This window comes from Bidens hawaiensis, unplaced genomic scaffold (assembly GCF_021521415.1).
Source record: "Bidens hawaiensis isolate Kalapana, Puna unplaced genomic scaffold, B.hawaiensis_p1.1 tig00001336_1, whole genome shotgun sequence".
In the NCBI taxonomy this organism is placed as follows: Eukaryota; Viridiplantae; Streptophyta; class Magnoliopsida; order Asterales; family Asteraceae; genus Bidens; species Bidens hawaiensis.
The window spans coordinates 1,625,443-1,697,531 of record NW_027491075.1 but is presented as its reverse complement, the minus strand read 5'-3'; the positions used below and the strand labels follow the sequence as shown (position 1 = coordinate 1,697,531).

Below are 72,089 nucleotides of genomic sequence, written 5' to 3'. Positions count from 1 at the left end.
CGTTTATTTTTTTTTACTATAAAATTGATTTTTTGAATTTAAATAATATATATATATATATATATATATATATATATATATCTTTTTTAAAATAAATAAGATATTAATTTTAGTATATCCTATTTTATAGGATTTTTACATCAATAATTTGGTGAGAGTAATTTTTAATTTAATGAGATGTTATAACCCGTTTAAGGGATATCTGAGTTTGGTAAAACCCATACCCATGAATTTGGGTCAAATGCAGGAGAAGCCTCCATTTACAAATCAAGCAAATCTGGTGACTCCAAAAAAAGGGGGAGCGACCACATCGCGACACATAGGATTTTTATGTTTTCATTTATATATATTATAGATATATATATATATATAGGGGTGGGTTATTGTACAATAATCAGTTATCGTACATTAGGTACGCGAGCTTTATAAACGTCGATTTAATTTTTACGTGGTGGCATAATCGTAAATAACCTAAATCTAATTCTACGATCTAATTCATCAACTGATTCATCGAACGTCCATTCATATAAATATTATTTTAAACGTAGATCCACATCAAACTAATCTACAGATTGACATATGAATGTAATTAATATAAAATTATAGTTTCAACAATAATATTTCTATAATTAATATTTCTTACATGTGCCTAGGACTGTCACTTTTACCCGAAACCCGAAACACAACCCGAGAAAACACGTACCCGAACCCGAACCCGAACTAATCCGACCCGAAAAATCCAAACCCGAACCGAAGTAATTCGGATTGGTTCTGGGGTTTGATTTATAAGTTTCGGGTCAACCCGAATAACCCGAATAAAATTTTGGTTTTGAAATGAAATGTATTTTTAGATATAATAGACTTAGTCTTAGCCACTAACGTTATCAGAATCTGGTCCTAATCGATTGTTGCCATTATAACTATTATTGATCGATTGTATATTGTTAATTTATGTTTTTCGTTTATTACTAATAGCAACCGTAATCGAACAACCAAATCACGCACGATTGAAGACGATTATCGTTCGAGTTAGTTTTTCTGTTCTTTTGGGTTGTTTTATCAAGTTATGTGTTGGTTTATTATTTGATTATTTGCTTACTAGCAAAGAATAATATGTTGTTTTAATTTTAGCATTGTAGTTTAAAAATATTTGTTATTTGTTTTGTTTTCTATGATACTCGAAACCTGATTAACCCAACCCGAAAAAACCCGAACCCGAAAAATCCATGAGAGATTCGGGTTGAGTTTCGGGTCAAGATTTAAAAGTTTGAAACCGAAGAATCCAATCCAAAAAACCCGAAGAACACCCCTACATGTGCCCTTAGAACACGTGTTAGAAAATCCCTTGAACAAATGCTACCTTAACTACTTATGTCTCACTTTTATGTCTCACACAAATACTCATCATCCATAAAAGAAAATTGACCTAGCCCATGGTAACGTGCAAGTTAAAAATCTGGTTATCTTAATTAGCGAAGTCGTCGAACAATAACAATAAAAAAAGCAAAGAACTTTTTCTTGTTGCTTGCTTCTCTTTAACATGGATCGTAATGTTGATCATCTTTTATCTATTATATAATTGTCATAAAAAATCTAATACAAATCAAATATGTATAAACTTGTTGAGCCTGAACTCGTCTATGTTTGAGCTACTCGTTAACAAATTTTCAATGCTTAAGTAAATTCAACATCTTGTTTGATACATTGATTTCATGCTACATGTATTAAAAACTAAACCTTTCATTCAACCTTGAACGAAGAACCATATATTTAACACCTTGTAGACATGATGCAGTTTTATGCATAATTTTAAAACCATCTAGTAACAAGAATCAAACCCGAGATATCCATGTGAACAACCAATGTCTTAGCAAATTCAATACTTTTCTAGTTTGTTTAAGGGGTGCAGTCATGCACACCAATTTTATAAGGGGTGCACTCTATATTTTATATGTAATGTTATACTATAATTTCTAAATTCGGGGGTTTCCCATGCAACCCCTACTTTTCAATGTAAATCTGCCCCTTCATGCTCCACTCCTCACGCCCCACTGACCCACTGACATTGACTGTTCGTCATGTGCCGGTGGACATGACCTGGTGCAACATCTTTCCTCTCACGCTTACGAGGGTAGACCCCTTGGTCCTACAAGTTAAAGGGCCTTCATATAAAATAAATTATATGTGTATTAAATGCGTATATAACGATTGAATTTCATTTATCATATCTGTTATTGTTTTAATTTGATCTTGATATAGTTAAATAATGTAATTTCTTTTTTTAGTTTTGAACTTTTATGAGTTTATAATGCAGTTCTTGAACTTTAATAACTGTGTTTTTTAATAAGATTTACAATTAACCTGCTAACTTTAATAGAGTTACTAGTAAAGGTTTTTTTTTATTTTTTAAAAAATATATTTGTTATTTTTTTCTACATGTAATTCATTCATTATTTATTATTATTATTATTATTATTATTATTATTATTATTATTATTATTATTATTATTATTATTAAAGCTAAAACGTTAACTCTTTACATGTTTAATTAATCACGCGCTTACTTATTCTACCATCGTTTAGATTAAAGCTTAAATGGTTGTAGAGGTAGGGTACCAAAAAGACCCAAATACCCTTAAGTACCACCCGCGGGTCACAGAGAATTCTCTTATAAGCCACCCGCGGGACACATGGACCACCCGCATATCACGAATGAGGAGGAACGTCCTCACAACACGCGCGGAAACGTCCTGGCATCCTCAAAAGTCATCTGCAGGACGAGATATCTGTCCGCTTAAACATCCGAAAGACAATGCCAGCGGGACAGCTGTCATCACTCAAATACTCTCTAGAAGAATGTTCATGACTCTTACTTGGGAAATACGTGACTGGACAGCCAATAAATAAAGGACACCTGGCCAGTTTGTTATAACCGTGCACATGGCCAGGGTGCAATCCATCCTATCATTAGGCGACGCGTGTCCAGGTTGTTATACCCATGCACATGGGACGTATAGCTCAACCTATCATAAGAGGACACGCGTCCAGACAGTTATCAAAGATCTTCTGGAAGAAGACAGCTGGCCCAATCACCTTCCTACATCCTTCGGCTATAAATACCTTGTCAAACGATATGAGGTATTCATTCACTCACTTGCATTCTGACTACACTTAGTCTGTTTACTTCAGTACTTTCTCCATTTACGAACGTTACTGATTCTCACGCCGGAGGGTGGTTACAGGAAGACCCCCCTCTTGTCCTTCCTGTAACGAGACTCACGGTGTCTGTTTTGCAGGTTCCGGTCATTGGACTTTGGGAAGTCACACTCATATCATTGGTAGTAATTATCATATCTTACCCTGTGTACTCATTGGATCCAGGATCCATACCCAGGGATTGGATCCGTGTTTCTTCATTGGCGCCATCCGTGTTTGGTGTTAAAACTGCATAATTTTGTCTCTGTCGGTTTTTGGGTTCGTTCGATATGAGTAAACTTCCTGAAGGACTGACGGGAACCCCTGCACCTGATTCACGTGTAACTAACACAGAAGCACCTCCGGTCTCAGTGTTTTTGCACGTATCACAACTCAGGGTGGTCGTGCTCTTGAGCGTATCACTGCTCCGAGGTCACGAATCACTGAGGTAACACCTGGGGGTTTTTCCCTAGAAAATGTCACAATACCAACCGATCCCACCCCCACAAACATGGGACGTGCCTTGGCACCGGAAGGTTCCAGTTTGGGTCAAAAACGAATTACGGAAGAGACTCGCCGGAAACGGCCAGAGTTGGATCTGGAAAATGATTCAGGCAATTCTGATATCGCGGGATCTCATCAACGTAATTCTAGATCCAGAGGAGCATTAACTCCTGAGGAGTGGCTCCACGTGCAACAACAAAGTTTGGTGGCTGAATACGAGCGAAGAAAACGTAATGAACGACTTCACGCTCGCACTTTGGATTATGAGGAATCTCCTAGGAGATCTCCTTCCCCTCCACCAATAGTGAGAGGAAGTCAGATTCGTTACAGCCAACAGGCGGAGCCAGAATTTGGCGAATTACCGAGGCTACACCCTCGTCCTCGCATAGACATGCGGATACCATCCTATTTGGACGAGTTTGATAGTTATGATTCATCTTATCACCCGGGAGATTACAATATGTATACCGGGGATAGTAGGATGAGCTCACAGGCGAGAAGCAGTCGTCCACATGACATAGTCCGTCACACCGAGTACCATAGCAATGCCGAACGAGACTTTACCAAACCATACCGCCCCGCGGCTTTTGGTGAAAAATCAAAGTTCATAGCGAGCATTGCCACAACACCCTTTCCTGTTAATGCTAAGATACCTACATCGGTAGGTAAGTACAATGGTATTACTGATCCAAGTGATCATCTCCAGAACTTTGTGGCGGTAGGCGGTGTTAGTGGTTGGACGCTTCCCTGTTGGTGTCACATGTTCGCGTTGACACTAACAGGGGCAGCAAGAGAATAGTTCGAAAAGTTACCCGACGGTGAAATTTCTAGCTTGGACGATTTGGTGAAGAAATTTTCTCAACAATTCAGTCAGCAGAAGAAGCATACGCGAGACCAGTCAGAAATTTTGGATGTCGTTCGTCGCGATAACGAGTCTATAGAAGATTTTATCACCAGGTTCAATGACGAGAGCCTGAACATCGGAGGAATTAGCAAAGACATGCTTCGGGGTGCCTTCCGCAATAACGTCAGATGTGATGATTTAGTCCGCACACTTACGGGCAGAGATGGAATGCCAAAAGAGTGGGACGATCTCATGACTGAAGCAAAAGTGTATGCGAACACTGAGAAAACATTGAGAAGTGGTAACTCAAAGCAAAAATTTAAAGTCGAGTTTCAAACCCCGAGACCAAATAGATAGGCGAAAGGCCCTATCTAGTAGAGACTTCAGCCAAGTACGGAAGCACCAAAACCATTTGATGCACGATCCCTCATAGGCAATAAAAACAAAACTGGACCCTCGAACCGAGGCCCCAATAATTGGACTCCTCTTTCAAAGACTCCCACCGAAATTCTCACCACGGAGAATGTGAATTTTAAAAAAACCACAGCCACTGACGAGAAGATCATTCCTTGACCCGAAAAAGCGTTGTTCGTATCATGATGACATTGGTCATAATACGAATGAATGCAGAACATTAAAAAATGAAATTGAAGCAGCTGTAAAGTCTGGAAAACTTGGACACTTGGTAAAAGGTGGAAAACCTGACAATGGTAAAGCTCCCGCACGGGATATCCAAGGCCCGAGTAAAAAGCAAGTCAGAGATTTAAACGTCCATATGATACAAGGCGGGTATGATACAAGGAAAAAGAGGAAGGAGTCTGATGATGAGGACTGGAATAATGAGCCAGTGATCTTTCCTCGTATCAAGGGGGGCCCGAATAACAAAAACCCCTTGATCATCACTGCCCAATTCGGACACTACCGTTCCCAATACGTCTTCTTCGACACTGGTAGTACTTCCGACATTATGTATGAACAATGTTTTGAACAGCTTGATGAGGAAGATAAGGAAAGATTAAAACACATCCACGCTCCAGTATCGGGGTTCGGAGGGGAAATAATGCATCCGTGAGGTGTAATTTCCTTCCCAGTCACCTTAAGTGACAGAACTCACTCTAGGACCGAGGAAGTCGAATTTTTGGTTCTGCCAGCAACATCAAAACATGACATTATTCTTGGACGAGAAGCGATTGGTGACTTTAATGCTCATCCGTCCACAGCACACGGTGCAGTAGGAGTTCCAACTTGCACTGGCATAGCAATAGTTTATGTTAATCGACACTGCTTTGCAACCGAGAGCTCAAAACCAAGCAAAATTCCAAAACAAACTGTGAAGACTGAATCAGAGAAATGGGTTTTGAACAAAAAAATTCCTGATCAAACTGTAACAATAGGACCTGCTATTTCTGAGATAGTGCGGACCTTCTTAAAACAGTTATTATCAAATAATATTGATGTTTTTGCATGGCAACCCGCGGATATGACCGGTGTTTCGAGGAACATTGCGGAACACAAATTAAGGGTAAACCCGTTGTTTACGCCAATTGTTCATAAACAACGTCAGATAGGTCTAGAACAAAAAAAAAAGCAATGAATGAGCAAGTTCAGGACCTCTTACAAGCTGGAATCATCCGCCCAATTCATTACCAGACCTGGGTTGCTAATCCAGTTATTGTTCCCAAAAGCAATGGGTCATGGCGGATGTGCATTGATTTCAAATATCTATATAAAGCATATCCCAAAGATTGTTATCCCTTACCCGAAATAGATCTCAAGGTTGATGTTGTGGCACCATTCAAATTCAAATGCTTCATGGATGCCTACAAGGGCTACCATCAGATCCGCATGGCACCGGGCGATGAGGACAAAATAGCATTTCGCACTGATAATGGCACCTTTTGCTACAAAATGATGCCTTTCGGACTAAAGAATGCGGGAGCCACATATCAACGATTAATGGACATAGAGTTCAAAGATCAAATTGGTCGAAACTTAGAAGTATATATGGATGATCTCGTAATCAAAAGTGTTGAGGAAGACCAAATGTTGAGAGATATTGAAGAAACTTTCGAAACTCTGAAGAGCATCAACATGAAGTTGAATCCGGCCAAGTGTTCATTTGGAATGGAAGAGGGAAAGTTTCTGGGAGTAATTGTCACGGATGTGGGCTTCAAAGCTAATCCAGATAAAGTTCAAGCTATAGCCCGCATGCCTTCCCCATCTTCCCTCAAAGAAGTTCATACATTAAATGGTCGACTGGTTGCCTTGAATCGTTTTTTGGAAAATCATGCAACTAAGTCCCATCCTTTCATTTCAACTTTAAGAAATTGTCTCACGAAAGCACAATCTAAGTGGACCGCGGAGGCCGAAAAAGCTTTTTTGGAGGTTAAAAAATGTTTGATGGAACTTCCCATGTTAACAGCACCCCACGCGGGAGAACCTTTAACGTTATACCTATCAGCTTCAGACATTGCCATTGGGGCCGTCCTTCTGACCTATCGCAAGAATGTTCAAACACCGATCTACTGCGTTAGCAGAACACTATCGGACCCAGAAATAAGATATTCCATGCTAGAAAAACTTGTTTTGGTACTAGTCTATGCCGCTCGACGCCTCCGCAGATACTTTCAGGGACACCCTATCAATGTCTTAACTGGGTACAAGCTCAAAAATGTTCTCAGCAAACCAGAATTGTCTGGGCGATTGGCCAAATGGGCCATCGAGCTAGGTGAACACGCAATAGAATACAAACCTAGGTCAGCAATCAAAGGGCAAGTGTTGGCGGACTTCGTGACAGAGGTCCCGCATCACAAAGAAAAAGAATGTTTGATCGAGCAACAACCCCAAGCACCTCCAGAATCAGGACAGATTGGTCCTTATTTACGGATAGAGCTTCAAGCAGTGAGGGATGTGGCGCAGGCCTCAGGCTAGTCAATCCCGAAGGCCATGAGTTTACATATGCCATAAAGTTGGACTTCAAAAGTACCAACAACGAGGCAGAATATGAAGCTTTCTTGGCAGGCTTACGGATAGCTAAAAAGCTTGGGGTTAAGCATTTGGAAGCCCGAGTGGATTCCATGTTGATTGCGGGACAGATCAACGGCACATACGAAGCAAAAAAATGATATCATGGCTTCATATGTGTCACGGGCGAAAGATCTGATGATCCAATTCTCTTCTTGCAAAGTCATCCATATAAAGAGAAGCGAGAACAAATCAGCGGATGCTCTCAGTAAATTGGCTTCAACAAACTTTGAACATTTTGCCAAAGACATCCGCATCGAAATATTAGATCGCCCGTCTGTTCCGCAGCCTCAAGTTTTAGTGATTCAAGCGGGAGTAGAATCCTGGATGACACCCATAATAGCATATTTGTCATCCGGAGCACTTCTGGAAGAAAAGGCAGTGGCCCGGAAGATAAAGCACAAAGCCTTGAACTATCAGATGCTTGACGGTGTTTTGTACCGACGTTCCTTCCTCGGACCATTACTACGATGTGTGGATGCCGAGGACGCAAATTACCTAATCAGAAAAGTTCACGAAGGCATTTGTGGTCTTCACGCTGGCCCGCGCATGGTCGTGGAGAAATTAATGAATGCCGGATATTATTGGCCGGAGATGCACTTGGATGCAGTTAATGAAATCAGAAAGTGCGATTCTTGCCAAAGGCATGCCCCTAACACGCTGCGACCAATGAACGAGTTAGTTCCAGTCACTTCAGCTTGGCCGTTCCAAAAATGGGCCATTGATATCATGGGAACTTTCCTTGAAGCCCCTGGACGGGTCAAATTCTTAATAGCAGCCATCGACTACTTTACAAAATGGGTGGAGGCCAAACCAGTTGCTTCTATAACAGCAGCGAGTGTTAAAAAATTCTTGTGGGAATTCATCATATGTCGTTTCGGCCTCCCCCTAGAGCTCGTTAGTGACAATGGAACACAATTCGCGGACAGTGGGTTACAAGAATGGCTAAAAGAATTACACATTTCTCAAGTCTTCACCTCTGTAGCCCACCCGCAAGCAAATGGTCAAGTCGAAAGAACCAATCGGACGATCAAAGAGGGAATCAAAACGAGATTAGGGACGAAACGAACGGGATGGGTGGATGAATTGTCCCATGTACTATGGGCCTTCCGCACTCAAAGGAATTCCAGTAATTCCGAAACCCCCTTCAGTTTAACATATGGCACAGAAGCCATGAATCCCGCTGAGATTGGTATCCCATCCGCCAGAGTTCTTTTGACTGAGGATAATGATCATGAACTCTGGATGAATCTTGACCTCCTCGAGGAAAGGAGAGAACTAGTATCAATCCACGAGCATAATTACAAACGACAATTGCAAAAATATTATAACTCGATGGGTTCAAAGATGTGAATTCGATGCGGGAGACTTTGTCTTCTGCAATAATGAAGCTTCCGGGCAAGAGCCTCTGGGCAAGTTGGCCCCAACTTGGGAAGGACCTTATAAAATTCAGAAAGTTTTATCTAAAGGGGCCTACAAGTTGGAAAAGTTGGATGGGACTGAGATCCCTAGGTCTTGGAATGGGGCCCAACTGAGGAAATGCTACTTTTAGTAAGTTTGTCTTTTGGCCTGCGTGCCTAGCTAGATATTAAGAACCGTTGTAATTTCGTTCCCTGTAATTCGGCTTACGCCTCAGTTATGAAAATTTTCTTTTCAGTCATATGAGACTTGTATTATTCTGTAATCCTTTATTGGCATACAAAGAAGATCCTACAAAACACTTATATTATGACAAATAAACAAAGTGTACCGGATACAAAATAAAACCTTCTTTATTTACACAAATGGGATTACAAACAAACAAAAAATGATCAAGTTACAAGAATAGAAAAATTCATGGTGCAGCATCATTATGCTCTGCACCTTCGCCTCCCGCATCATCAGCATGTTCGTCATCTTCTTCTTCCTCGTTTTCTTCATCAAGTTCAAGAAGAGTCGTTAGCTGCTGGATGCTATCCTCCTTATCAGCAAGCTCGGATATCTGCTCCGTCAAAGAGAATTTCAAAGAATCAAAGTCCTTTAATTTCTGTTTGAGGATGGCAACAGTATCTTGGCAAGCCAAAACATACTCCTCAGGAAGCTTGGAGTTTAATCCAAACTGATAACCTTCTTGGAAGCCTAGTTGGCGACCTACCTGTTTAGAAGCTTTGAGGAGGATAGCAACACAATTCCCAAGCTCATCACTAGCCCGGACATCAGCAATGACCTATCAAAATCATCATGCATAAATAACTCTAAACACTTACATTATTTATGGTTAGAATAAAATACACACATTGGGAATAGCTTCCGCCAATAGCCATTTTTGATCCGCCTTGGCTTGAATAAGCTCCATCTTGTGTTTGGCACATTCCAGGGCTTGATCACGGTTTCTGACATTAAGATCAGCCAGGCACTTGTCCTTGGCCGCTGACTCAGCCTGCAGGGTCTCCAGCAACTTGGTCTGGTCAGCCATCATCTTGGATTGTTCTTCCAGTTGCTTTTGGAGAGTGATCTTGGCTTCCTCGGCATCAGACCGGGCAACCTTCTCCGCCTCCAGGGCCTGGCCGGTTTCTCTAGCTTCGTTTATAGCTTTAAGGGCTTCTTCTTTACATCGAAAACAGAGGCCGCCAGCTCATCCCCTTGTTCATTCATTGCCAACCAATCCCTGGTTATTTCATGGGTAGTGGAAATAGGGTTCGCCAAATAATAAGAATCGGAGTTTAGCAACTCTTGGCGAACACTAAGGCGACGCCTCTCCTTTTCACCAGGTAGAAGACACTCCCCAGAAAATCAAAACATGTGTCCACGTCACAGAATGTCGAATCCCGACGTAAGGACCAGTTAGGTCGGTGTGGGGTGGGGTCTTCCTCCCCAGGAGGAGGAGAAGTTGGGGAAGCATATGGAAATGTGCTCACACCCCCCCCCCCCCTTGATCTCTGAAATGGTGTACATTTTGAGAAGGCGACACTTTAGTGTGAACAGTAGTGTCGGCCTCCTCCTTCTTCAGTGGGGAGTCATCCGCCACAATAACCGGATCTTTAGCAGTGTTAGGAGGCGGTGGTGGCGGACGAACAGGAGAATCCTTCAAACCGGAAATACCTTCAGAGAGGTTATCCAGGTTCACTGAAAAACATCAACAAATGAGTTAGAAACATTCTAATTCGCAACAATTAACAAGTGAAAAGATTTAGCTTACCTAACGAAGGATCGTCAGCGTCGAGGTGATCCAAACGAGCTCCCAAAGCAGCAGGGTTTGTCTTTTTAGATTTCTTCTTCTTTGAGACAACCTTGACTAGATGGACCTTGCGTTTTCCAGCCGCTTTGGAGACGCCCGTCTCACTCGCTCGACGATCACCCTCAGCAGTGACGTCATCAGACGCAGGTCTCTTACCTTCCGCTTCAATTGTAGCATCATCTTGATCCGCCGTTTGGCTAGACGTAGCCCTCTGGTGGGTGAGACCTGCAGATGAGTCCACAGCTCTATTAACATCAGTTGAACAAGCTTCTTCACAAAGTGATGACTCCTCGCTAGACGAGAAGAGCACAGTCACTCCGCTAGAAGTAATAGCAATCATAGGTTTGGGTTTCAAAATGCCCTCACCTTTCTGGATGCAATATTTAACATATGCCTCACCTTAGGCATACATCGCCTCGGAAACTTTAGGTCCGGGCGGAAAGCTGTGGGGAATACAAAATTATGACGAGTGCGCTCAAGAAATGGGGCATCCCTCTTATCGATTGGGCGGCGCACCATCATTCCCTCCTCGCGATCCAACAAAGTACTAAAAGCGGAACCTTCACCTATACAAAACAAGAAAATAAAGTTAGAAAATACTTAATGACGAAATAGAGAAAACAACAAACTTACTCTTGTTGGTCTCCTCGTAGTACGGTTCCAGACTTGGAAACGGCCACAGGCGGCTCATCTTTGCACACACCATCGCCCCTTCATGAATTGGGCGTAGAGGAGTTGGCATGGAGATCAGCGTTTTATACCACGCCTGATCCTCGTGAGCGCTGGCAAGAACTACGGGCATGGGAGCGTCCGCCTTACGTTTTGTCATCTTGAAAGGAATGACATCCTCATGAATCCAGAATAACTTTGGCTTCCAGCCATGAAGGCTACAAAGCCACTCCGTGCCTATAATCCTCTTCTCGATGGAGGCAAAACTGTACCATCCATCACGAATGGTCATTTTATAAAAAATGGCAAACATGCCAACAATCGGTTCTAGGTTACGAGTTTGGCAACAAAATTCAAAATGTCGAATCCTCAACATCCCAAACGGATGGATTTGGGACAGATGAATCCCATAAGTTGTTAAGACCGATCCGACAAATTTGGTAATCGGAATCCGGAAGTTGCTCGTGGTAAAATGGTCCACGTAGACAGCCATTTTATTCGGAGGAGGACTAGTGGCAATAGAACCACTAGCAGGACGTTCTGGTTCCCACTCCGTCGTTAATCCGTAAACATTAACAACGTCATTATAATCTTCTTATTTAAGGCAGACGACAACGTCGTTGATGGTGGGGGTATTCTTCTTCTCTTTAGCCATTTCTGTTTCAAGAAAATTAAGAAATCTCAGAAGGTTGTAGAAAAATCTCAAGTATTTGAAAGAAATTTTGAAAGTGATAAAGGTTAAATGGAAGTCACAAAGGTTATATTTATACTCATCGCAATTAATGCGACCCATAAAATGACAGAGGAGAGAGAAACCGCGGACCGCCAGATGGCTGACACGTCAGGCGGGAAATTCAAGATAGTGCAAACAGACTGTCAACGACGTCATTCACGTCTTGTCAGTTGCCCTCAAGAAATTTCTCTCTCCGCCACGTCAGCATAGTTATCCGAAACTTTCAAACATTTCAAAAAGTTGAGGATTTCAAAGATATTTTCTTTGAATAAAAGAATATCCACACAAGACAAGATTTTTTCTCATTAATTATTCAAAAAATAATTACAAAAAGAGAAAGGAAAAATTATAAGTAATAAAAACCTACGAATCTATTCTAAGGGTTTGTGGAAGTTTCACCTTCCGGAGCCTTTGACGAGGTATCTTCTGAAGAATCGTCCTCAGACTCTTCACCAAGATAGCTTTTCAAGAGTTGTAAGCCAACATCTGCGGATGCAAACCCCGGAAGCATTTGCTGAAACGGGAACACTAGATCATCATGTTCTTTCACCCGCGTAGCTCGGACTTGCTTGACGTCAACTCCATGAAGTGGATGATCTTAAATGTGCGGTTGTTTTGAGCATACTTCATCCCTTCATGAAATCCTATCACACGCCCAAGGGAAGAAGAAGCAGTCATCACATTAGCAAAGCTATCAGTAAGCTCCTTGCTTCCCTTGATATGGCGGACGACCTACAAGGACAAAAATACAAAAGCCTTCAATATCAAATAATAAGAAATAGACATTGAACATTCAAAGAAGGAAAACTCACAGCATCAATCCCTCGGGTGAGGAACCACTGACGATCCTGTTCCGCCTGCTTAGCTCGCGCCTAAAGCGTTTGGGATTCCGCTACCATATTCTCATGAGCCTGCAGGAGAGAGTCATAAGCAGTCTGAACCTCAAGGGTACTTTTGTCTTTAAGTTCATTTTGCTCTCTTTCCAACTTTAACTCGGCCTCAAGTTCCTGAATTCGAGTACTTTGAAGAGACACTTGATTTTATAGAGTTGAGTCTGCTTCGTACGCCCGGGCCAAATCATCTTTTTCCTTTTGAGTTTTTGCCCGAGCGGCCTCAAGAAGGGAGTTTTGCTTTTCACAAGCTTCCTTCCATCGGCGAACAGCTACAGCGTTACGATCTTGCTCGCTCTTGAGGGCATTCTCCGCATCGACCTGTCTCCATTTGGCATTTTGAGCCGCGACACGGTGCTCCTCAGCCTCCTTCTTTGCAGCTTCAGCAGCTCGGCGAGCTTCCCCCACTTTCCCGCCTAAAGTGCGCCATTCACTTAAAACCTCTTGGCTACCGGCCAAGGCATTAGCCAGATGATAAGCCACATTTGTGTGAAGATCATGGCGGGAAAGGTCATGTTGATATGCCATCTCAGTGGGTGGCGTGCAATGCTCAACAAAATCCATGCAAGTCCCAGGGTGAGAAAACCGAGACCCATTAGTAATACCCCATGGAGAGACAAACAGCTCATGTTTGTCACCCAGACCCGTATCCCCGTAATAACGGGAACCCGAAGGTTTAAGGCGAGCTGGGGTAGAAAAATGTTGTTGTGAAGGAGGACGAGGAGGAGATTCCACATTCCTGAACTCTTCTTCGGTAACAGCAGGGTTGTACTGCTGACCACTAACACCACCCCCAGCCTGAAAAAGATAGTCAAAATGAGTATCAGTTTCAGACTGGGTATTGGTTTCCTCCGTTGCAATATCAGCCGGCGGAGCCGGCATCCTATCTTCCACGATAGTCTCAGTTGGAGGAAGGGTCGATTGACTTCCCACATTAGGATCACTTGGTGGAGTAGGCTGCTTAATATCAACATCCTCAATTGGAGGAGGAGATGGTGGCTTTTCAGAATGAGGAGTTGGCGTAGGTAGCTTTTCCGATATGTCCTCGCTAAAAAGAAAGGGATCTGCATAACAAAGTTATACTTAGCCAAACACTCATAAAAAGAATACAGTGTTCAGAAAGGGACACATACCTTCAACGGTATCAATGCGGTCAGAAAGGCTATACTGTGGTTTCTTGGGACGGTGCACTTTTCGTTTTTTCTTCGATGGCCCCGCCTCAATATCCGCAACCTTCACATTTATGTGCTCCGACTGAGAAGCTACAAAAGCTCTCTTTTTCTCCAATTCTGCTAACAAAGATGAGACAGATGAAAGTTCAGAAGCACCCGCGTCAGAGTCTTCACCTTCATCCGAAGCGGAAAACTGAGAATCATCTCCATCATCATCACTCGATGATAAGATGGTAATCATTCCGTCGGAAGTAACGGTGGAAAAGGGAAGAGGGTTTAGAACATACGCACCTGTTTCAAAGGTGGCATCAGAGGTGATAGGGTTAGCTCTAACTTTCTTGGGAAAAAGAAACCGAGTCTTAGTCTTTTCAAGAATTGGCTGATCTCCCGCCTCTTGGATACTTTTTCGGACACACCCCCTGTCTTCAAAGAGAGCGTTAATCATAGAACTCCGACCTGAAAAAGGATAGGAACTTAATCATGAAAACACTCACAAAAAGCAAAGAGACATTGAAAGGTAACTTATGTTCATTTAAATCTACAAAAATGGGCTCCATAAATTCTGTTGGCCATAGACGACTCATGCCTGCCCACACTAAAGCTTTCTCCGGAAAAGCCTGCATGGGTGTTGGTTCCATCGTGAGTACACGATACCATTTTTGACCTTCATGATTAGCAGTAACAATGTCAGGAAGGGCAGAATTCACTGGACGGCGAACCATGTTTAACGGCACCACGTCTTCAGAAATCCAAAAGAACTTATTCCGCCAATCCTTAGATACCTTTTCAACTTCATATCCGATGTTTCGGTCAAAAAACCCCTGACACGTATATCAACCATTACGAATGGCAAGACGAATAAAAACTGGAAATCGATCAATATGTGGCACCATGTCATGTGCTATGCATACGAATTCATAATGACGAATTCGCATCATAGCACGAGGATGCAATTGAGATAAATGGATTCCATAGGCAGTTAGCACCTTCTGAAGGAATCTCGTTATGGGTAAACGGAAGTTCCCATGAACAAAATAATCGGCATACAAAGCCATTTTCCCAGGCGGTGGGAAACTGACTATAGAACCGATAGAAGGAAATTTTGGTTCCCACTCGGGTGGAATACCATACTTCTCCAATAACTTTTCATATTATGAGTAGTCCCATGCAATTTCTATCTCATCAACTTCAGTCTGAACATTCGACATTTTAGGAAGATTTAAGGAGGACATACAAGAAAGATTCGATACTTTATCAGAGAGAAAATAAGAAGATAATCAGAGGAAAAGAGCGATAAAACTTCTAAAGGAAGGAGTCTCTCCTTATTTATACCCATCGCAATTAATGCAATGGCATATGAACAATAGAGAGAGAAAAACATCACCCAACCAGTGACTGCCACGTCACGCGGGAAATTCGAAAAAGAGAAAAAGTTGTACAGTCGGGTACAGTGACAGCAGTAAAAAACGTTCCATCACCTGTTCACGCGCCTGCGAGTGGGCAACTTGTCCTTTTTCATGATTATCCATACCATCAAAATATATTTTCTACCTAACTTCTGAACAATAAAAATCCCCAACACGCATTAAGTCCAGAATTTCACCCGCATAAAGATTTCACACGGAAAAAACACTGGACTAGGGGGACTTGTAGAGGTAGGGTACCAAAAAGACCCAAATACCCTTAAGTACCACCCGCGGGTCACAGAGAATCCTCTTATAAGCCACCCGTGGGACACATGGTCCACCCGCATATCACGAATGAGGAGGAACGTCCTCACAACACGCGCGGAAGCGTCCTGGTATCCTCAAAAGTCATCCGCAGGACAGATATATCTGTCCGCTTAAACATCCGGAAGACAATGCTAGCGGGACAGCTGTCATCACTCAAATACTCTCTAGAAGAAGGTTCATGACTCTTACTTGGGAAATACGTGACTGGACAGCTAATAAATAAAGGACACCTGGCAAGTTTGTTATAACCGTGCACATGGCCAGGGTGCAATCCATCCTATCATTAGGCGACGCGTGTCCAGGTTGTTATACCCATGCACATGGGACGTATAGCTCAACCTATTACAAGAGGCACGCGTCCAGACAGTTATCAAAGATCTTCTGGAAGAAGACAGCTGGCCCAATCACCTTCCTACATCCTTCGGCTATAAATACCTTGTCAAACGATATGAGGTATTCATTCACTCACTTGCATTCTGACTACACTTAGTCTGTTTACTTCAGTACTTTCTCCATTTACGAACGTTACTGATTCTCACGCCGGAGGGTGGTTACAGGAAGACCCCCCCTCTTGTCCTTCCTGTAACGAGACTCACGGTGTCTGTTTTGCAGGTTCCGGTCATTGGACTTTGGGAAGTCACACTCATATCATTGGTAGTAATTATCGTATCTTACCATGTGTACTCATTAGATCCAGGACCCATACCCGGAGATTGGATCCGTGTTTCTTCAATTGTCATATTAATTCATTTATATAGCAACCAAAAAATAAACCATTTCCAGCACCACCATACTACCTCACCACGAACCACAGGCTTAAATACAAGTTTAAAACATTAATTACGTATTCTATTTATATAGTGGTAATAAATGGCTAATACAAAATTTTAAATTATATTCAGTATTTTGACCCATTATTGTCTCTATATGGTATCTTAAAAAGATACGTATTTACCAACTTTTTTTCTTTTTTCTTTTTAACTTTTCAATATTTATTAACTTTATTGAAATGCAGGTTATAAATGAAAAAAAAATTCCACCAGTACTCACAAATAAAAACGGGCTGGTGTTTCTGTATCTATCGCGACGCCACCTCAGCCATACGACTGATACAATGTTTCCGCTCCCTATTCATTGAGTGAACAAGAATACTTGAGTGAACAAGGATACGTACTTGTTGTAAGCGAATTAAATCAATAAAAAAATCCGTAACAAATCTATGATAATTATGTTGGCGTGAATTATTACCTATCTGTATATTATGATGAGAAATCTGCATTTTGTCTCCCTGGTATATGGACCAATTCGACAGGTTAACCACTAAAAAAGATTTTGCGAATTATGGACCACTGTGAAATTTCGGCGGGTCAATCTGTACCCAACCGTTAAATATTTTCGTTAAAGGCTGTTAAGATGGAGGGTGTTTTGGTCTTTTTACAAATGAAAATTTGGCGATAAAAATGTGTCATTCTGTTTTTAATTTTTTTTGAAAGCTTGGAAAACCAAGTTGATTTTAAAAATGGTAGTCCGACCACCGGATATTTTTTTCTTCCCTGCTTCCACCGTAAGATTACTCCCACTTTCCTCTTCTTTTCCTTTCTTCCTTACCCACATCTTCTTTCTTACCCACATCAACTTCTCCTTCTTCCTTAACACTCCTTCTTCATATATATATATATACCGACCCACCGTCGCCATCTTCCATCCTCAACACAACACTTCACATCTTCATCCAAGACCCGAACCCGTAGCCCCTCCACCGTGTCTCCGGCTCCCGTGTCTCCGGCTCACCGTCTCCGGCACCCGCTCCCTGTCTCCGGCTCCGTCAAGATGGTTCTAATAGTGAACGTGAACTTCAATAGGGCTCTTGTAGGAGTCCCAATAGAACTCAATCTCTGGATTGAGTTTCGTATCCGAGAGATCACGGGTTGGTTTGTGGTCGACTTAGCCGGCCATAACCAAATTAACTTCCACCGTACGTGGAATTTTGGGTCGCGCCTCCGGATGTTACCCTTATAAAATCCCGAAGCTTATAATTCGGGTGAATATTTAATTATTAGGTATGTTATGTATGTGAAATCCCGAAGTTTATAATTCGGGTGTTTTGATATATGTATTTTGTGTTCGTATTATATATATAAAAAAATGTTTGTGTTAATTGTGTTCGGGTTGGGTTCGGGCGGTTGGGTTCGGATGGTTGGGTTTGGGTGGTTGGGTTCGGTTGGTCGGGTTTGGACGAAAAGTTTACTAAAAAACAAGCCGTTTCGTCGTATTCGGATGAAAAGTTTACTAAAAAAAAGCCCGTTTCGTCGTTTTTGGACGAAAAGTTTACTAAAAAACGAGCCGTTTCGTCGTATTCGGACGAAAAGTTTACTAAAAACGGTCCGTTTCGTCGTTTTTGGACGAAAAGTTTACTAAAAAACAAGCCGTTTCGTCGTATTCGGACGAAAAGTTTACTAAAAACGGCCCGTTTCGTCGTTTTTGGACGAAGAGTTTACTAAAAAACGAGCCGTTTCGTCGTATTCGGACGAAAAGTTTACAAAAAAAATGCCCGTTTCGTCGTTTTCGGACGAAAAGTTTACTAAAAACGAGCCGTTTCGTCGTTTTTGAGCTAAAATTACACTAACAAAACGGGCCGTTTCGTCGTATTCGGACGAAAAGTTTACTAAAAACGAGCCGTTTCGTCGTTTTTGAGCTAAAACTACACTAACAAAACGGGCCGTTTCGTCGTATTCGGACGAAAAGTTTACTAAAAACGGTCAGTTTCGTCGTTTTTGAGTTTAAAACTACACTAAAAAACGGGCCGTTTCGTCGTATTCGGACGAAGAGTTTACTAAAAACGGCTCGTTTCGTCGTTTTCGTATTCGGACGAAAAGTTTACTAAAAATGAGCCGTTTCGTCGTTTTTGAGCTAAAATTACACTAACAAAACGGGCCGTTTCGTCGTATTCGGACGAAAAGTTTACTAAAAACGGTCCGTTTCGTCGTTTTTGAGCTAAAACTACACTAAAAAACAGGCCGTTTCGTCGTATTCGGACGAAAAGTTTACTAAAAACGGTCCGTTTCGTCGTTTTTGAGCTAAAACTACACTAAAAAACGGGCCGTTTCGTCGTATTCGGACGAAAAGTTTACTAAAAAACGGCTCGTTTCGTCGTTTTTGAGCTAAAATTACACTAAAAAACGGGCCGTTTCGTCGTATTCGGACGAAAAGTTTACTAAAAACGGGCCGTTTCGTCGTTTTTGAGCTAAAATTACACTAAAAAACGGGCCGTTTCGTCGTATTCGTACGAAAAGTTTACTAAATAACGGCACGTTTCGTCGTTTTTGAGCTAAAATTACACTAAAAAACGGGCCATTTCGTCGTATTCGGACGAAAAGTTTACTAAAAAACAGGCTGTTTCGTCGTTTTTGAGCTAAAATTACACTAAAAAACGGGCCGTTTCGTCGTATTCGGACGAAAAGTTTACTAAAAAATGAGTCGTTTAGAAATACGTTAAAAAAAACCGATCCGTATATATAGACGGCATATATATACAGAGTATATATACGGAATATATATATACAACATATATACAGAATATATAGGAAACTATTTCAAATGCTTAATATATATTACATATTGTGTAGTATTATTAAATGTTAGTTCAGTTCAACTGGTTGGTGTTGTTTGTTGTTAAACCGGGGGTCGAGGGTTTGAACCCCACCCACTACACGAAATTTGGATATTTAGTTTTAGGTTTAATTATAGACTCAAGGGTAAAAGGGTAATTTCACCGTTTTTGGCCAGTCAACTCACGGTCAACCGACGGTAAGGAGTCAGATTAACCCGCCGAAATTTCACAGTGGTCCATAATTCGCAAAATCATTTTCAGTGTCTATCCTGTCGAATTAATCCGTATACCAGGGAAACAAAATGTAGATTTCTCTATTATGATATATATTAATAAGTAATAATAAATATTCAATAAACAAAAATCTGATCACATATTCTTAATGCTAAAGTGAATTATTTAATATAAAAACAATTCTAGAACAATCTTATGCATTTGTCTCTAGCTATACAAACACAAACACACTCACAAAGTGAGTTTATATAGTGTGTGCATTTGAAACCGGCCTCAAAACAATGGCAACAACAACAAGATTCTCCAATGTAACAACAACCATCCTAGTACTCAACCTACTCATCTCCACCAACCCCACGGCGGCGGCTACATGGTGCGTCGCTAAAACCGACGCCGCCGCCGACGCGTTGCAAAAAGCGCTTGACTACGCTTGCGGCGCCGGGGCCGACTGCGAGCCGTTACAAGAAGCCGGCTCGTGTTTTATACCGAACACTGTAGAGGCCCATGCGTCATATGCGTTTAATAGTTATTACATGCACTCGTCTATGGATCCGGTCGCTTGTAACTTTGCCGGAACTGCTACTGTTGTTAAAACCGATCCGAGTTAGTGGAATTACGGTTTTGCCATTACGTATGTATCATATGATACGAACATTGTTTTTTTGGTTGTGTAACTTAAGTCTTTCTTTTTGTCCTCGCAGGTTATGGGTCTTGTATTTATCCGGCTTCTCCGAGGTATGTCTTATTCATTTTCCACATTTTTTTGTGTACATGTTTAATATTATTATGTTAAAAGTTGAGCTTTAAGACAAAACTTATATCACCATAATAAGGGTTGTCAATTAGGTACCTCTTAAAACACAATAAGACATGTTAATAAAAAAAGTGTGCTGTGTGATTTTTTTATTTTCTTAGATAATTGAAATTAGCAGGCTAGACTCCCTCATTATCCCTTATTGGTACACAAAACCTAAAACTGTCTTATAGTCATGACATATAAAGTAGTTAAACGAGCCGTATTCAAGTTTTATATTTGTGTCACGCACGTCGCCTGTTAACTGTTAAACCTGTTAAGACACGAAAAATTTATAAAATAAGACGAGAAATTAGATTTTAATATTAATATTGATCGATAATATTCCGTATTAGTAATGTGTTAAATGCCACCTTAACTTTCAAATTTGTTAAAAGACAAGAAATGGGTGTATGCAAGTATAATTAAACTTATGTCGTTTCAATATTATATACGCTTTTCTATAGAGATAAAAGATAGTCATTAGTTTACTAGAGCATCGTGTTATATTTTCATTCTGAGTGAAATTGTATTTGACAAACAAAAATGAAAGTCATGAAGTTTACTAGAGTACAATGTACAAAATTATTTTCTCATTGAAGTGAAATTTTATTTGACAAAAGAATATAGAAGTAATGAATGTATTGTTGGTGAGATTGTTAGTATTAATTCATTATTATCACTTGCCAGCATCTAAATGCTCAAATACAATTAACGGAAACGTTTAAAGTTCTTCTAAAAGATTTATAAAATTTAATGAACATTTAATTTTTATAAAAATTACGTACATATTTTATAAAAAGGATAACCATAAAATTAATATGAAATCTTTTGATATTATTGATGGCAGTGAAGAAAGAGGGACATGTCCTGTCTCCTGTTTGCGTGCGAGAGGGTGCATTTTTATGTTGTGTAAGCCTGTACACGTGTCCTTATCTTGTGAAGTTGTTGATTTTGGATTCATTTCCCAACCATTCGATTACTGTGTTTCGTAAACATACTCTTTGACCGGTCCCATCTCCATGTTTCACTTTTATTTAATAGAAAAATCACGTGAATAACCTCAATATATGATTCAAATGACCATATTTTTAATTATAGAAAAAATCACGTAATAAACACTTTTAAATGATTACAATGAAAATATTTTAAAGTTAATAAAAAGATCACGAAAATAACCCCAGTGAATGATTAAATTGACAATTAATACTTTAATTGGGTCATTTCTCTTTCTAACGTAATGACGTGTTACTTTTTAACTGATCACAACAGTCGTTCGTCACTAGTTAAAACTTTTTTATTCATTGTTATTATTTGTAACGATAGAATGGTTATACTTTTAAATGACTTTATAGTACTGCTGGAGGGACGAAAAATCCCCTTTAGACACTACGGTGCCTCCACCACAAAATGGTGCACCACTACCTATGGACGGGAGTGGAGGAGAATTACCGCCACCACCGGGGGGATGTTAGCGCTCTTACACTGCTTGGGAGTGGAGAAGCAGTAACTCCAACAGGTACGGCATCGTCGCTAATTCACCTTCTGAAGCTTTTACAAGGTTTCCGGTCTCGCGGTTGTTGATTATGGGAATGATGTTTATGGTTTTCTTTTTAATGTTCGAACAGGTGGATATCTTTTTTGTGGTATGAAGAAACACTAGAAGACCCCGGCAGATTACGGATAATCTTAGGGTTAAGTAGATGTTTCCCATGAGGGTTAGGTCCGGCAAAGATGGTTATTCTTAACCTGCAAAACAGACACCGTGAGCTCGTCACTGAGAAGGGGGGTTCCTTCTTGTGACCACCCTCCGGCGTGAGAATCAGACTAGGTTGCTCTGAATATAAGTATATATTAAGAGAAATAGCTAGAGAGGATAAGATAATGATACCGTTCCAAGGTGTTGGAGTATTTATAGTCGAAGGTAGGTTTCTAAGCAGGTACGGCCAGCTGTATAATATTCCTTTTCCACCAACTACGGGCTATGTACGTGCCACGATGGGAGTTGGTGGGTAGGCAGCGGCTGATAGTGACATGGCCGGCTGTATACTATTCCTTTTCCACCAACTACGGGTTATGTACGTGCCACGATGGGAGTTGGTGGGTAGGCAGCGGCTGATAGTGACGTTTTGTACTAGAGCGTGCTCCTCCTCGTACTATTGTCGGTGAGCTGTCACCCTGTGATTGGTTCATGGGCTGCTTTGGTCAGATCTTGTCTATTTTGTCCATACCTTGGCAGGTATAGTACAAAAGATCTTCCAGAAGCGTACGGACTGGCTCTTTTGGGTGAGAATATTCCCGCCTTGCTCATTCCTTCAGGTGACATTGTTGAAGTATAAGAGTTAGTGCCTTATGCGTGTAGCCTTACCGTTAGTGCGGGTAGCCTTCCTTCTTGGCTTGTACCCTTAGCTGCGGGAACAGGCAGGGTACTGTACCAAGGGAGGCTTTCCTGCGGGAACAGCTGGTTTACTGCGTGTAAGGTCTTCATCTCTCTGAGCATGGTGGGTCCTGCGGGGCCAGTTAGTCTTTGCGCATACGTACCTCTTCAAGGTGTGTCTTGCGGGTCCAACTGGACTTTGCGGGGACCTACCTCTTCATGGTATAACTTGTAATGTTTAAATCAAAAGTTGAAGATTTTTTGTGGCATTTAATCGAGTTAAATTCTGAATCATGGTTTTCATATTTGATGCTAAAAGTTTGCAAATCTCTTTTTACGTCAATATAATATTAAAATTGTTAATTAGTAACATGATTTATTAGAGAAATTCTTTAGAATTTATTTTACCAACAATTACACATACATTAAAGTCGTATATATATTCATGTAGGTTACTTGTAAGTTGTAACAATTACACATACATTTAAGTAGTATTCATGTAGGTTGTGGTGGACCGTGGACATATTTGAAACTTGAAAGTCCGCCACCGGAAAGAGAAGATTTTTTATAAAGATTCATTGGGTAGCATGGGAGTAAGGTTGTGTTTGTTTTTGCTTCAAATGTATGCAGGAGGGTTATGTCTGTGGGCATGCAGACATAAGTTCATGAAGACAGTTTGTTTAAACAAAAGAAAAAGATCTGAAAGTTGCTTATATGGCCTTAAATTATAAACTAATATCCACTATGTTCACACGTCTTCATGCTTCTTATCATTCTACCAACATCTAATGTCCACCACCACCGCCCACCGTGCGCCACCACCCACCACCCATCGTCCGTCGCCGCCACCACCACCACCACCCACCACCACCGTCCATCACCACCACCACCCACCGTCGACCACAACCCACTACCACCACCCAATGTCTACAACCACCACCACCACCTGCCACTACCACCCACCGTCGCCCACAACCACCCATCCAACACCACCCACTGCCACCACCACAGTCCACCACCCACCACCACCGTCCATCACCACCATACCCAACGTCAGCCACCATCACCGTGCACCACCCACCACACCCATCCATCACCACCATACCCACCGTCAGCCACCATCACCGTCCACCACCCACCACACCCATCCATCACCACCACCCAGTGTCGCCCACAACCACAGTCCACCACCACCCACCGCTGCCACCAAAGTCCACCACCCACCACCACCGTCCATCACCACCACCCACTGTTCACTGCCTACCACCAATCGTCCACCATCACTCACTTCCATAGTTCGTACACCACCACCAATTATTTTAACAATCAACAAACGTTAAATGACTTCTATCTATTGTGATATATATGATAGGTAACTAATTTTCAGCTTATGCAGATGATATCCAGTTTATAAAACAAACAGTATTATATTTTCAGATTGCAGATCTTCAGACCACATATTCAGTTGCAGACATTGAATCAGATGAGATCAGATTGCAGACAATTTTTATCTTCAAAAACAAACAGCACCAAGTCGTGGTTTTAAAAGAGGCGGGTAAGTTGGGGGTTGGGCCACTTAAAGATGCAAATCTTGGTTTGTTGGCCAAGTGGCAGGAAGAGGCACAAATTGGAGCCGAAAGACACGTGAGAAAGACAATCAAGGCAATTCATCATGACACGAGAGGATGGAATGTTGCTCCATACAAAACAGTTAACTTTTAACAGTCGTGTGGAGTAATGTTATCAAGCTAGTGGCTGCCTGAATGGTGAAAATAGCATTTGTCGTATGGGCTACGGTGGGAGTGAGATTAGGCCTTTCCAAAACTTAATGGCTTTGCACAATGCAAATCTGGCTTTGTTTCGGATTACTATTCTTGGTATAACGACGTTGATGTATGGAAGTCTCAGCCACCGAGTTAGCAAGATGAATTTTCGGAACATAATGACTCTAGAGCACGATAGATACTTTATGGCAACATAATAACTCGAAATGGGCTCTTGATGAAGAATCAGGCTTCCCTATTAAATCTATCCAACATAAATCATGGCAACTATAGGATGAAATAGTTATTATAAATGCAATAACCGAATACCGCTAAAGATTAATCTTCAATTGGAGAGAGGAGGATGAAAAGATACTGACTCTGTACGCGTTACAAATGAGGAATATATTTATTTGTTCTCGGCTATGCACGTGTTATGGGATTGTCCAAGAAGATTCGCATCATCTCTTAATTTCGTGTGGAATGCCTAGCTTTATTTGAACTTTCACATGTCAATGGTATAAAACATTTTGAAGTATCATAACTTCATCATAGGTTGTAGAAGCAAGAAGAAACTCGTAATACTATCTTGAGGATCACGTATTGGTGTATCTGGAGAGCAATGAATGATAAAGTTCTTAACAACAAAGTCATTTTTATAAAACAAGTTTTGTAAGTCATTAAATTCTTGAACTTCCAATGGGTCAAAATAGATCAAAAGATTATTAAATTTGTTCCAAGGATTTTAAAAATTGGTGTAGTTTCAACGTTGTATATACTCCAATTCATTGTTATGTAACCTCGGTGTCTAGCAACTTTCTATGTACTTTTTTTCATATATGTTATATATTGCTGTCGTTAAGTCCAAGGCACCCTGCCACAAGAAGAGCATATATGTTACAAGAGTACAAGTACCCAATAATAAACCCTAGCATATTACCCAACGGTTAAAGTTCAGACGTGTTAGATAGTACATCTTAACATGTTGGTGTCACCGTATCTAGCGTTGCAACGTGCATCAAAGAATCGCATATGTCATTTATTATAGCCGATCTTAAAAAGTTGCCACACAAATACTCATATCCTCATTAAGGAAGAGGCACTCCATACCTGTCAACCATTATGCATTTACTACACTCATTATCCTTAAGTTCATAATAACTATGCAACTTTATTACTCATGCAAATGTCAGTATCGGATCATAATAAGAAATTTCTTATTGTGACATTTCGTTTGTTGTGACAAGATTAACATTTGCTATTTATATAGATCAAGGAGTGAAAATCTAGGTATGATGGTCACCCTCTCCAACACTGTTTGTATTATTGTATTGCTCCAAGTCCATGAAGATCTTTATATTAAACAAAATTATTTGATAATCATTTAAATTTCTAAGGTTTATGGTCTTTAATTAGAGGTTAATAACGCTTATGCTAAGTTTTGGAAGTTACTATTAAAACTTTTTGCTACTAATGATGCTAATTACAAAGGGTTTATACTGATGAAGGATATTATTATTCACAAATTAAATCACTACTTACGACAACTTGTTTTACTGATGAATAGTTGCTATCAAGAAGAGTTGCTATCGCGAGAACATGTTGCAACTGGTGGCAACTTGTGTTCACTTAAGATGGCTTCTACTAATGTCATACTTGCTATTGGCACAAGCTAATACCGATAAGGGTAAAGAATGAAGTTAGTAACGAGGCAAGTTGCTACTCTCGACAAAGTTAATACCGATAAAGTTATTGAGAAAGTTACAAGTAGTTATCAGTGTTATCTATGCGATTTCAAGAGATTTGAGAGATTTTCTTTTAAGTTTTATGGCGATCTTGTTATTGTTTTCTTAGACTAAATTGGCACATGGATAATCTTATATTAAGTTGATTACAATAAGTATTGTAATAATTATTTCCCATATGAACAATTGATGTTAAGCAATTCCTTGTATGTGTTAGGTTTGTTCTTTAATCAGACAATAACTGAAAACCCTAATTGTTCTTCTACTACTTGTTTTTTAGGATTATTTTTATTTAAGTAACACCATATAATGTTTTCAAATCAACAACCAATTTCGATTTGCACTTTGCTATTAATTTTGTCAGTTTTATGAAAATTAGCAAATCACACAACTTTTGTTATTTAATAATTTAGATATATGGATTAAATTTATAATGGTCTTACTAATAAGCCTCCCAAATTGGTTGAAGCAAATATGCATATGGAAGCATAAGCAACAATGAGATCTAACAAGGTTTGTTGTATTTTTCTATTGTTAAAGGAACCGGACATCAAAAAGAAAATTAAAACTGAAACCTATTGATATAGTTAAACGCTCTGAAACAATTGGGTCTTGGTGATGGGTTCACACATGCCCTATAGCTCTTAAACAAAAAGATTTCATAACATGCAATGGAAAACCATAGCATCATCCGTACTTATAGAACAAATCGGATTGTGTGAACATCACATAACATAAACGCAGTCGGGTATCCCCGCCTCATTTATAGTCATACCTTCAAACATCAACACATACTAACCTGATATGCATACTAAAAGCTATTTCCATCGAGTGGGTTCTAGAGTTTAAACATTTACACATCCATATCAGTTATTATTAATTAGACTGATAACCCATACGCACTACATAGAGGACAACACATTCATAATATACCATACCATACCATACCATACCATATCATATAAAGTTAAGTCGAGCGTAGGTGAGGTATCCGGGTTACTGGTGGACCCGACTCACATTGAAGCCCAAATTGAGTTATTACAATTTGATTTGCATTTCAGGGGTTTTAACATAACGCCGGACGAAGGATTGATCTGATTGTGTGTGTGTGTGTCTGCTTGAAGAGATCGGTTACATTATTATTATTATTATTATTGTCCATCATCGATCCAAGCAGATCGGTGAAGAATGAATATATTCAGGCTTGCTGGTGACATGACTCATCTGGTCAGTGTCCTCGTCTTACTGTTAAAGATTCACACCATCAAATCCTGTGCAGGTACGTACCCCTACATTTCATTCTATTTCTATGCCATTACCTACATTGTTGTTTTTCGATCCATGCAAACATTGATTCCTGAAAATATCAACTCATTTTTCAAAATATTATTATTATTATTATTGCTAGCAGTTAGGGTTGATGATTTTGGATAATTTTAGAGGGTTTCATTGCTGATCGGGCCTAAATTCAGAACTTGTTTTGTGTAATCTGTTCTTGTAAACGTCGATTTCTGAAATGTGAAGTGAATTTCATCAACAGCATTGCTTAGGGTTAATAATTAGGGAATATTATTGCAATTGGCATCGTAAACCAGCATGCTCATTCAACTTTAAACAAACACGGACACTGACACTTAATTAGACAAATATTTGTCTTCATGTTTAAAAAATGAACATGTATTATGTGCGTTTGTTTAAACTCTAAACAAACGGTTGGTTCACGAACATTTTTTAGCATACTTTCACAAACATAAACGAACATATATGAACAAACGTAAATGAACACAAACGAACATTAATGAAGGAACGTAAACAAACATTCACAAACATAAATGAAAAACACGTGTCCATGTTCGTTCGGTTCTTTAAATGAACACACTTAAGTTAAATGAACACAAACGAACATTAATGAAGGAACGTAAACAAACATTCACAAACATAAATGAAAAACACGTGTCCATGTTCGTTCGGTTCTTTAAATGAACACAATTTTTTTGTTCATGTTCCTTCATTTATTAAATGAATGAACTTCCCACAAAACATTTCACTGAATGTTTGGTTCGTTTACAGGCCTAGGCATCATGACATGCTGTTTGAATGTTTTTTTAATAATCTAATGTTGCATTTAGGGATTTCACTGAAGACTCAAGAGCTCTATGCACTGGTGTTTGCTACTCGTTACTTGGATTTATTCACTGATTTCATCTCACTATATAACACAATCATGAAGATAATATTTCTGGGAAGTTCTTTCTCTATTGTGTGGTATATAAGGCGCCACAAGATCGTCCGTAGATCATATGATAAAGATCAAGACACGTTCCGCCATTATTTTCTCATGCTTCCTTGTTTGGTTTTAGCTCTGTTTATTCATCACAAGTTCACTTTTAAAGAGGTATGTATGTTTTTAAATTTATAAACTTATAATAGTAAGAATAATCTGTTGCGTTATATATATATATATATTTAAATGTATTTTGGGCAGGTGATGTGGACATTCTCTTTATACTTGGAAGCTGTTGCAATACTTCCTCAGTTGGTCTTGTTGCAAAGGACTAGAAACATTGACAATTTGACCGGTCAATATATATTTCTCTTAGGGTAATGCAATTTTTTTTTACACCGGCAATAATATTAAATTATTATTTTATGTGATGTAAAAAGCTTCCTTTTTTTTTCTTTGTGCAGAGCATACCGCGCACTGTACATTCTGAACTGGATCTACCGCCACTTCACCGAACCTCATTATGTCCATTGGATCAGTATGTCTCTTCCTCGTTATGTTCATTGCACATTTTATTAGTGTGGTGTACAAAACTGAAATCGCCAAACCGTAACCAATAACTGAACGGAAATAACCTAATCCAATGAAAACTGACTTTGTGATGGGCCTGAAAAGGGGGGGGGGGGGGTTTAAGTTTTTAAAAGAGTTGGTTTTTCGGTTCATTTTGGTTCCGGTTTTGCCATTAACCAAAACCTTAAAATCCAACCGAACCGAAAAAACCGCTCTTAAGTAATTAATAAGAAATTATTCATTGGTTTGGCCCAAAAGTTTTAGTTCAAAATGTGTAATAATTAACTAATCATTAGTTAACAAAGAAATTTAGGCCCAAAGTTTCAGCTCAAGTTCATTATTTTGAGCCTAAACTGTTCAAGGTATCAAGCTCAACTGCTCAAGTGGTAAAACCTGAAAACCAAGCAGAAAAAAAACCCAAAAACCGAACTGAAAAAACGAATTTTAAGTAATATAACGAAATTGTTAAATGGTCTAGCCCACAAATTTTAGTTCTAAATGTGTATAATCAATTAATCCTTAGTTAAAAAAGAAAGTTAAGCCCAAAGTTTCAGGCTCAAATTTATTATTTTGGGCCTTAAGTTTCAAGCCTAAATGGTAAGACCTAAAAAACGGAAAATAAAAGAAAAAACACAAATACTGACTTTTCGGTTTTTGGTTTAGTTTGAGCCCAAAACCGACCCATGCACACACTGCTACATTTTAAGACAGTTTTTAACTTTTCATAATGATCTAAATTTATTTCTTAACAAGTTTTGAGCATAAAGACTTGATAAAAATATAATGCTATTTGATCTTGTAGCTTGGATAGCAGGGATAGTTCAAACATTACTCTATGCTGATTTCTTCTACTACTACTTTTTAAGGTAAATTGTCTTAACAGCCTTTTCAGATAAAAATTATTTTACTAAAACTGTGAAAGCCTAGAAATATACACGCCCAGTTGAGATGTGATATGATTGCATCGCGATGCCTAAGAACACGATCTAATAGAAGTCTAAAAGACTTGTTATTTTTTTCTTTGAAAACAGCTGGAAGAACAATGAAAAGCTTCAATTACCAGCTTGATGCTCAGTTTATGATAATGATAGTCAGGTGATAGAGAATCAAGAGTCTTACTTTTTTACATACTTTATCTTACAGAGGAGTGTATGCCATTTATGTTCTTTTATCGCTTTCTTAACTTAGTTTAATGTGATTTTAACACCCTTAGCTTATCGTTTATATTAAGATATTATGCCGATCATAACTTGGATAAAAAGTTATATAAGAAACTAGGAATGTAATAACGCTATTATCATTTAGGCATACATTTTTTTCTTAAAAATGCTTGGGCCATAAGTAGAATAAACTAACTCAACAAGTAACGGGAACTGAAGCATAGCAAATAATGTCATGGGAACCGAGGCACACAATGTGACTGGGGCAGCAATCCATGGTATTTCATCTCGAAGTAGTAACGCGAGTGTTGCACTAAATGCGATCATTGTAGCAGCTAGTGACAATATAAGTGAGACGAGTGCAATCATCATTCTTTTAGGTAATGCGTAGAAAAAATCCTCTTCTGCATAACGGGAAGTTAGTATTGCTAAAAACATTAAAACGGAGGTTGTTGAGGCGAATAATGCGATGGCATCTGATACTATGAATAGGAGGAATGTTTTGTTTTTAGGAATAATGGTAGACCGTAACTGCCGTTGCCACCTGGCACAGTAAACGCGGCTGCAAAGGCCATGGTGACCACGAGTGCACCCACAACTGTTGACGATGATGATGTGTCCTTCATCCATGCTTCTCCTTCTTGAAGTAGGTCTTTGTGTTCTTCTGTAAATACCGCTCTTGGGGTCTTGCGATCTTTGTTTAAAGCGTCTTTGTATAATGGCTCCACATGTTTTTCCACTTCCTGCAAGAATGTTAGAATTTTGTCACAATTAGAACTTAATGCCTAGCAGATTCTTCTTTAGTTTCTTGGATTTAATAGCATGTTTTTTTTTTTGGGGGGGGGGAGGGGGGGGGGGGGTGTAAGTATTTTTGTTATTAAATTGAGCTCAACATTTCAACTTGTTAAGATAAACAAGCAAAGCCCGTTTGGTTTGCATATGAGTTGAGCCAAAGCCCGCCAAGGCTCGAGTCGGCTTGTTACAACCTTGGCTAGATTTATTACTAGAAGGCATGAGACCACCTTGAACCATTGAAGCTCCCGTTGCATTTGCAAAGCCGCCCCGCTAACGGTCTTAAGGCGTGGCAGAGGTGACAACCTCCCCGCTATATGCAACGGGTTATCTCCATTAGGATTATCAGTTGCAGCAAACACTTTATGCCCCGTCATTTCATACACAAGATTGAACACTTTTTCTTGTCGGTATCTTATGGATGAAAGAAACAAATACAACCCGTCATCTTCATACCAAACTATGTCCGGGTATGCCTCCACACAAACTTTTATAAGTTCAAAGATCCCGGTTTTGACAGCTGTAGAAACTGCGGTTCCTAGTACATTCCATGCTAAATCATGGCTTCCTTTTTCTATAACAATCGAACACATCCGTTCCACAAGTGTTAGGGTCTGAATATGGCTTAGTTTCATATTATAGATATCTTTACCGCACGGGGCTATGAGCACGATACACTTTGAGACAAACGATGCCAACTGACGGTTTGATGTTTTCTCAAGATTCATTGGAATACCTAAAAATAACCCAAGAATGGATAAAATTCTATCAGGTTAATGTAGATAGGATTTTAGAGGAGAGTATAGTGAATGTACATAGACATACATACATCTGTAGAGGAGATGCTGGTAGAACCGTAATGGGCTGCCACTAGGAAAAACATGCGGTTTTGTGGCCAGTACTTGTAAGGCGGTCTGACCTTCCCTGTCTTTTTGGGTAACTAAATCCGGGTACGTTCTTACTAGATAAAGTGCTACATCTGTAGAATAAAGGGTCGGATAATGAGTCAGAATGGGTTAAAGTATAAAGAAGTCCTTTTTAGTATGGGACACTTCTAATATTATGTAAGTAAAAAACAAACTCACGCATTCAATACAATAAAAGAATATGTAGGATCTGGGCCAATTAGTAGTGTGCATGAGTTGGTTTTGGAACTAAACCAAACATCAAAAAATCGGTTTTAAAAGCATTCGATTTTAGTTTTTGGTTTGGTTTCGGGCCTTTCAATTTTACCATTTGAGATTGAAATTTTTCTATCGTGGCTTAAAATAATTAATATGGACCTAAACAATCAATCAATCATACCCAGTGAAGTTCCACCGACAGCAAAGCTATAAGTAGGGTCTGGGGAGGGTGAGATGTAGGCACACCGTACCTCTATCCAAAGGGATAAAGAGGTGACTTCCAGAGAGACACTCGGCTCTAAATACATATGGACCTAAACCTTTGGTATAAATGTTAGTTAATTAAATTATTAATTAGTTGTTATACATTTGAGTAAAAATATACGGGCTACACAATTTATCAAATTCTTGTAAGTCATTTAAAATTCAAAATAAAAAAAATAAAAATCCATAATTTTGGTTCGTTTTTTTTAGTTTTAATCGCACGCAAAACCAAAACGAACTGAGAGTTCGGTTTTTATACAAGCCAAAAACCAAACTATCCTTTTTTGTTTGGATCCGGTTTTTTCGGTTTCATGCACAACCATAGCCCTAGGGTCAACCTTTTCTCTACCACAAGGAATAGAGACACGACTCCCGGTTAGTCCCCGGACTCCAAAAACTAATTTTCTTTCTTTTACATGTACATCATAATAATTCATATAATACAAGTAAATCATAATAATTCAGATAATATAACTAAATCATAATAATTCATATAATATAAGTAAACGCGCAAGTAATTTGAGATAGACTAACCACAAAAACCAGCTGTAAGCGTGAGTGTAACGAGATCAGCACCCGAAACGCCAGTAAACGGACTAGTGCCATCCTCTACTGTTTCATCTTTAGTAATCTCCAACAAGTACCAAAGTGTCTCCAACCGCCCATACTTTGCCGCGAATTTCAACGCAGTGTGCCCGTCTCTATTAACCATCTGGGCAATGCCCGGATCTTTTGTCACCAATAGCTTTGCATCCATAGTGTTCCCGACCTTGGCGGCATAATGAAGTGCGGTGTTCCCCCCCAAGCTCTTTGTCCTTAGTTTCTCACCATCCGTCTCCACAATCCGCTCTACAATTCGGTTCACAAATTCGTGGGACGAGTTGGTTCCAATGGCGATGTGTAGTGGTGTTTCCGACCAATAGGTGAGTTTTGCATCGAGTTTATCAGGTTGCATATCGAATATGTGTTCAACCGCGTCCCAGTCATTGTTCATTGCGGCTTTGTAGATCGGAAGATTGCGTATCTCATCATCGTAGTCCATTTTTGAAAAAACCAAACCTAAACAAAAAACCGACAGTTTGGTTTTTTGGTTTCTTAGAGAAGGGATGACATGAATATTGAGATTTGACTATTTTTTATTGATGTTCATAACTTCTTTCATATCGTAAGAAGATGAAAGGGAATCAGGTGGGTCAAAAGGTCAACGGGCTGCTTATAGTTCATGACTTCATTGTGCACTTTCGAATTTCCTAAAGTCAATAGAGATCGTGGAGTTTACAACTTAAGCACACTTTTTAATACCAACTATATATTAAATACCGTTAGGATCAAAACAAAACAAATATTTATATTATAGCATTTAGTCTTTGATAAATAAATAAATGCATAATTGACATTGGACATTATCATTTTATATCTCCTTGTTGATTCTTTTTTTTTTATTATCTTATTATCACTTGGTTTGATCATGTAGCTAAGTGGGGAGAAATTTTAATTTTAATAACTAGTTTGACCGGATCTTTTTTATCGGACACCAAATGTTTCTCAAGGGTTGTTTTGTAATTTTTTATTTCCTTGCAAGCTAGGAAGTGTCATATAATCTATCTAGGTTATTAAGGTTATAAATCGTCTATGGTGAGAACGTGAGAGGTTCTTGACACGGACACCTCATATTAATCGTCGTGGATTGTGTTGCCTTCCTCTTTCTTCCCTCGCTCTCACAACCAACCCTTACCTCACCGAACTGTCTACGGGTCTCCTCTCTTTTACCTCGCTCTCATATGTGAACAAACTTAATATGAATTTGTAATATTTTCCGCTCCCAACTTAAATGTTTAAGCTTCACCATTGATCTTAAATGTATCTCAGACATTAGTTACGTAATTCCACTTCTATGGTTGCATGATTTTCACCATGGTGTGTATTGTTGTTTGTAAATAGATTTTTAAAAAAGTAATTTGTCACAAAATCAATCAATCAATCAAGCTCAGTATATCCCACCGCATAGCACGCTATTGGTAGTGTCAGAGGAGAGTGGGATGTATGCAAGTCTTTCGTCTATCCGTGAGAACATAGAGACTGTTTCCATATAGACCCCCGACTCATAAAGCTACATACAGATATTATTTGTCACAAAAGTATAGAACAATTAGATCATCAGATATTATTTGGAAACCTTTTTTTAGATAAAAGTAACCAAACAAATGCATACCAGTTTTGTCCGAGGAAGGAGGATGTCACGTTATAGGATCCATACACGACAGGTCATCATTTAACGAAACAATTCAATATTTCATCAACGGAAAAAAAAACACAGGACCACACCAGTTCGGTTAGGAGTTAACCGACTTTTAAACCTTTCAATTTCTTCATCAAATATTCATTTTACTGGTTCGTTTACTAATTTTATTTTAACGGCTAACGAAACCTCTAAATAGATTACTGGCTAAATTCACCACATCGGGATACAATCGTCTTTAGATCCGGGAAAAATGCCCGTGACCACTCACCTGAAGGCACGAAAGTGTGGTGAGATAAAACACGTTCAGTTCAAGGATCCAACTAGTGAAAGACACATATTCGCCTAGTTTCTTATTATCACCCTGGTGCCTCTACAACTAAATATTGAGGGTATGGATTGAACATGAGTTAGTCGCATGGAACACCAAGTTTCATTTACTAATTACTACCCTAGGTTTCAAATTTTATTTATTTGGTATTTATATTATATTAAAATTACAAATCAACAAGTAAATATCTTAAAAAATATTTTTTAACGTCGTTTGTTTCTTAAATCATGTATGGCCAATAAATTGGTAAGGCATGCGTTTCGCTATCTGATTGGGTTTTGAAACATTGCTTTTAACTATAGTAACCTAAAAATCATTTCTAGAAATTTGATAACTTCTTAATGTCTTACTCTTCTATCAATGATCATTCCTTGACCACACGTTTATAGGATATATTCAAGCTCATTACTTTTGTTTTAGCCATTCGCTAAACCAAAGCTTTATCTCTAGTCGACCTGTCAACTTCGTCTATTTACAAAGCAACCTAAGTGAGCCCGATTAAAATGAAATGTTTTTGGGTGGAGACCTAGTTTATATTGGTTACCAAGAACGGACGAGCTAATTAAAAAGAAGGGTTTTAGTTGGCCCGAATATGTGCTGTTTAATGTTTTCCTCAGAGGTGGTTCAACTTTGTAGGGGTATGGTACTAAACCCGGCTTACGACCTTAATTTATTATGTTTGGCTTATTTTATTTTATGGACTAATACAATATTATTGGGCTGAGGAGGTTTTGTGGAGGTAACCCTAACTGGGCTAGGCCCATTAGGGTACCATGATGGTGGCCATAAGGCTCCCTATATAAGGAGGTCTCCACCTCCTTATTAAGGGTTGTTGTTCTCAATAAGAGCCACCACCATAACCATTTTTGTGTCTGTAAACAAGAGATCCTCGAGATTTCTTAGCAGTCACCTCCACGCCCCCCCAAAAGCCATTGCAGATCTGAGCGGAGAAGACGATCCAAGATTTGGTTAGATCTCAAGCTACCGGAGAAGAAGATCGAGTCGTGGTTCGTTCATCTCGAAGACCGGGGAACATCGTCATGGATCAGGTCAGATTCATTTCATGTTTCTACATTGGCGCCATCCGTGGGACGGCAACGAGCTACCCTTCGATTTTCGTCTCGGTTCTCAGATCTGTTCATCCAAGAAAAATCCAGATCTGGAAGTATACAGAAAAATGCTTCAAGATTTGTTCTATTAAAGCTCAAAAAGATCCATAGATCTAAAAGATGCTTCCAGATCTGTGCAAAAATGAAGCTGAAAAAGATTTGTAGATCCAAAAAAGAAACTACCTGATTCGGACGGTTAACCCTCCGGATCTGTGATGGTTTTAAATTCTCTCCACTCCGAGCTTCAGATCTATCTAGATCTGGTTTACAGATCTAGATCTGGTTTATAGATCTAGCGAACAAGACTCCCGACGCCGTGCATGCGCGCCCGCGAGTCATTACTCCGCCGCCATGCATGCGCTCCCGCGGAAACCAACATGTGGGTTGGAAGACGACTCCATGCCTTTGGCGCAGAAGACTCCACCGCTGCGTGTCCGCAAAAACCCACCATGCGGGTCGGAAGACAACTCCATGCCTTTGGTTTTGCACTTAAGACTTCACCGCCATGCATGCGCGCCCGCGAGTCACCACTCCGCCGCCATGCAAGGGCACTGCGGAGGATCAAGATTTTGCTACCATGCATACGCGCCACCGGAGATCAAGTCTCCGCTTCCATGCATGCGCAGTGCCGAAGATCAAGACTTCGCCACCATGCATGTGCGCCCATGGGTCACCACTCCGCCGCCATGCATGCGCACTGCCGAGGATCAAGATTCCGCAGCCATGCATGCGCAACCCCGCGGATCAACAACCCGCCATCATGCATGCGCGCTGCCTCGGATGATGTATTCCGCCGCTATAAACAGGCGCCCTGCGAAACAACTCCCGCCATGCATGCCCGCTCAACTCCCGCCATGCATGCGCGCCCAACCCCAAAAAGACAATTCTTAATCGCGGAGAAGGTGACAAGAAGGAAGGCGGCAGAGAGCCTAACAGACCTTTACCAAGAATATGGACTCCCCTCACCAAACTAATATGCGTTCTATTACCTTTTGCATACATGTTTCACACTTCCCTTTATTAATTTTGAGCAATATTGACATCAAACTAAAAATAAAACGAAGTAAAACATACATGCGCGAGCTCCAAGCTCAGACGCGTTGACGAGTTTTAACTCTAAAACGCCAGGGCCTTAGCCCAATAATATGAGCCTTAGCTCAAATTACTCATAGCATCCATCCTACGTATTGCGCAGTTGGACCATAAAAATACCTAAGCACAACTAAGGCAAAACACATGCCAAAGCATAGTTGTTAAGGTCTCAGGTCGGGGCCACGCATGGGATTATAATGGATATAGGCAGAGTAACACATACTGACACGTAAAGGCTAAAAAAATCATTCATAATTCCCTATAATAAATGCACGATAACGTCGCGCAAAAGAGGAATAATGAAATGCCAAGGCACGTGTCAGCATATTCAGAATATCGCAAAATAACTTGAAATATGACAACTGTTAAGGATTAAGTAAAAATAATTTCCTTACAACCTTGTTCAAGTTTCAATGTGTAAGCATACCTTATATTCAACAAGCACATGCATGCGCCACCGCGGTTCGATACACCGCCATCACGCATGCGCCACCGCGGTTCGATACACTGCCATCACGCATGCGCCATCGCGGTTCGATACACCGCCATCACGCATGCGCCACCGCGGTTCGATACACCGCCATCACGCATGCGCCATCGCGGTTCGATACACCGCCATCACGCATGCGCCACCGCGGTTCGATACACCGCCATCACGCATGCGCCACCGCGGTTCGATACACCGCCATCACGCATGCGCCACCGTGGTTCGATACACCGCCATCACGTCACCATACATGCGCACAGTCGCGGATTAACATTCCGTCAACATTCATACACGCCACGACAAGTGAACCTCGCCACCGCGTAATGTCATTGCGCCACCACGCGTACACGCCACCGCGGATAACCATCTGCCCGCCATGGTGCATGCCACCATGCATGAGTTCCACCGCCATGAAGCAGCAGCGCGCCATCACGCATGCGCGCTGGCGCCGAGCACACGAAGGTCTGACACAACGTCTCCATCTCTGATGCATGTCAACACCAACCAACCACATGCATTGACGATTCGTTTTAACCAAAGGGATGGAATTTCGCGCAACGCGCGTACAAGAAAAGAAAAAGAAAAAAACAAGCCCTATTAAAAAAGCAAACTATTAAGTCTAATATCTATCTTACCTAGCTCGCGCGAGACAAGACACGTTAGACTGGGGGGGCTTGAAGGGGTATGCACCCGCCTTAACATCGAGCGGGGCGGGTCAACCCACAAGATATAGACAAGAGGCTTGAAATCAGGATGTCATGAAGACACAAAGCCAAAACCTATGCGCGTGGCGCATATCACATATGCTCACGCATATCACATATGCTCACGCATCACATATGCTCACGCATATCACATATGCTCACGCATCACATATGCTCACGCATCACATATGCTCACGCATATCACATCTGCGCGTGGCGCATATCACATATGCTCACGCATATTACATATGCTTACGCATATCACATGCTCACGCATACACATCTGCGCGTGGCGCATATCACATATGCTCACGCATATTACATATGCTTACGCATATCACATGCTCACGCATATCACATCTGCGCATGAAACATCTGCGCGTGAGAATAAAGAGAAGACCTTGCGCGTCCCCGGGATAGGCGCATAAAGGACAACGCAACAAATGAGACAATAGTCTAATCCAAATCAGGATAAGGACAACCATGACTGTACTCATCAGACAACCTTTCAGAAGGTATCTTTTAAGGAATAAAGAATGTGCCGATGTTGATAGCTGCCAATGAAGGGTGGACAACTCAGCAAAACCCATGTGCCACCACGTGGTGGCACATGGGTCAGGTGAAATACCTTGGTCAGAGAATAATCAATGAAAAAGCACCAGGTGTCCTAAGTACACGTGGCGCGAAGCAATAGGATGAGGCCAAAAATGTCCTAATTGGGTCTGAGCCCAATCATTGGAAACCCTAATACTATAAATACCACACCACCTCCACAGTTGGAGCCAGGCAAGAAAATATATTCTAAGTCATTTACTCATTTTCACAACACACCGCCATGCATGCGCCCGCGGACCAACACTCCGCCGCCATGCATGCGCACTCACGGATCACCACTACGACGCCATACAAGTGCGCTGCGGACGAACTCTCCCGGCCATACATGCGCCGCATCGGAGGAACACCCCGACGCCATGCATGCGCAGTGCTGAGGGTCAAGACTCTAACGCCATGCATGCGCACGCAACCCTTCGCCATGCATGCGCGCTTAACTCCCGCCATGCATGCGCGCTCAACTCCCGCCATGCATGCGCGCTCAACTCCCCGCCATGCATGCGCGCTTAACTCTCGCCATGCATGCGCGCTCAACTCCCGACATGGATGCGCGCTCAACTTTCAGCCGCTATGCATGCGCGCCCGCGGATCACCACTTCGCCGCCATGCATACGCGACCTTGGATCACCACTCCGCCTCCATGCATGCGCGCACCGCAGATCAACACTCCGTTAGACCAACACCGATCACTAAAGAACGCATACATCTTCGCAACGCAACTTTTTAAAATCGACAAACTGGGGCGGAGGTCTTATTCTGCTCCGACACGGCATCCCTTACAAATTTGTGGGTTTTCGAACAAGAAACAGTTAGCTAAATAAATAATATTATAGCATGTCAGTAGTGCAACGTAAGCATTGTCAGTATCATCACATGTCACATGACAACAAAGTCTTGATGGAGGAATTAATTTCCAAATTTTCAAAACAGCCCCCCTCAACTCTTGAGTCATATTTATTATGATAACAAAATAAGGATTTAAGCTGTTGACATTTACCCCCCTCTACAAGTATAACAAGGAAACCTTCCGCGATCTGAAAGAAGTCTTGCGTCAGAGGCGCGGAACACTTGCGTTAGAGGCGTGGAACTCTCATGGCAAAGCGAAAACAATTCTCGCGTCAGAGGCACGGAACACTCGTGTCGGAAGCGTGGAATCCTCGCGGCCAAATCCCAGAACGCTAACAATAGCACATGCTTGGTTACAAATTCCTCAAGTGAATTACTTCACAAGTTTTTACAAAACCTCAAACTTTTTGCCTATATTGATTTTGGTTTAACAATCAAAATAAAACAAAACGAAAAGTATGAGTATATAAGATTTGCATGAAATGGCACAAAAATTGTGCTTATATTAATGCAGAACACACGGCTACGCGCCGAATACATAGGTTTGGGAATCCTCATAGACCCATACGGCTACGCGCCATACTTAAAGGTTGGGAATCCTCATAAACCCATACGGCTACGCGCCATACTTAAAGGTTGGGAGTCCTCATAAACCCATACGGCCACGCGCCAAACTTAAAGGTTGGGAATCCTCATAAACCCACACGGCTATATCGCCAAACTTAAAGGTTGGGAATCCTCATAAACCCATACGGCTACGCGCCAAACATAAAGGTCGGGAACCTAATAATATCCCAAAAGGCCACGCGCCAAACATAAAGGTCGGGAGCCTAATAATATCCCACATGGCCACGCGCCAAACATAAAGGTCGGGAGCCTAATAATATCTCAAACGGCCACGCGCCAACGTAGGTTGGGCACACCTCATAATTTGCCCGAGGATGGGAACCTTGTAATACATCCACTGTTAGTTTATATGTTTTTGCAGGCTCGGCTACGAGTCGCGCAAGCACCTATGACATTATTATTATTATCTGGCCGTTTGTGCCTCCATTATTATTTTGAAGACAAGCCGGGATAGTCATCCTGCGTAGAAGAAGCCCTTGTGGGCCAATCATTATCATCATATTATAGCTCATAAGCCGCAACTCGCGCATGCTTCATTATTTTATAGCTCGTAAGTCGCCTCGCGTGCAAGCTTCATTATTTTCATAGCTCGTAAGCTGCCTCGCGCGCAAGTTGCATTACATTATTATCGAGATGCGCACTCTATCTTTTATCAGGCCCCGCGCCACTATTGTTATGATGCGTGCTATATCCTATTCATGCCAGTGCACCATCATTATCATAAGGATCACAACATGTCACCATCATGGAGAAAACCTCCCAAAACTCAAAGACAATAAAGACAAGGCCGAAGAAAGGGGAAAAACCGCCTCATATCCTAACACACCTTATGAAGTCCAGCGCTCCACCTAAACGCTTGCACGCCTAGGAGCAACACTGGACTTGGGGGGCTTGTAGGGGTATGGTACTAAACCCGGCTTACGGCCTTAATTTATTATGTTTGGCTTATTTTATTTTATGGACTAATACAATATTATTAGGTTGAGGGGGTTTTGTGGAGGTAACCCTAACTGGGCTAGGCCCATTAGGGTACCATGATGGTGGCCTTGAGGCTCCCTATATAAGGAGGTCTCCAGCTCCTTATTAAGGGTTGTTGTTCTCAATAAGAGCCACCACCATAACCATTTTTGTGTCTGTAAACAAGAGATCCTCGAGATTTCTTAGCAGTCACCTCCACACCCCCCAAAAGCCATTGCAGATCTGAGCGGAGAAGACGATCCGAGATTTGGTTAGATCTCAAGCTACCGGAGAAGAAGATCGAGTCGTGGTTCGTTCATCTCGAAGACCGGGGAACATCGTCATGGATCAGGTCAGATTCATTTCATGTTTCTACAAACTTCATCTTATCATCCTAGTAGCCTGTTGGAGTTTTTGGTGTGCTAGGAACAACTTCATCTTTACAGCCGGCGAACCTACATAGTAGGTGTCCGGTCCCAGGAAACCAATGTTTTTCATAAGAAAAATTTTGAAGGATCCCATATAAATTTGCACTTGGACCTCATAAATGTATCATATATCTACTTTGGTTGGAAAAAACCCGGTTTTAGGTCTGTAGGGTCCCAGGTTCGAGGCTTCTCAACATCGGTTCTACTTATTTCTGCTATTTTTTTTTCAATTTTCATCTAGTCAATATAGTAATTAGGGTATTATATAATTTATAACATCAGAACAGAACAGAACAGAAAGAAACAGAGAACCCTGCTGCCCAAGCCCAACTCCTCAACGCTGCTCAAGCCTCCGCCGAGCTTCTCCTCCAACAGCCACCCTCTCGGCGCTCATTGCTTTCTGATTTTGCCTCAACTCTCAGGTAATTTTAGGGCTAAAAAAACTAACTCCATAAAATAACAATGCCCAATTGATTGATTTTATGCAATTATATACTTAGATTGGTAATTGTATGTTGTATATTATTGTTTGATTGTGACTTTGTCATGTTGAATGCTAGGGTTAATTATTCAAGAATTATTGAAAAGAATGGGGAAAGGGTTTGAAGATGGGGTTTTTTATATATATATTTATAATAGATTTAGAGAAGAGTCATGCTATGAAGTTAGGTTGGAAAGTTTTACAGAAGAGCCATGCTATGAACTTATGGAGTTAGGGTTTCAGGAGAGTAGCATGGTCTAGATCGTGCAAAAACGGTTCATTTTATGAATGTCTCTATTTGGCTCGGGTCAAAACGATTCTTTTTTCTAAATTTTAAATTTGTTCGGGTCGACTCTTGTTGAATTGAGTTGTTTTATGAAACAAAATATAAGTTAATTAAGCATAACTTAGATGGTCAAGCTATTTACATTTTGAGGTATCTTTAACGAGTATTAAGAATTTTGTGAGAAATGTAGTAAATATCTAAAATGGGTTTAGTTATGTTAAATTGTTGGCACAAAGAATATTTAGAACCTGTATTTATTTACTTTTTATTTCGCAATGGAAAAGCTTTGACCCCCCCACCCCACCCGATTCATACAATGACCGACCCAAAAAATTTGAACGCCGGAAATAATGGGACCCCATTGTCAAAAAATCCTGGGTCCGCCACTTTATTTTACAGGCATTCGGGGGATAGCAAGTTGGGTGACATCAAAGCTTTAAGCTATCGTTGAACTAGGAGTAGAGCTAAATGTAGATTGGCAAAAGTGGAGGTCCTTATGCTTGTCATTGTTTTGTGCAAAAGTGGGAGGTTTATGGTTTTCTAATGGAAGTTTGCCGTTCAAAAATAGCTATATATATGCTAAATTAATAAACCAATATGATCAGGAGCAACAATGAATATGAAAAATCTTAAGTTAGTCTTGTTTTTACTCATATTATCATGGTTAGTTTTGAAAAGGAACTTAAAAGGGTAAATGTTCGAACCAAAATATTAGGAGGTTAAATTGGTCATAACTATTTTGAACTCTTATTTATTTGGTTAAAACTATAAATTTCTACCTCATCTTTTCTGAATATAAGAGCATTTGTATAACGGGGTCTGTCGATGCTAGAGACGTAGATATGATAAAAACAAGTAAGAAACTATATTAATAAATTTTTAAAAACAACATAAGGATCAGTCGAAAAGTTCAAAATATTAATAGAGTATATTAACCAAATTTTTTTAACATAATTTAAAAAGATTCATAACGTATTTGGTCTTTTTTTATTATATATGTAAGAGTTTTATAAAATTGAAGACAAGTTTGCTTATTTTGTCTTTTATAATAGGGCGTTTCAAGAGCAAGCATAGCTAGTTTTATCTCGAGCTCAAGCTTGAAGTTAAATGAGTCAGTTTGGTTCAACTTGTTTATTATTATTTATTGCGAGCTCATTTTTAAGAAAGTTGAGCTATCTCTTTATTCCAGTGTTGCAAAAATCCTGACTAGGTGTCGATTAATCCCCGATTAATTGCTAGTCCCCACTTCACTACTTAATTTTGGGCTAGTCGGCCAATTAAACGGTCAATAGTCAAATCTTGCCTAAATCAGGATAAATTAGACATAATCAGCCTTTTCTGATGAGGAGCTGGCCAAAATCGGTGATTTTCGGTGAGATTCCAACCAAAATCAGTGGTTTTTGGCAGGATTCTAGCAAAAATCATCGGTGTCCAACGAGATTCCAACCAATTTCTGACTAAAATGTGTTTGTGTATGTATTAGGGCTGGCAATTTAGACACGATACACGAATACACGACACGAACCTACATGACTTTAACAGGTATTGGTATGACATTAACATGTTTCGTGTATCAAACAACTAGACACGAATCAACCTATTAATTTTTATATATAAACCCGTTTACCTGCTAAGTACCCGTTGGTACCTGATTAGATTTTCTTATGAATAAAAATATATAACAATATAATATGTTATAAACCATAAATAGTTAACCGTAAATTTTAGTACGAAATAATTAAACACGATACACATCATTCAAATTCAACATCAAGCGGACAATGCACAAACCCTTTTTTTATTCTCCCTATCCGGATCTCTGGTAGTTCAGTGGTTTCCCTCCACATCTCCGGTAGTCGCAGTCCTTCGATTATTAGGTCTACCGCTCCACATATCCGATTCTCCGGCAGATTGGTCTCCTTGCAGGTGCAGCGACGCCACTGGTATTAATTGGTTCGTGTGTTATCGTGTATACCTGATATTAACGGGTTCATGTTTAGGTTTGAAATATAGGTACACGATAAGTTTTCGTGTCGTGTACATGTATATATGTTTCGTTTTCATGTCTTATCGTGTACTGCTATACATGATAGGTCATCCCTAGTATGTACAAAACTGAAAATTGCATATAAAAATGTGTGCGTGAATATGTGCGTGACTATCTACTAACGATTTTTAAAACATTGTTTTATTCTTAAAAGGTTTCACTGTAAATAATAGAAACTTAAATGAGAAAACTGCAACTTTGAGGGGGTAGAAGTAGAACTGCATTGTTTTGTTTTGTTGTTTTTAACAAAACCCCGAACATTTCCGGCTCAACCTCCTCCTCCTCCTCCTACACGGTCAGTCTCTTCTTCATCATTACTAGTCTTTTAATTTCAGCATCATTTACATACGCGAATTCAATCGGAAATTGTTGCTTCAAATAACATGATTAAACTAGTGGAGTAATTCAATTCTCCTATTACTTGTAAGTCAAAACCCTAGATTTTATTTTGACCGCCTATAATCGAACCATGGTTATGGACTTATGGTTATGCATTAATGCAGATTGGGTATATATATACCTTTAGATTATTAGGTATATTCAATAAACCTTCCTTCGAATTCAACTCCCGTTTGATGCCACCGAAACCAAAGTTCAGTTATGCTTATGCTTAATAATATCCCATAACCGAAGCTAACGGTTATGGTTATGGTCAAGGGTAAAAACCCAACCCAACCCAACCGCAATTCGCACACCCCTAACCGCCCTATATTGAAGCAGGATTGGAATTGATTTGAAGAACAAGGATGGGATCCGGTGAAGCTTTGAAAGCTGCAAAAGTTTACCGAGAGCTAATGAAAACCGTGAAGAAACACATTGGGAATAAACAACACAAAACTCATTTTACAGACTACATCAAATCAGAGTTTAGAAACAACGCCGCTGGGTTAGAGTCATCGGTTATTCAACAGAAAATGAAACTTGCAAGTGATTATAATTACCTTTTGACCAGTGTTCATCATCATCAGGTACACAATTTCCATTTTATGATTGTATTTTCAGTATTTGTGTTGATTATAGTAGTACTGATATATGTTATGTTATGTCATGGTGTAGGATTTGCTGTTTACTTACAACATTGCGGTTGATAGATCGGATGAAATGAAAAAAGTACTTGGGAAATCTGCTGCAAGTGTCGGTCTCCAGCTTCCCGAGGTTTATCAGCCTTGAAGTTTGGTAGGTTAGCATCTTTTTTCATAATCTGTTTCATTATGCATCTGTGGATATTGGGTAATCATGATTAATGAATTTGTTAAGATGTATAAATCCCAAAAGTGGTGTCATTTTTGTGTTAATTCTATCAAACATGATTTAGAAATATGGTCTTGGGCTTTTGATGTGTGTACAACAACAAGACTCGTGTGAAAGAATGAAGAATCTTGATCTTTTTCTGTTGCCTGTTTGTTGTTCAGGGAATAAAGATGCATACGGGTTTGAATGTTTTTTGAGCGGGGTGGGTGATCGGAACTCTTTTATAGAATAAAGCTGCTGATGGTTGATTGTTTTGATGGTCATGGATTGAAGATTTTGTTTAGTTTTGTGTTTCTTCTTTAGAACAAAAACCATTTAAAGGATATTCTATTATTGTTTTCTTTCTAATATTCGTGTGAGGTTTTGTTAACAAGAAATGGAGAAAACCGCATGCCAGAGTCAAGTCCAACCATTGCCTGGCACTTGGATCACCAATTCTAGGGAGATAAACTAGCTTGACTAACTAACATGTATAGTGGGTCGTGTGTTTGTTAAAACCAAGGCATCATGGAACCAGAGGTTACATGCTTGACAACAGGAAAGTCAGTTATCCTAAAAAAGGAGTATCAACTATGTAACAACCGTCAATTAACATCGCTATTTGTAGTTTATTTATTCTCTCAGTATTATCTTTGTAATTGGAGATCTTCCCATCTCGAATAGGGATTTCTTTGTTTGTTTGGGTCACATGTGAACAAACAACAGATAACTTTAAAATGGCATCTTTTATTTCCGTCAAGTAGATAGATGTGCGTACATAAAACAACAAACGGTAATAAAACCATAACGCCCGAGTAGACATATATATATATATATATATATATATATATATATATATATATATATATATATATTCGTTTCTTTTTTCAATTAAATCAACAACAAACTTTCTGCTAGACGTGCACAAAAAAACCGGTTCCAGTTCATACCCGGTTTGGGTATTTATATACCCGAAATCCGTACCCGGTTCCACATTTTATATCTCCAGTCGGTTCCTACCCGACCCGGAACCGGTTTCAATGTGTACCCAGAAAAACCGGTTCCGTCGGGTTTTTTTTTTAAATAGTCAAACGTAGGTCAAACTAGCCGTTGGAACCAGTTTTCTTGCCTAAATCCTTTATATAAATCGTTTTTTCACCCTTTGTTTCACCACCAAGCTCAAAAACAATCTAATATACTTCTCCTTTACTAACCCGACCATCCAACTCAAAACGAATTTCCTATTTTATCCGTCATGGCTCGTGACTTGCTTAGCATACAAGCCTCAATGGTTGCTTTCGAATCGGTTTTTCCACTTAGTGGGAGGGTACTATCAATGCGAAGAGCAAAACTAACTCCCGAGTCTTTAGAGGTTTGCATTTGCCTAAAAGATCATTTGGATGCGGTGGATCGTGTTCAACACAAGGCAAACTTTGAAGACGAAATACCAATAGAGCGACTTATTCATGAAGAGGAGGTGGAGGAAGGGCTTTCTTCCGGGAATTCGGGTGGTGAAGAAGAAGAGGATGAAGACTAAAAAAACTTGTAATTTTTATTTGTTTTAGTAAAATCATTTGTAACACGATCAATTTTCAAGTAATATTTTGTTTTGTTTTGTTTAACTACTATTGTTTTGTTTATTACTAGTAAAGTTTTATTTCTTATTATAATAACAATGAACACTTTATTATATAGACGACAAAATATTACAAACATTATTAAAACATTACAATACTTAAACTAAAAAACAACTTAAACTAAAAAAAAACTTAAACTAAAAAACAACGTCCGTCGTTTTAATCCGCGTTCTACAACGATTAAGCGATATGTGCTTGAGTTGTAGTGCCGGACGACTCTCCGGCTTCCGCTTTCTTGGCATCCAATCGTTTTTTCTCACGACAATACTTATTGGTATGCTTGCGTAAGGTCGAGTTCGACCCCGCTTTCAGAAACTTGGAACAGTACTTGCACCGGGTCATCTCTTGAGAGTCGGTCATGACACACAAATCGTAATTAACCCAAACATCGGGGCATCGTGTTGTTTCGATCACCACAACAACGTCGTCGTCAGTTGCCATTTGTTGTCGGTTTAAGCTTTGATTTAGAGTGTGTTTTTATAGTTTTGGAAGTGGTTTAACAAGTACACACAAAACCTTGCTATTTATAGAATGTAGATAACCTATTTATAGTAAAATAACTGGTTCCAACGGTAAAAAACGGCTATATAGCCGTTGGAACCGGTTTCTAACAGCTAGTTGGTTTAAAATTCAAAAAAAACCGGTGGAACCGGTTTTTACGTAATACCCGGTCCCGGTTCATATCGGAACCGGTTCCACTAAGTTCTCAATTTGGTTCATCGGGTCGGGTACGGAACCGACCCGGTTCCTGACTAGAACCGGTCCCATTTTGTACCCGGTATGAAACAAACCGGTTCCAGGTTTCAAGAATAACCGATTATGTGCACCTCTACCCAAGCGTGTTAACCAAATCCCTCAAATATCACCTGCTTTATAAATCAATTTATACTTTTCAGAAATAAGGAGGTTGTATGAATTACACATCATACTCAGATAATTTATAGATATCTACACATATATGGAATGCTTTTGTGATGTGTATAATTTATACACCCTGTTAAAATGCAATATGAATGAATGGGGAAAATATAGTTTTTGGATTGCCTACATTTACTTGTTATATCATGCAGTCATGCACTAAAATTTTATGTCCAACTGGCAACTAAGCTCTAAATCCAACCATCAATTTAAGTTTCAAAACTATAATTATAAAAGCAAAAAAATCTTCAAAAACAGTATATAGCAATCGCATCCTGACTCGTGTTATCCCAAAACATAAATAAAAACAAACACAACAACGTTCCATTCCAAAAATGCAAAGCAACCATTCATCGAATCGACCCGTCAGATATTGATGAAACCTTGCAAACACCCGCAGAAGTAGTGAACAGTAGATCTTTATAACAAGCCACAAGATTCTTGTCTGAATGTAGATCCACTTGCAGTGTCTCCCAAACCTTCTTCTTGGGGTTCAAAACATCATCTGGCTCACCCTCAAAACCAGCAAACTTAACCCTCTCTCCAACCACAGCAGACTCGGGTGGCTCCACCAACTCAACCTGAAATCGAACCGACACAATCAAATGGTTAACCATTGGCTAGTTTTACACTTGTACACACATGGAAAGAACTATTACTTACCTTAGTGCCATCACTAGTCGAAGCACAAAGAACCATAGCTTGTGACTTGATTCCCCTCATGGTTGCCGGCTTTAGGTTGCATAGAACACACACCTTCCGGTTCTGTATAAAAAAACAAGGTAGTTAAAATATCATATTTCATATATACCCCTACAAACTTGAAAGATTATATATGCCCTTACAGAGTACTTAAAACATCAAATATACCCATACCCAGTCATCAAAAACAATTTAAACAAAAATAATGGAAAGGGGCAAAATGGTTCTAAGTAAAAATTCATTAAAGTTGGGCATATATGAACATTTTCAAGTTTAAAAAGGCTATATGTGATTTTAATCCTAAAAACAAAGTTATGTGTAGTATTGATATTAATATTTAACTGCTAAGATATGTTGAAAAAAGAACCTACATCTCTTCAAGAGGAATAAATTTGACAAGGCCGCTAACAACAGTCCGAGGTTGTTCCTCACCGACATCAATTTTCTCCACGTACAAAGAATCAGCATCCGGATGTTTCTGAACTTCCTTAATAACTCCAACACGTATATCGAGTCTACTAATTGTGACTTCCTGTTCCACAGGCTTACTTTTGGGCTCACCTGCAGATTTAGCTGGTCGTTCTTTCTTTCCAGTTTTATCTGCAAATTCATATAATACAAACATTAAATTTTTAAGGTAGATAAACTACGATATAATTTCATATATCTCCCTCAAAACTTGATATCGAACGACAGTTATCCAACAAAAAATCTTAATATCATACAAACAAGTGTTTCCCTTAAAACTTGCACTAACATAACTAGACTTGTAAATGAACTGAACAAACATGTACAAGGCATGTTCATATTTGTTTGTTAACCAAACAAACGAACGATCAAACACAAATAACTAAGTGAACGTAGTTTTCTTGTTCATGTTCATGTTCATGCATTAAGAAAAAGATGTTTGTGATACCGCTAATAACACAGTTAGCTTGCATCCATCGGGTCATCTTGTGATACCGCTAGCGGGTCTTCTTGTAACACCGGATGCGGGTCTACCTGTAACACCGGATGCTGGTCTTCCTGTAACACCGGTACCGCATTTTCTGGTACCACCAGGTGCGGATCTTCCTGTAACACCGGTTGTAGGTCTTCCTATAACTCCGGAACCGCGTATTCCTGTAACACCGGGTGCTGATCTTCTTGTAACACCGGTTGCGGGTCTTCCTGTAACACTGGCAGCGGTTCTTCCTGTAACACCTGTAGCGGTTCTTCTTGTACCATCGGGTGCAGGTCTTCCTGCGGCATCGGTATCGGGTCTTCTTGCAAGACTGGTAGCGGGTCTTGCCGTAGCGCTGGTTGCAGGTCTTCTTGTAACAGCGGCAACAATAACGGTAACGGTTTATACGACACTAACGGGCTATAATTGAGCTCATAACTTACATTAACCGACCCGAAAATGTTGAGCTGTCCAGCACTGTTATGAGCGACTTCTGCATCAGAACACTTCTTGAACACCACCCGGGCCCGTCCCCCGGCCCGATCCACTTCAGTTTCTGACTCCATCAACGGCCCGAATCGCCTGAACATCTTATTTAACTGAGCTTCTGAAACGGAAATTGATACCCTCTTCAAACTTCAATACAACCTCTGTAGCCAGATTTTCCTGCCTTTTTCTAACAATCTCTGGTTCTTCTGGTACCGGTTCTGGTTCAGGCTCCGGTTTACGGTTACTACTGGCAGCCCGTTTTTCCTTTTTATTTGATCTTTCTTTTTTATTTGATTGGCGCCTTCGTTTTGCAGGTTTTTCTGGTTCATGTTCCACAATCTGATATTCTTCCACCGCCCCATTCTGATCATCTTGAATATCTTGCATTGGTTGATCTTCAGAATGGTTTTGGATGATCCTATCCGTCCAATAAGAATCATTAACATCATCAAAGTCAAAGTCGAATTCAAATTCTTCAGGTTCGTTCTCATTGGGCGGTTTTAACTTCACGTCATCGTCGGGTGTTTCAACAGTCGGAGGTTTCTTCAAAGATTTGCTGAAAACAGCAGCTCTCCGCTCATAAAAGAACGGGATAATTATCTGAAAAAAGCCGTGTTCTTTCATGGGATCTTGAGCGGTTAAATGCAGTTGTGACAGCATGTCAGCTACAGATGCTTCCGCTTGACTGTTTTCAGATGTCTGCACGGTTTGGTCAACTTGTTGACCATGGTCAACCTTCGGGTCACTACCAGACTTTATAACCGACGGTGGTCCGGTCAGCTGATTGACCACTCTTTGAATCATTTCACCAATTTTGAAAGACGGTTTTGGAGTCGGAGTTGAAACGGGAGCAGTCGACACTTTGTAAGAAACACGGACTTGTTTTTTAACCGAGCCATTAGAAATGGAAACGCGCGCCTTTCGTTTTTTCAAACCCGATGAAGAAACCGGTTTACTGGTCCCACCTACAGATTCGGGTGCGGGTGCATCATCAATTATATCAGATAAACTTATCTCCTTGTTAGGATTTACAACATCAATCAAATCATTCTCAATTTTCTCACCATTTTTATTAACTTGTTCAACCGATTTAACCGGTTCCAATGCAGAAGCTTCTTGTTCTTCCAACTATTAGACAGAATATGTGTAGTCATAAGGAAAATGAATATGTAGAGTCAAGGGATATGGATAGTCTATAGGTTTCAGTTGTAATCCCTTTATATATCCCTATATTCATCTTGTACTCTCATTCAGAAAAATACAATATACAATTATCAAGTTTAACTTGGTATCACAGCTTCATCTCTGCTGACACAAACCCTAGCAGGCTTCAGCCTTGTTCCGATCCTTCTTCTCTCTTTCTGCTGTTTCTGTCTTCGACAATCATGGCGATGATCGCAGCCTTTACTACAACAGAGAAAACATTACACAACTCACACAAGTTTGCCTTTACCCTATCCCCTACTAATTACGGTTTCTGGAAAACAATGATTCAGCCGTTTTTGGTTACAAACAATCTAATTGGTTACATCGATGGTACAATCCCCTGCCCATCGCCAACCATTCCTGCTGCAACTGCATCCTCTGATAAAAGTACAACCCCAGCCGACCCCGCTGCTAATCCAAACTATCCAACATGGATAAACAATGACACACACATCCGGATGATCCTTATATCAACCATATCTGAGGCAGCCTTTTCTCATGTTCAAGGTACCACCTCTCGAGATCTATGGTTATCTCTTGAACGTGCGTACGCGCCCCACTCTGCATCAAGAGAATACACTTTGAAGGCACAACTTCTCAAGATAGAGATGAAAGGTGATGAAACTCCATCTGCATACCTCACAAGGGCGCAAGAATACGCTGATGCACTTGCCAATATCAATGAGCCAATGAAACCTAAAGATGTTGTGATGGTTGTTATCTCTGGGCTTCGTGAAGAATACAATGGACTTAAGCCCTCTCTTCTTGGCCGTATACCTCCTGTTCAATTCAATGAGATTCTTGGACTTGTTCATGATTATGAGTTCATGATCAAAAAGTCTCTTCCTGCTGTCCCAACTGCTCATGCTTTCACGGCTGTGACCAGCTCCCAACCGGCACTTTCCGCAACTTCTGTTACTGCTGGACAGCAGCCGGATGCTCTTCAGGCTCTCCAACAGTTAGCCACTCAGCTTGGTTTCAATTTACAGCCAAATAACCCTTCAAATCAGGCGTTTTTTGCTTCTCGTTCCCAAAATTCTCATGGTCGCAGGTTCAACAACCGTCGAGGACGAGGATCTTTCAACAATCAATCTTCTGGGGGCACTCGCAACCAATTCAGTTGGGCATCCAACCAAAATACAGTGTACGGAACTTGTAATCGTTGTGGTATAGGGCACGTTCCCTCTCAATGCCCCAACCGGGACCCTGCCACCATCCGGCCAAGATCACCGCAGCCATCTGCTAACTTTGCTGATCTTCGCCCTTCAACATCCACCACGTGGCTGCCCGACACCGGCTCTAATAGTCACGTTGCTCAAGACACATCTACCTTCAACAATCAAGAACCCTACTATGGTGAGAATTTTTTACATGTTGGTAATGGTAAAGGCTTACCCATCTTACACATTGGTTCCACCACCTTTCACTCACCATCTAAATCTTTCAATCTTTCTAATATTCTTCATGTCCCACAAATCAAACAAAATTTACTTTCAGTTCAAAAATTCTGCCATGATAATCAAGTTTTCTTTGAATTTCACTCTACTTTTTTTGCTGTGAAGGACACGCTTACACGCACTACCCTCCTCACGGGTCCAAGTGAACATGGGCTCTACTCCATCCGTCTTCCTCAAATTCAAACTGTTCCCAGAGTTGCCTTCACTGCTGTTCGTGCTTCCTCCAACAAATGGCATCAACGGCTTGGTCATCCTCATCCTCAAGTTTTGAAGACTATGCTATCTACTTATTGTCTTCCTGTTTTAAATAAACATTCTGATTCCTTTTGTAATTCTTGTCACATTGGGAAATCATCCAAACTTCATTTGTCATCATCTAATTTTAAAAGTACTCATGTCTTGGATCTTTTGTTTTGTGATGTGTGGCGTCCTGCCCCTGTTACTTCATCTGATGGTTACAATTATTTTTTGTTGTGTGTTGATGATTTTTCCCGTTACATGTGGTTCTTTCCATTGAAACACAAATCTGATGTATATGAAGTTTTCAAACAGTTTGTTCTTGTAGCTGAGAGACAATTTAACACCAAACTTAAATCTGTTCAAATTGATTGGGGGGTGAATTTCGGAATCTATCTGGTTTCTTTTCCTCCATTGGCATCTTACACCGCCCCTCGTGTCCACACACGAGTGAACAGAACGGCCTTGTCGAACGACGACATCGACATGTAGTTGAAACTGGCCTCACTCTTCTTGCTCAATCCTGTGTCCCCTCACGTTTTTGGCACTTTGCATTTAACACCGCTGTTTATCTTATTAACCGCATGCCCTCTCGAAACAATGATCGCCTCTCACCTTTTGAACACCTCTTTAAACGCAAACCTGACTTCTCTTTTTTGCGTGTGTTCGGGTGTCAATGTTATCCCCACCTCCGACCATACAACAAGCACAAAATGAACTTTCGGTCCTCACCTTGTATTTTTCTTGGCTATAGCACATCACATTATGGCTATAGGTGCCTTGATCCCTCATCTGATCGTATCTACATTGCCCGCCATGTGCGCTTCAATGAGCGCTACTTTCCGTGTCAAACCTCACCATCCACTCCCGATTCTCCTACCACTTCTCAACCCGATCCTTATATATCCACCTACCCCACCCCGCCTTCACCTTCTACTAATCCGGTCACAGAACCGCCGGCTAATGATCTGCCATCATCTTCCCCTACACCTCCACCTCCACCAACACCTCCTCCTACTTCACCTACACCTATGGTGCCACCCACCTCACCGGACCATCACATACCCGCCTCGTCTCGTGTTCCCAGCCCACTCCAACAATCGGCCCAAGCATCTCCCTCTTCATCTACACAACCAGCTCAACCAGACCCTACTCCACAACCCCGCCCTCGACCTTCTAGCTTTCGCCCTAATCCTAAACAGCGGGTGCCATACAATCCATCTGCTTTTCATGCCTCTACTTCACCTGAAACCGAGCACACTTCCTTTGCCATTGCCAACAAAGATTCTCGTTGGCGGAATGCCATGACTAAGGAGTATGTTGCTTTGCTTCGAACCGGAACTTGGTCTCTTGTACCACCTGTCCCGGATGCCAACGTGGTTGATTGTAAGTGGGTTTACAGGTTCAAACGAGACAAAACAGGTGCTATCACACGATACAAGGCTCGGTTAGTTGCCAAGGGGTTCAATCAACAACCTGGTATTGACTATCATGAAACTTTCAGTCCTGTTGTCAAATTCACAACGGTTAGGGTTGTGCTTTCTCTTGCCGTCTCTCAAAGATGGCCTCTACGACAGTTGGATATCCAAAATGCTTTTTTACATGGGGATTTGAATGAAACTGTTTATTTGAGGCAACCTCCTGGCTTCTCTGATCCACAGAAGCCCGATCATGTCTGCCTCCTTCATAAGTCCCTCTATGGGCTCAAGCAGGCACCGCGAGCTTGGTTTCACTGGTTTTCTACAGCCCTACATTCCTTGGGTTTTCAGGGGTCCAAAACTGACCCTTCTTTGTTCATCTATGCCTCTGGTGGTACTCTTCTCTACATGTTGGTTTATGTAGATGACATCATTCTCACAGGTAATAATCCTCATGCCATTGATAGTATTATTCACAGCTTGAGCAAAACATTTGCTCTCCAAGACATGGGTACTCTGTCCTATTTTCTTGGGATCGAGGTGGCTCCTTGCGGTTCTGATCTTAAATACATTTTGAAGACCATCCACAAAGCGGGTCTCTCACAGGCTCGCCCGGTGCCTACACCAATGGCTACGAGTGCCACTTTGGCTCTTGGTTACAGTCCTCCGTTTAAGAATCCGGTCAAACATCGTCAGATTGTTGGTGCACTTCAATATGCCACACTCTCACATCCAGACATCGCTTACGCGGTTAACAAAGTGTGCCAGTTCATGCATTCTCCGACCGAAGATCACTGGTCGGTCGTCAAACGAATTCTCCGATATTTACAAGGTACTGTTGACTACGGTCTTCTACTTGCACAGAATTCCAGCTCGACTCTACACGCCTATACTGATGCGCATTCTCCTGTTCTTAATGCCTATTCTGATGCGGATTGGGCTGGATGTCCTGATGACCGTCGATCCACGGGGGGCTATGCAATCTACCTTGGTTCAAACCTTGTTTCGTGGTCAGCAAAGAAACAAAAGACTGTGTCTCGGTCCTCAACAGAATCTGAATATAAAGCCCTTGCTGACACTGTTGTTGAACTCACATGGCTTGAAGCTCTCTTACGAGAATTGCGTGTTTGTATGGCCACAACACCTGTTCTATGGTGTGATAATCTTGGAGCAACATACTTATCAGCGAATCCTGTGTTTCATGCCGCACAAAGCACGTGGAAGTTGATTTTCATTTTGTCAGAGAGAAGGTCGTTGCAAAGAGGCTATCGGTTCAATTCATATCTACCACCAATCAGATTGCTGATGTGTTTACAAAGCCACTACCAGTACTTCGTTTTGATATCTTAAGATCCAAGCTACAGGTCGCTTCCCGGCCTTAGCTTGCGGGGGAATATTAGACAGAATATGTGTAGTCATAAGGAAAATGAATATGTAGAGTCAAGGGATATGGATAGTCTGTAGGTTTCAGTTGTAATCCCTTTATATATCCCTATATTCATCTTGTACTCTCATTCAGAAAAATACAATATACAATTATCAAGTTTAACTCCAACATATCTCTGCAAGCAAAAAACACAGTTAGCTCACGATGCCCTTTATAACGACCATATGATGTTAACAGGGCCTTGGCTATTGCAAGATCCAGTTTGCCACCTTGGTCCGGGAACTGGGCCAGCAATCTCACATAATCGACAAGTTTATCGGGCTCAAAGGAGCTCGCATGGGCAGATTCGTCTTTTCCATGTATTTTACTTGATTTTATTCTTACACCTCCGTTTTCTGTAACTTGATATTCAATATTTTTATAAATTTCTTTAGGGGTACAAGAACACGAAAGCCCTAACTCGACCCGTCTACTAACCTCGTCCAAAGCGCAACTGACTGCATTTTTAAATATTTCGGTATTGGATTGGTTCGCGTGTTGAGGAAAGTTGGCGTGAAACGGGGTTAAAACAGATGGGCTGTTCCAACCGAAAGAATGGTCGCCAAAATACGCAACTAAAAAGCTATCTTTTTTTGTAATATTTCATGGCTTTTTTTGATGCACCTGATGGATCAATTATCTGACCAGGCCACCATTGATGGCTTCTTACTTTGCCCCAAACTAAATCAGAAACCGAGAAGTCACCTTCGATTTCTGGTGGCTTGAAATAAGACATTTGATGCAGTGAAAACAAGTTTCCATTTTTATAAAGCCTGGGTTTCTGTTTAATTACCTTTTTATCATCTTCTTGCACTGACTCGTCATCATCATCATCTTCTTGTTCTGAGTCGGTTTCGATTTTCAGATTTTAGTCTTCTGATACAGGGGAAAATCTTCTGGTCTACATCAAGTGACTCGTAGAGTGGAACCTCCACATGCGCACGGCGACCGTACACGATCGGTTCTTGAGACTTGATGTGTTCGACGAGAACCGGTTCAGAAGAAGGTTCTGGAAGCTTCTGCTCCACATTAGCTTCAGAGTTTGCAGATACACGTGTTACTTCATCTTTCCAACCCATTACTTCATCAATGTCCATACCTGTGTCGTCTCCTCGGTCCATGTCAGCATCTGTAATAGGTGTTACAGTGTTGACTTCTTCTGGACCAAGATTGACTGTGGTCAAAGGTTCAGGAATCTCGAAGGAATTTACAGTCTCGTCTTCTTTTTCTGTTTTGTCTTCCAAAACACCATTTTCATATACCACTTCTTGAACAGGTTCAGTAGGTTTTTCCTCGTTTTTGTTCAAACCTGCTTCTTCTGTTTCCTGGTTAACTATTGCATCAGTAGTCTCAGTTGTAATTTCAATTGTCGAGTCAACTGGAATATCTACTTTGACCACCACATCAGCACCCTCAGAACCAGAATTAACTGTGATTAATGGCTCTGAAATCTCTGACGAAACTAACACTTCATTTTCTTTCTCAATTTTATCATTCAACACATGATCTGCATCAGTTGTTTCTTGAACATCATCTCTTATAACTTCTATTGTTGGTTGCAGACTATCTTCTTCGACACTTTCACCAACTTCATCTGTTCTTGAACTGCCGAATCAGCTGCAGAACTTTGATTATTATCATAACTAGACTTGGATCAACAGAACCAAGATTAGTTATTAAAACCTCTTCAACAGATTCAACATGCAGCTTCTTGACATCATCGCCTTTCTCTAATTCTCGTTCATTCACTATTACCTCAACTTTCTCAGAAGTCAAAACCGCAGTTTCAACCGTAGCATTACAATCTACACCAGAACCTGCAACTTCTTTATTCACCGTCACCTTATCTTTTTCAGACTCTAAAACCCTAGTTTCAACCGGAGCATCACAATCTTCACCTAAACCTGTAACATCCACCGTATCTTCTTCATTCACTGTCACCTCAACTTTCTCAGACTCTATAACCCTAGTTTCAACCGGAGCATCACAATCTTCACCAAAACCTACAACATCCACCATGTCTTCTTCATTCAACGTCACCTCAACCTTCTCAGAAGTCAAAACCCTAGTTTCAACCGAAGCATTACAATCTTCAGCAGAAACTGCAACTTCTGCCTCGTCAACAACCTCATCTTTCTCATAAGCTAAAACCCTAATTCTAACCGAATCATCATTATCTTCACCCAAACCTGTAATATCCACCATATCGTCTTCATTCACTACCACCTCATCTTTCTCCGAAGTCAAAACCCTAGCTTCACCCGAACCAACAACTTCTTCCTTATTAACCTCACCGTCATCTTTCTCAGAAACCAAAACCCTAATTCCACCTGAAACATCACAATATTCACCTTCACCTAAACCTATAACGTCCACCATATCCAGATCACAATTCAGTGTTTCTTTCTGCACACTAACCACGTGATCATCTTCTTCAACAGGATCAGAACCTACAACATCCACCATCACATCCTCCCCTTCTTGTTCTTTCATGCTTCACATATTAACCTAATTACATTAAACAAAAACTCAGTAAGCCCATAAATTTCAAACAATAAAACCCTAATCTTTTTTTTTTTACCGTTTTCATTTCAAGAAATCAGAATCTGATTTTTAACAAAAACCAAACAAGCCCACAAATTTCAAACAAAACCCTAATTTCAGAACACAAACCTAGATGTTCAAAAGTTCAATATTTTTTTTCACCCTTTTAATTTCAAGAAATCAAAATCCAACTTTTAACAAAAACTAAGTAAACCCACAAACTCCAAACAATAAAACCCTAGAACACAAACCCAGATGGTGAAAGGCACAATCTTTTTTTTTTACCCTTTTCATTTCAAGAAATCAAAATCTATTTTTTAACAAAAACTAAATAAACCCACAAATTTTAAACAATAAAAACCCTAATTTCAGAACACAGTCACAAACCCACATGTTAAAAAATACAATCTTTTTTTTTACCCTTTTAATTCCAAGAAATCAAAATCTAATTTTAGCAAAAACAAAGTAAACCCACAAATATCAACCGATAAAACCCTAATTTTGAATAATATCTATCAAGCAAGCATATAACAAAATTGAAAAAACGGAGAAGAGTATAAACGTAGCCCTAGAGTGGAACTGAGCGTACCTTGTGTCCAGCTGAACCCTAATTGGAGCCAAGTGAATTGAAGTGATTTGAATACCTAATTTTGTTGGTGTCGGAGGATCCGGTGGACTTTGAATTGAACCAATCCGATCCGATCCGATCCGATCCGACAAGGAAAACGAACCCTTTGTTTTGTTTTGTTTTGTTTTGTGTTTGACTTTTGGAGTTTTGTCTAGAGGTGCATAAATTGGGTTTTTTCTAATACCCGGGTTTGGGTATGAACCGGTTTCGGGTATGATTGGGTATTAGAAAATCGGGTATTGAGATAAATCGGGTAGGGTTCGGGTAGGATATTGAGGAGAAAAACTCAACCCTACGTACCCGGGTAGGGTATGATCGGCTTCGGGTATTGAAACCGAGTACGACCGGGTATTAATACCCGGTTTTGAATTTGTAATTTCTTTATACATTTTTTAATTTGTTTAAAATTTAAATTGCTTTGTAATGAATTAAACTATATTACAAAAGGGAAAATTCTCAAAATAAGCGTTTATGAAAATGTTTTTCAGGTTTTAAGTGTCATTTGCAAGAAATTCTCAAAATAAGTAATATAATATAGTCGTGACGAGTAGTTTGTATAATCAATTAAAACTTGACACATGTCTTTAAACTAACCATAACGAGCAGATTTACTAACCATTTACTCGTCACGACTAAATAAGTTTTATGCCTCGTAATCAACGCTCACGAGTAATTCATAAGTTCTTTAGTCGCGACGAGTAGATTGTAAGGTTAAACTAGTCGCGGCGAGTTAAATACTAATAAACTACTCGTGTAGGAAATGTAAACCAGGTAAACTAGTCGTCGCTACTAAATGACTTATGAATTACTCGTGGGCGTTGTTTACGAGGCATAAAACTTATTTAGTCGTGACGAGTAAATGATTAGTGAACCTGCTCGTTATGGTTACTTTATGGGCACGTGGCAAGTTTTAACTGGTTCTACAAACTACTCGTTTGTAATAATAAACTACTCGTCACGACTAGTTTATAATACATATTTTGGGAATTTTTTACAAATGATGCCTAAAACTTGAAAAACGCTTATTTTGGGAATTTTCCCATTACAAAAACCATAAATCCACTTAATTACAAATTATTTACTTAGTAATATGCATTTTACAAAAACTTTAACATAAAAGATGAGAAGTAAACATAAAAGTATACTATAAAAACTCATGTATAATTTCGGGTATTCGAAAATTGGTATCGGGTATAACCGGGTATCGGGTATAGGGTATGACCGGGTCTAGGTATTTACAGGTATAAATCGGGTACGATTCCGGGTACGGGTATTGACCTCAAAATGCATACCCTATCCATACCCTATAGGTAGGGTCGGTTCCGGTTTCGGGTATAGAATACCCGGGTATAAAAAACGGTTCCGGATATTTTTTTCGGGTCCGGTTCCAGGTACGGGTTTTTTGTGCACCTCTAGTTTTGTCATCGAAAAATATTCAAACTAAATAAATTGGACTTAATAGAAATGAAAACCAAACAAACAAACATCACTAATGTTTAACGCTCTAGCCCAAAGCAAATGAAGCCCTTGATTTAGGCCTCACTTGGAAAAGGCTCCCAACTTTTATGAAATTTTATATAGGGTAATTTGGACCGGCTCAATTAAGTGTGCATATATCCATAGGATTAGGATTTAGGATTGATAAAATCAGTTTTGGGGACTACAACAAAATTTCGTTTAGTTTCTTATTGTGTTCTTGGAAGTTGGAGCGAACATGTTCTTACTTGTTACCGACTTTCCACTTTCATAGAAAATAAACGTTGTTATGTAGTAGTGTTGTTATGTTCTTCAATTGAATTGCTTAATCGAAGCTTTTAATCTAGTATGCAAAGATGTTAATTTTGAAGGCTCGAGGGTACGCTGTTTTCTCCCCTAACTTTCCCCTAATTTGGTTTTCCAGTATGTTTTTATATTTGAACTTAACTATTTTTTTTTGCTACAATGCAATATGAAATGGCTCCACCCTTGTTACTCAACACTTAGAATATAGTAATTGGTCTAATACTAATCTTCCATCAAACCTATATGGGCAAGAAAGAAAATAAGTACAATAGACGATGTAAAATTCTACGAAATTGTTTACTAAAATTTTATGAAAAAAAACATCTGTTAGTTTATAAAAGGCCTCAAAATAAAATCCCGCTTGAGGCCGAATAGGTTGAGCCGGCCCTGGCTCTAAGTGTAGACGATATCCTTCCTAATAAGAATGCCCCCCCCCCCCCCTTTTGGGCTTAGAAATGACGTATACATGCAATCCATACAACTTTAATGATGCTATGTTATTTATTTAAAGAACGTAAGATAAGAAGGTGCCATGTATAAAGGATAAAAGTGTAGTGGGGTTAATATTTTATTGTGAACAACATATTTTTTAATTTTCGACATATAGAAAATAAAATAACTTTACTTTCAACTAAAAATGCTATGAAATGTCTTTTTAATCAAATAATCTAAAATTTAAAATACTTGTCGTTTGTCTTTTATAGGTAACTAGGTTTGTACCCGCTGCGATGCGGCAGTACAGTACCGTGCATTCGGTTGGTGAAAGTTCGTTATGATACCGACACTAAACTTAAAATATTAATGTCAACGTAGAAAACAGTAGTGGCACCGATATAACTTATAATTTAAAAAATTAACATATTAAAAAAAATAAAACTTATGATCTAAGCGACACGAATTTGATTGGTATCGGTTAGCTTCGTTATGAAACTGACACTAAACCTAAAGATTAAATTAGCAAACATCTATAATACTCGCATGACTTACTATACCAAAAAATAACTCATAAAACGATGTTTATTGGGTCAGTAAAACTCGGGCGTTACAACGGCAAGTAGACGCGAATTGGATCGATTTCGGTTACGTCTGTTATGAAAAAAAAACTAAAAACCAAACAAAACAATGGTCGGTAGCCAGGCGTTACGGCGGCGAGTAGATGCGAACTGGGTCGGTTTCGATTACGTTCGTTACGGTACTTAACTAAAAAATAATCAAAATATTGCATGACACGTCACAAGCTGGTGCCGCCACATGGACCAATGATGTTTGTTACTGTTGTAGGAAAAAAAACAACGGTCGATAAAACCCGAGTATCACGGCGAAGAGTCGATCTGAATTGGGTTGGTTTCGGTAACGTTCGTTACGATATTGAAACTAAAATTAAAAAATCAAACAAAAAAAATGGAAAATCTGTCAGAAGTTGGTGCCGCCATGTGAACCAATTACGGTCTTTCCGCACCAAACTTCTCAAATGTAATATATAATAATTGGTTATTTTTATTATATTTTTCAGGATTTATGTTCTTTATTTAGTGAAAAAAATTTGGATTTTTTATGCATATGAACTTATGATAAGTCCAGTATGTTCAAGTTCCGCCACTGGCTGAAAGGATCGCCCACATCGAAAAGGTGGATATGGGATCGTGAGAGGCCGCGTGAGGTAGTCATCGGTAAAGACAAAAGGTTGTGAAAAATGGGAGGGGAGATCAGGATGGAGAAATCAGGGTTGTGAAACACTATCGCCCTATCATGTTTTTTTTTCGAACTGTGAACTTTTATAAACAAACAACATGAACACTGAAACAGGCCTCCTCCACAATCTAGAGGAGCACCACCAACAAACCAAACCAGAAACTACATGAAACTGGCCTCCTCCACAATCTAGAGGAGCACCACCAACAAACCAGACCAGAAACTACATGAAACTGAAGTTACACCAATTCGGCCACCCTATCGTTTTATATTAAGATCTATGTTTATACCAAATAAAACCTAACGATTTTATATCTCCAATCTCTTCAATCTTCACCTATTTTCCTTCAACCTTTTTATCATTCCTTGCTTTCCACAATCTCCAACACACAATAACAACTATCCCGAGGAACGCCTCTTTCTCCCGGTTTCTGTCCCACACTATTGTACCACTCCAGCAAATTCCGAACAGTAAATCCAAAATTGTAATGGACCTTCCACCATCTTTTGATACTTTCCCAAACCACAGTAGCAATATAGCAACCTTAAGTAATATGATCTACAGATTCCACTCCCGAATCACACAACAAAAACGATCGGTTCGAGATGGGAATATTTCTTCTTTCGAGAGCCTCTTTAGTTGGGACCCGGTTCATCTCAGCCCTCCACGCATGGACAAGACATTTCGCCAGAACCCATTTGCACCAGTTTAACACAAAATTAACATTTGAATCCCTACTCTTCACTAAAAGCTTCTTTACCGAGCTAACCGAGAACTCCCCGCTCGAATCCCCCAACCACTTCCATTGATCCGGACCTCCTAACAAAACCGCAGCTGCCATTATATGGAAACAACGCTCCCGATCAGCTCTTTCTACGGGCATCAAGGGATTTTTAGACCACTCCCAAGTCCAACCAAGTTGATTTCCTTGGTGCCATAATCTATCAACAACTTTACACTGCTTATTTTTTTCTAGTTTATAAAGGTTTGGACATTCCATCTTCAAGCTGGTCCCCCAACCCAAGCATCCAACCAGAAGCATAAGTCTTTGCCGTTTCCTAGAACTCCTTTAATCAGCTGAGCTAAATTGTTATCAGCTAGGGAGACTTTATTCAACTCCTTAGCTATATTATTCCAAACCCCCAAAAACTTTTTATTACCCGACACAAGACCCTCGCCATGTCATGTGACATAATCTTTATTGCCCGAATTTAGATGGCATATGTAACAAAGAGAAATTAAAAGTGTATGAAAAAAAATGTTTGTTGTGATTAGTTAAATGATGAAATGAAATCCGAATACCGAGTTGCATTAAGGGCTTTGCTTCAAAGTGATTTAGCTTAAGGGATTAGTGCGATAATACTAGATAAAGATTAGGTTTGTTATTTCCCTCCGTATAAAAGTTATGGTAAAAATCTAATTTTGTTGTCAAATTGTTTACACTATAAAAGCCCAAGTTCATATTCCGTTTATAGTTAACTAGTTTTTATCCCCCGTATTACAGGTTGTTTTATATTATTTGTTTCTAATATTTATTTATTTTTTGAATTTTTATTTTTTTATTATATGAAAGTTAATAATATACTTATGGTTTGATGATAAATTGTTTCACAAATAAATGAGTTGTTATTACTCGGTTTAAAAGTTATATGGGTTTGATGAGACTCAAGACCCGTTTATTTTTACTATAAAAGTGGTTTTTTAATTATAAATAATATATATTTTTTTTAAAATTAAATTAGATATTAACTTTTAGTATATCCCTACTTTATAGGATTTTTATATCAAATATTTGGTGAGATTAGTTTTAAATTTAATGAGATATTATAACCCGTTTAAGAAATATCTGGGTTTGATGAGACCCATACCCGTGAATTCGGGTCAAATGCATGAGAATCCTTCATTTAAAAATCAAGCAAATCCGGTGACTCCAAAAAAAGGAAGAGCGACCACATTGCGACACATAAGATTTTTATATTTTCGTTTATATATATTACTAGTTTTTATCCCCCGTATTACGGGGGTTGTTTTATATTGTTTGTTCTAATATTTATTTATTTTTTGAATTTATATTTTTTTTATTGTATGAAAGTTAATAATATACTTATGGTTTGATGATAAATTGTTTTACAAATAAATGAGATGTTATAATCCGGTTTAAAAGATATATGGTTTTGATGAGACCTAAGACCCGTTTATTTTTTTTACTATAAAATTAGTTTTTTAATTATAAATAATATTTATGAAAGTTAATAATATACTTATGGTTTGATGAGACCCAAGACTCATTTATTTTTTTTACTATCAAATTAGTTTTTTAATTTAAATAATATATATATCTTTTTTAAAATAAATAAGATATTAATTTTTAGTATATCCTATTTTATAGGATTTTTACATCAATAATTTGGTGAGAATAATTTTTAATTTAATGAGATGTTATAACCCGTTTAAGGAATATCTGGGTTTGGTAAGACCCATACCCATAAATTCGGGTTAAATGCATGAGAAGTCTCCATTTAAAAATCAAGCAAATCTGTTAACTCCAAAAAAAGGGGAGCGACCACATCGCGACACGTAGGATTTTTATGTCTTCGTTTATATATATTATAGATAGATAGATGTTACCAATCCTTTGACTTATATTTTTAATAATTTTTAAAATTTACTAGACTCCTAAGTGGAATCCACCAAACTTAGAGGAAGTTGAAATAAGTGAGATGGAAGCTCTTTTGGAGCCATTTGTCGAGAGGCCCTAGAACTATGTGTTTAAAATAGTATCAAAGACTGTATTTACATTATCATTGAAAGGTGTCTGATATAGCTATGTCATGCACATGGGTGGCTCACACTTCATCAACGCCTCCAAGTTAAAAAAAACATTATATGTAGACATATTGTAATAAGTAAAGTAAACTCAAGCATTATATACAGATATATTTTTAATATTTCATTAGTCTAGTTACCACTAACCTTGGACCGGAGTGTGTTCCACAAATGGTCTCATGTACTTCCCTCACAAGATAATTGCTCTGATATGGTCCTACGCATCGTAACAAAGGGCTCAAATACCCTTGCTTGTAGAGTACACCTTCTTCCACAACATATTGCCTAGATTTGAGCCTTTGTTTTATGGCTTTTCTTTCTTCAGCAGGAAGCCTGCCATCTTTGAGGAACTCTAAGATAGGGGTCATCCATTTGATTCCCTTTTATTCAATGATATCTTGTACTTATAATTTCTCAATGGAATGGTCTTTCAATACTTTCACCAGGACGTTCTTTGTTAAACGAGCGATGGTTAGGGAAGGCAGCTTACTAAGAGCATCAACCTGCTTTTTCCAGTTCTGGAAACTTGAGTTAAGGAGTAGCTTTTGAATTCCTTCATGAGCTCATTGACCTTCTGTTTGTAATTCTGCATCGAAGGTTCTCTTTCTAAGAACTCGTTGTTTACTTGGTTGGCCACTAGTCTTGAATCGACAAAGGCACTTAGTTCCGATATCATCATTGTTTTCGCTAAGAGAAGACCTGCAATCAAAACCTCATATCTAGCTTCATTGTTAGTACATGGAACAATAATTGGAGCACATAAGTATATCTGGTTCCCTAGGTGTTTTTAATTATTAGGCATACCCCGGAACCTTCTATACTTGAAGCTCCATCAGTGTGGAGTGTCCACTTTCCCAAAGGGATAGCAAGTTCACCTTCTTACAGTTCGTTTACTTCCATAAGCTATTCTTGTATTTCTACTAGAAAATCGTCCAGGATCTGACCCTTGATTGCCTTTTTAGATACATACATTATGTTGTTCTCACCCAAGCTAATAGCCCATTATGATCATCTGTAGAGAGATAAATTGTTATTGTTTCTCCTGCTTGAGGAGCTGCCATAGCAGGTGTGACATTCGTCATTTTCTAAACCCGAAAACCCGACTCGTTTTAAAACTTTTTATACCCCGGATCCTTTAAAAGAATGTCCTTCATGTTATAATCATGTCCCATACTCGTCATGTTGTTTTAATATCTTTAACGGTGCTTAATTCACTTATTTTATGCTTGAAACCAACCTAAACCGAAGTACAATGATCATTTTTGCCAAAAAAAACCAAACTTTTCCCCAACCTCTAAATAAGATTTTATTTAATTAATTATTTAATTTAATTTATTTTAAAAACCAACCAACCAACCACATTGAATGCAAAAGTGGTTGTAATATGGTTTAATATCCAATCATCTATGCAAACCTGTCCCCTCCTTATTGCCTATAAATACCAACACTTCTCAACATTTCCAAATGCTCATCTCTTCCTTTCTCTCTAATATTTGGATTTGTGGAAGCAAATTAAAGTGTTCTTGCATAAGTTGACTTTAAAAGTCAAACATAGCAATTGTGTGCTTTTTAATCCGATTTGAGTAATGTTTTAGGATGTTTTCAGTTTGTATTAGTCTTATATATATGTTTCATTGTTTCCCTTGGTTTATTAAGGTGTATATTCCATCATAAGGCACGCCTTTGCTTATTAAAGGCTAGTTTGGCCCGATTTGGAATTTTTACTCGTCTAAAGTTTATGAATTTTATTTGAATTTTTTTGTTGGTTATTTGACCATGAGTATTTGTGTAATAATATGTTAAACATGTACTAACATCACATAATGAGTGGAAAAATGATTCTACATCAAAAGCCATTCCAAAACACCAAGAACTTAGGTTCTAATGACGTTTCAGTTCTGGCCAGAAGTTTGGTCGCCAAAGATTGGGTTATAACTTAGTTATAAAGAACTGGAATGGTGCAAGGCCAAAGCATATGATGAACTTCATTGATTTTTAGTTCCAGCGGTTATTTAATTTCATTTTAGTTCATTCGTATGATTTCACAATCACTATTTTAGTTTTAGTACGCAGATCTGTACCAATTGAGAAAACCGGCTGTTTTAGCCTATCTCGCGTCTTAATTTGGGAAAGTTTTCTAAATAAAAGAAGTTCAAAACATCCTAATTCAATAGACTGGAGGTGTTTATAATTTTTAGAAATTTATTTATATTATATTTTTAATTATTATTAAAATCAAGGATAGATTCTATCCAAAACTGATTAAAATCCTTTTGGTTGTTTTCACACCTTAGATGTGATATATATTTTCTTGATCATTTTTTTTTCTTATGTTTTGTAGTTATTTTTCATGTTAAAGGGAGATTGGTATTGGACTTGGTCTCAAACCATGCCCCAGATTAAATAAATCAAGCAACCCGCCTTAAACCGAATAACTCGCTTAAAAACACAAGTAGTGTTTCAAGCGACCGATTCTTGTATTTTCTTTCAATTTTTTGTTTTATTTTAGTTTGTTGTTAGTTCTCATGTTTTAAATATGCGGCAACCAACCTCGGTCTCATACCGAGCCATGGACCGAACCAAAACCGAACTTTTGCTTAAACTTAAGATTTTACAGATAAAACCCCAATTTGAGTTCAAGTTTAGTTTATTTTACTTTTATTTAATATTTAATTATGGACACATCCCCATACTAAACTCACTTATTTCTCCGACTCACTTGTTAAAAACCGAACCTTCCGGTTCGCCCACTTAAGGACCGACTTGTCTATTTCATCACTTGCTTAATTTTCAAGTGTGTAATCACACTTCCCATTTTTACGCTTTTATACTTTTGGGGGTGGCATGCGTACAATATTCAAACTTACATGTTTTAAGACCTCAATATTAAATTCACAATTCTATATTATGTGTTTATATGAATATTTGCTCGATTGGTTGTTTGTGCCTCAAATTGATTACGTGCACGAGTGTTTATTTTAATGTTGAGCCTCAATAAGTATGATCATACGCTCCCCTAACTACTTTATCCTTGTGCTAGTAGAATAGGGTCTCATTATCCGAGTATTTTGGTTGTTACCAAATTGAAAAGATCCTCGGCTATTTATTTTACATTTACAATGGTTGTTGTTATATTCTATTTACACATATGAATTGTGATTTTTCCTCATTATATATATACAAAAAAAACTAGTGTATTGCTCACTAACATTCGTGCTGATCAAATATATATATTTATGCATGCTACAGGTTTACTTTTAGGATGCTTATGAAGGTTGAAGACTCAACACTCAGTGGCGGAGCCATATTCAAGTCATCGGGTTCGGCCTAACCCGGTTCATTTTCGGTTTTAAATATAACTTATAGGTATGATTTAACGAGTGAACCCATTTTTTTCGGCGAACGAACCCAGTGTCACGAAATCTCTGGAAACATTTCACCATTCGTTGGCGAAATAACAAAAACCTGAATTTTAGAAAGAGACAATGATGTCATTTTCTTCAGCTTTAAGTACATGCCATTTAATTTTAGGGTGTCAATGGAGAAGAAGATGGTATGATGAGAAGTCTTATCAATTTCTTTGCGATAATAATATATGTAGCACCGTATTTTGTTTAATGGTTGTCATCATTGATCTATATTTATTTTTATTATTTTAAACGGCTAAAATATTATTAAAAAACTTCAATGCCTAGCAAGAAGTTTGAAACGGAGGAATGTACAACATGAAACTTCAATTATTTTTAAATGTATAGTTACACAAACTCAACCAATCAAGTTCCTCTCGTCACCCCCTATTTTTATCCATAAGAATATACTCCTTTAATTTTGATTTTCTCTATCATCATTTTAAAAAAATATTCAAACTAATCGTATGTACATCGGTTATATGAACAATGCTTGCATTTTTTATATTGAAAATAAGTTCTTTCTGATAGTTGTGGTCTAAGATTTTTTGATTTGTTTTCAATACATGAAAACGCGTATGGAACAATTATAATATGTAACATTTTTATTTAATTTGACTTTGTATTTTATTTTAATGTGTACGATGTACTTCGGTTATGGTTATGATATTGCATTTTATTTATTTGGCCGAATGACAGACCCGGCCTATCCAGCCCAAAAAATTTGATGACGGAAAAAATTCGAACTTCAAAAAATTCCGAACCCATACAAAATTTTTTTTTTGCTCCGCCACTGTCAACACTTAGATTATAACTTTAGGATATTTTAATGAATTAGATTTTGTTGTAATTGTTTGAATTTGAGTTATTGAATAAAATAAATTAGTTGAGTAAATATTGTCACTTAAATAGTGTCATTGTGTTCTTGAGCAATCCGCTGTGCCCCGGCATGTTCCACCACCTTTGGTCGGGGTGTGACAGCAGACATGGAAGCTAGATGCTTCTTTAGGGCTAGGAATGCAACTTTTGCCTCATCAATTCATTGGAAGTCCTTCTTATCATTGCAATTCTTCAAGATTTTAAAGAAATGTAGAGATTTCTCTGCCTATTTTGAAAGAAATCATTTAAGGGTAGCAATCTTACCGTTAAGGCTCTGGACCTCTTTCTTTGTTTTTGGAGAATACAATTCAAGGACAACCTGTACCTTACTTGGGTTAGCTTTTATGCTTTGCTTGTCAATTTAGTGACCCAAGAATTTACCTTCTTCGAAATCGAATGAACATTGAACTGGATTAAGCTTCATGTTGATGCTTCTAAAATTTCGAAATATTTCTTCGATGTCATCAATCATTGCTTCTTCATTTTTTCTTTTTATGATCAAGTCATCAACATAAGCTTCCATTTTCTTCCCGATTTGTTTAGAGAAGGATTATTGATCAAACGCTGATATGTAGCTCCAACATTCTTTAGTCCAAAGGGCATCTTCTTGTAACAAAATATCTCGTTGTCAGTGTGGAATTTTTTCTTCTCTTCATCTTCAACCTTCATTAGGATCTAATGGTAGCCATTGTAGGCGTCCATGAAGCATTTGTACTGGAAGCTTGTAAGGGAGTCTACCTTCCAATCAATTTCTGGTAAGGGGTAGCTATCCTTAGGACAAGTTTTGTTAAGATCCTTAAAGTCCACACACATTCGCCAATATCCATCAGACTTTTTTTTACCATAACTGGGTTTGCTATCCAGGAATGGTACCTTACTTCTCGAAGAATGTCAACTTTAACAAGCTTGTCTACTTCCTTGCAGACAGCTAAGCTTCTTTCATCTGCTAAGCTTCTTTTTCTTTAAGTGAATGGCTTATGTGCGGGTGATATGTTCAAGGAATGTTCCGCATATTCCCTTGGAACTCCTGCCATATCATTTGGACACCACGCAAAAATATCTTTACTATTTTGTAAAACAATTATGAGCTTACTCATAGTGTGAGAAGAAAGCTTACTATGAACTTTGATAGTTTGCTCAGGGTAAGTTGAGTTGATGCTTATCTCCTATACAAGGATATCTTCCATTTCTTTGCTAAGTTCCCATGACTGTTCAGTGGCAACTGTAACATTCGTCAATTTTGGATTTAAAATCCGGTCCGTTTTAAATTTGAATTTTGTTATTCTTTTGGATCTTCGCTATTTAATTAAAAAGAACGGACTATTATTTATTTTATGAGTTTTGTCTTTATTTAATCTACGCTTCACTCGAATTCGTTTACTACTTGAATTAGTTATAATAACTTTCAATCGTGTGCATAAACTATAACAACTCGGACTTTTCAAAATTTATAAACCCGACCCATTTATGTTCGGGAAATTGTTCGGCATTTATCGAGTAAATTAACTATTATTATTATTATTTATCTAATTATATATATTATATATTTATAACTTTCAGATTTTGGCAATTTTAACCCAAAACCAAACTTTAACCCAAATATGTTTCCACCTCAAATCTCCAAGGACTAAACTGGAATTTTTGTTTATTATTATTATATTATAATTCTGATCAATAACCCGTTTACCAAACCCGTATCCTAATACCCAACCCGACCCAATGACCCATCGCGCGACCCGTATTCCTCAATTAACAATCAAAACGCGTTTAAACTTCGAATTCGA

The 72,089-nt window shown here is 39.2% G+C and overlaps 3 protein-coding genes and 3 pseudogenes across 6 annotated transcripts; 3 read left to right on the top strand and 3 right to left on the bottom strand.

Moving 5' to 3' along the window:
* Nucleotides 1–20,102: 20,102 nt before the first annotated feature.
* On the top strand, nucleotides 20,103–22,270 carry LOC143571701 (PLASMODESMATA CALLOSE-BINDING PROTEIN 1-like; annotated as a pseudogene).
* Nucleotides 22,271–27,691: 5,421 nt separating this feature from the next.
* LOC143571423 (ER lumen protein-retaining receptor-like) lies at nucleotides 27,692–30,679 on the top strand. Of its 2 annotated transcripts, XM_077056861.1 has the most exons (7): nucleotides 27,692–27,782; nucleotides 28,633–28,898; nucleotides 28,989–29,104; nucleotides 29,192–29,265; nucleotides 30,100–30,163; nucleotides 30,329–30,392; nucleotides 30,603–30,679. In XM_077056861.1, exons 1-6 carry the CDS (start codon nucleotides 27,692–27,694, stop codon nucleotides 30,363–30,365), a joined length of 648 nt encoding a protein of 215 aa, XP_076912976.1. In that variant the 3' UTR covers nucleotides 30,366–30,392; nucleotides 30,603–30,679. The 2 variants fall into 2 exon arrangements, with proteins under 2 accessions (XP_076912976.1, XP_076912971.1); XM_077056856.1 differs by lacking the exon at nucleotides 30,603–30,679 and having other exon boundaries at nucleotides 30,329–30,505.
* On the bottom strand, nucleotides 30,597–33,680 carry LOC143571439 (uncharacterized; annotated as a pseudogene). Its single transcript, XR_013142097.1, has 4 exons — nucleotides 33,172–33,680; nucleotides 32,079–32,228; nucleotides 31,480–31,985; nucleotides 30,597–31,200 (listed from the first exon to the last, which is right to left on the bottom strand). The product of XR_013142097.1 is annotated as an uncharacterized LOC143571439 (transcript).
* An 11,594-nt stretch (nucleotides 33,681–45,274) lies between these two features.
* Nucleotides 45,275–46,426, top strand: LOC143571409 (uncharacterized). 2 transcript variants are annotated; one of them, XM_077056842.1, is made up of 4 exons: nucleotides 45,275–45,306; nucleotides 45,604–45,851; nucleotides 45,940–46,063; nucleotides 46,296–46,426. In XM_077056842.1, the coding sequence occupies exons 2-3, from the start codon at nucleotides 45,630–45,632 to the stop codon at nucleotides 46,051–46,053; spliced, it is 336 nt and encodes a 111-aa protein (XP_076912957.1). In that variant the 5' UTR covers nucleotides 45,275–45,306; nucleotides 45,604–45,629; the 3' UTR covers nucleotides 46,054–46,063; nucleotides 46,296–46,426. The 2 variants fall into 2 exon arrangements, with proteins under 2 accessions (XP_076912957.1, XP_076912965.1); XM_077056850.1 differs by lacking the exon at nucleotides 45,275–45,306 and having other exon boundaries at nucleotides 45,463–45,851; nucleotides 45,940–46,059; nucleotides 46,296–46,393.
* Nucleotides 46,427–48,857: 2,431 nt separating this feature from the next.
* Nucleotides 48,858–50,186, bottom strand: LOC143571400 (methionine--tRNA ligase, cytoplasmic-like). Its single transcript, XM_077056833.1, has 3 exons — nucleotides 49,738–50,186; nucleotides 49,332–49,433; nucleotides 48,858–49,249 (listed from the first exon to the last, which is right to left on the bottom strand). The coding sequence occupies exons 2-3, from the start codon at nucleotides 49,389–49,391 to the stop codon at nucleotides 49,019–49,021; spliced, it is 291 nt and encodes a 96-aa protein (XP_076912948.1). The 5' UTR covers nucleotides 49,392–49,433; nucleotides 49,738–50,186; the 3' UTR covers nucleotides 48,858–49,018.
* A 108-nt stretch (nucleotides 50,187–50,294) lies between these two features.
* On the bottom strand, nucleotides 50,295–57,445 carry LOC143571692 (uncharacterized; annotated as a pseudogene).
* Between the last annotated feature and the right edge of the window lie 14,644 nt (nucleotides 57,446–72,089).

Excerpts from the sequence above, each read along its gene's own strand:
- LOC143571423 (XM_077056861.1), top strand. The coding sequence starts at position 27,692 with ATGAATATATTCAGGCTTGCTGGTGACATGACTCATCTGGTCAGTGTC. Across the intron at positions 27,783-28,632 it reads CACCATCAAATCCTGTGCAG|GGATTTCACTGAAGACTCAA; the intron begins GTACGTACCCCT and ends TGTTGCATTTAG. Across the intron at positions 29,266-30,099 it reads TCATTATGTCCATTGGATCA|CTTGGATAGCAGGGATAGTT; the intron begins GTATGTCTCTTC and ends TTGATCTTGTAG.
- LOC143571409 (XM_077056842.1), top strand. The coding sequence starts at position 45,630 with ATGGGATCCGGTGAAGCTTTGAAAGCTGCAAAAGTTTACCGAGAGCTA. Across the intron at positions 45,852-45,939 it reads CCAGTGTTCATCATCATCAG|GATTTGCTGTTTACTTACAA; the intron begins GTACACAATTTC and ends GTCATGGTGTAG.
- LOC143571400 (XM_077056833.1), bottom strand. The coding sequence starts at position 49,391 with ATGAGGGGAATCAAGTCACAAGCTATGGTTCTTTGTGCTTCGACTAGT. Across the intron at positions 49,250-49,331 it reads CGACTAGTGATGGCACTAAG|GTTGAGTTGGTGGAGCCACC; the intron begins GTAAGTAATAGT and ends GTTCGATTTCAG.